At 45.6% G+C, this 60,574-nt stretch overlaps 1 protein-coding gene across 1 annotated transcript; it reads left to right on the top strand.

Moving 5' to 3' along the window:
* Nucleotides 1-1,364: 1,364 nt before the first annotated feature.
* Nucleotides 1,365-58,695, top strand: SPATA20 (spermatogenesis associated 20). The gene is made up of 16 exons (XM_060252135.1): nucleotides 1,365-1,557; nucleotides 9,469-9,606; nucleotides 14,966-15,030; nucleotides 15,944-16,098; nucleotides 16,219-16,362; nucleotides 20,805-21,006; nucleotides 21,098-21,228; nucleotides 22,988-23,092; nucleotides 27,199-27,273; nucleotides 28,688-28,900; nucleotides 31,900-32,092; nucleotides 33,585-33,753; nucleotides 36,030-36,238; nucleotides 38,587-38,786; nucleotides 41,575-41,655; nucleotides 58,402-58,695. The coding sequence occupies exons 1-16, from the start codon at nucleotides 1,466-1,468 to the stop codon at nucleotides 58,570-58,572; spliced, it is 2,343 nt and encodes a 780-aa protein (XP_060108118.1). The 5' UTR covers nucleotides 1,365-1,465; the 3' UTR covers nucleotides 58,573-58,695.
* The last annotated feature ends 1,879 nt before the right edge of the window (nucleotides 58,696-60,574 follow it).

Here is a 60,574-nt window from a genome sequence, read left to right as displayed (position 1 = left end):
GAGTCCTTTGAACTAGTTTATTGTGATTGATCATAGAAGTGTCTCATCCCACCAAGAGCATATAAAGGCAAGGACGATACATAGTAAAAAAGAGAGAGAGAGCTGACATTGTGCTAGAGTTGCCCACCACCAGGTGGTAGCTGGAGATTTTGTGCTATTAGAACTGCTCTCCAAGTGACAGGGATCAGTTCACCTGGAGAAAATGGCTACTTTGGTGGGTGGGTTCTATGGCATAATACCATACTGAAGAATCTTCCCTCCCCAAACCCCACCCTTTTCAGGCTCCACCCCCAAAATCTTCAGGTATTTCCCAACCCAGAGTTGGCAACCATATATTTCACATGCCTAGGTTGCTCAAAAGGGAATGTTACAGTTCTAAATAATGCAAGTCAGTGGTGCATTGTTAGGAAAACCAGATTTTGAAGGGGGGGAAAGCCTGTTGCTGAGTCTTGAAATCAAGGAAGGCTTGTCTTGGAGTTTCTCAGCCTAGCACATAGCATACATCACCTGACCACTTGGCTCTCATGGAGGCCAGACTCCATTTTGTTTGCGTATCCCCCCCCCCCCGCCTCAGGAAAAAAAACAAAAACAAAACCCTTGTAGCCTTTTATGCAACTTGAAATCTGTTTGGCATGTCCTTTTGTACCATGTGTAAGATGCTGGCCAAGCAGCCTCGAAGGCTGCTGCTACTTGGAGAGCTGAAGGCAGAGGAAGGTGGTGGAGAGAGTAGAAGAGGCTGGGAAAGGCATCCAAAAGGAGAAGCAGAGAATCCAGGATGGGAGGCCAGACTTTCAGAGCTAAGAAATAGAGCTATCCACCAAAGTCATCACTTTGCATGTGGTATAGCAGTGAAGTGGGAGCTCCACTCACACCGCCTCCCCCCCCAAAACAGTGCCCATAAATCAGGGACAGCGACCACTTTGCCACACATGCAGCCATAGGAAGCGAAGCGGCTCCACAGTAAACAGATCAAAGCAAAACCACCGCGCGGACACACAATGAACCGACAATAATAGGATGAAGCGTCCAAATAATTTATAAAGGTACCCCAAATACACAGGCGGTATATTTCACGAGGGGATGGATTCCGCAATAATTTCCACCAAGGTTCCACGGGGAATGCAAAAGGTCCATTCAAAAGAAATCTTCGGCCGTTTTATTTCATCTCCACGCAATCACCATATGAGTGAAACGAGGAGCCCTTTAAAAATAACCTAGGCAGCCTTTTACCCTGTCCGGGTCTCAAGCAATGCAGGCCCAGGACTTCCTCTTCCTTCCCAGGCGTGACCCTCCCCTTTGGAACCGCTTTCCCGCGACGCCTTCCAACCGGAGTCACACCCCCTGAGCCCCAGCAGATCCCTCCCCGCCTCTCGCTGCCCGCTGCGGCGGGGCTTCCCCCAGCACAGACATTCATGGGGAGGTTGGCGCCGCCCTTTGCCGCCAGCAGAACTGCCAGCGGGCGGCGATGTTCTCCGCCCCGGTCTCGTTGCTATGCCGCACTCCCTGCCGCCCGCTCCTCCACCGGCTCGGGCCGAAGCGAATCTCCTCCGCTTGCAGGTACCGGATCGTGCCCGGTTGCACAGGGCGGCCACAAACGCCGCCCCCCCTCGCCCTTCGGCCCCCGGGACTTTGGCGCCCGGAGGGGTCACGTGCTACTGTTTACACGCGCACCAACCACCCCGCGAGGGAGCAGAGATCGGAAGCGAAAAAGGGGGTGGGGAGGCTGGCGGAAGCCGCGCCGGTTGCCCGGTTTGCTTTTTTTTGCCATGTCAGCCTCCGAATTTGGGCCGATCTTGAGTTTCGTCTTCCGGGTGGAAACTGAGCTGGTTGGCTTTTTTTCTGATCCGTTTTGTGAAGATATTGGTTTTGTACGGACGGCTGTTTCCTTCCCCCCCCCCCTCCCCCTTTGCGCTGGACTATAATGTCGATCAGAACTTTTTTGTTTGTTTAGAAAACAACTATTCTGTATTTTTCCGGTTAGGTCCACTCTTGATTTCCTGCCAGCTTCTGCTGCTGGTATAGTTTTCTGTTGATTCGGTGCAGGCTCCTTCGCAACTGGAGTTGCTACTGATTACTTTTCAGTGGTTATTATCATGGGTTTTTATCAGCACTGCATTTAGGTTTGCAAATTTCTTGTTAGTTAATCTTTTTTTTTTAACAGTTTCCCATAGATTTCTGTTGCGGAAAGTTCCTGTGGTCTAATGACTTGCTAGACTGCATCTTCTAGTCAGGGTACTGCTCTAGCTCCCCCCCACCCCATTTATTCTGATTTCTAGCTCCCCCCCACCCCATTTATTCTGATTTCTAGCTCCCCCCCACCCCATTTATTCTGATTTCTAGCTCCCACCCACCCCATTTATTCTGATTCTAATGGGACTTACACCATAGTAAGTATGGAATGCTTTAGCAATCCATGGGTGCTGTATCCACTCCCATATTTTGTGGATTCTTTAATGGCTTTTGTTGAACTTTTGCATTACAAAGTTATTTTGCTTTGGAGAGTTGAAATCTGTGTCAGTGATCGACCAGATTTCTGGGGCCTGGTGGAAAACAATACTGACTTGGCAGTGGCCTGCATCTTACCACTCCACAAAACATAGTATGAAGACTTCCTTCTGCTTAAGGAGCCTTCCTCCACTTAATAACCACTTGAAGGAAGGCTTCTTAGGGTAGAGGTTGCCTCTCATGGTTCCTTACCAAATTGGTACACCTGATCCTAAGTCCTGTACATTTCATCAGTGAAATCAAATGTCACAAAAATTTCCCTTAGAAGAGGCACGGAGGGAATCTCAGTGTTCTAGATTTCCCATTCAAAATGTGAGATTTTTTTTTTTAAATTGTCTCCTCTCATATAGTTGAGATGGATAACAAATGTAATAAAATTAACCGTATGTCTCTTTCATATTCTTATGTCGTGGGAGATCTTTTTTAAAAATGTACATGGACATGACAGGGAGCTTCCTCCTGAATGTTCAGTTGAAAACATGTCATAGGTCAAGTGCATAAACCCCCAATTATACATACACATGTGATGTGTAGCAACCTTAGATACTGTTTTTAAAGTACAATGTACTGCGGTATGTCCCAAAGTACTTTAAATGCATTCTTGTATCTACCTCATTACATTAGTTCAGAGGAGTCAAGAGGAGGCTTTCCAAGACTGCTTTTGAGTGTATTTTTCTCACTCTGTTCTTCCAGGGGGATGAAAACAATGTACATGCTTCTTCCATCATTTTAGCCTCATGACAACTGTATAATGTAGGTTAGACTAAGAAAAGAGTAACTTGGCCCAAGGTCATCTAGCAAGCATTGTGTCAGAGTTGGGATTTGAACCCAGGGCTACATCTACAAGGTGATGATTTCCCATATTCTTTCTGTTGCTGCTGTGTGTGCAGAGGCGTTTTAGCAGCAATGGAGTATCCACACAGTAGTCTCCCCTGTACTTCCTTTGCTGTAGTCCCCCTTCCCCCATGCCCACCATTCCCTTCCCATCAGAGGCCTTTTGTGCTTTAAAAAATTAGGAATTGGCATATCACCCTAGGGTTAAACTATACTAATACGTCATTAGTAATAGTGAGGCCTGCTGCAAGGGAAATAGTGCTTCTGTGCACTGGACCTGCAAAAATGCACACCTTCTCATCCACACAGCATCCAAGAGCACTTTGACCACAGTCTCTTGGAAATGTCCTGCCAAGCCAGGTGTAGGAAGCATTGCAGCCAGGTGGGGAGAGGGACATTGAACTATGCCGTGTGGATACTCAGTATCCCTCCTACTCCAGTTTAGTTACAGAATCAGAGCAAAACGTCTTTGTTGGCGTCCAGCTCAGGTCTCCCACATCCTAGTTTGACACATTTACAGCAGTGGTGCTGACTGTCCTGTCTGTTAGAGATGGGCATTCTGATTGGCCAGATACAAATCACATTCTGGAATGGGGGCGGAGTTGACACCATTTTGAAAATTTACAGCTCTGACGTCGTTTCGTTGGGTTGGCAGGAACTGTAAAGGTGTTCTAAGGAGGTGAGAGAGGCTGGTAACCCAACATTTGAAAAAGAAGCAACACTGCCAATTGTGAGGTGTTTTCTGTTTAACTGTTCGATGATGTTGTGGCCATTCTGAAATAAGAGGATTAACCTTAAGGTAAAGGTGATGCTCAGAAATAACGGATTTGTCTGAAAACAAGGAAAGTCAGGCTAGAGGTGTTTTCATTTGTTTCTCTTAGGTATTTGTTGTTGTAACCCTACTTGGGGCTTTTTATAGTCTTGAATGCTGAATGTTTAAGAAATGACTGGACAGAGTTATATGATTACAAAGAGCGTGAGGAGCATATTGTGGGAACAGAGCTCCATCATTTGTAATGATTTGTGGTGGTAACAACAGGAAAACGTAAGTTAGTGGAAGGACTGGGACTCGTAGTAAAGGAAGAATTAGGAGGTGTAGGGAGGATTTGTGGATGACAGTGTAAATTAAGAAATATGTCATCGGGAAGGAGATTGTAGTTCAGTTAGATGCAGCATCAAAAGAGAATGCAAAATTATTTCTAGTAGTGTCTTCTAATATTGATGGGGTAATATGATGACTGAGGTGGGCAGCTGTGTCAGTCGGAAGCAATAGAACAAAGAGTCCAGTGACACCTTTAAGACCAACTAAGTTTTTTTTCAAGCTCATCCCTTGACTAAAACTTTGTCGGTCTTAAAGGTCCTACTGAGCTCTTTGTTCCACTGTAATGCTGTTTCTTTCTTTCATTGTTTACATTTGCTTCCTGGGCAAAAAAAAAGTCCCCTAAACAACTTGTAATAAAATAGGGTAAAACCAGAATCAGGGCTTTGGGGGGGGGGGGGGGGCTGGAACGCGCAGGAACACTCTCCCTGCTGGCTTGGTATCAGGGGGTGTAGCCTGATACGCAGATGAGTTTCTGCTGGGTTTATTCTACAAAAAAAGCCCAGACCAGAGTAATAGAACAACAGCATGGATTGTAGGAGTAGTGAAGTTACAGGGGCTTTCCTGAAAGAAAGATCTTGATCAGCCTTTGAAACACAAGGTAGAAGGGAACCAGGTTTGCCTCACCTGCGCAAGGTGTGCCAAAGAGCAGTTGCCACAGCCAACAACGCCTTTTGGGTAGTTGCTACCCATCACTTTTTGTTGCTGCTGGTGATACTAGTGATTAAAAACACACATATCTGTGTTTCTACAGATGACATCTACTGCTTCCCCAAAGGGTGTGTGAAAACATGCTCCAGCTACAGCAATAAAAAGTGGGCTTAGGACAGGGCAGGAATGGCATCTGCATACACCCATCTCCATTGAATTCTCTGCTGCTGCTGCCCCCACCCTGCTGCTGCCCCCGTTTCCCTACTACACTAGCACAAAATCGCAGAGGCAATGGTGATTCAGTGCACAATCCCCATGGCCTGGATACTCCTCCTTTCTCCTCTTCCTTTCCCACCCAGCCCTGCTATAATGCTTGGAATGGAAAAAGCCCTAAAAGAAAGGGAATTCAGAGCTTAGTTCTGCCCCTTTCCATAGTGACTGTGGGCAGAGCGCCAGGTGGATGCTCTGCTTGCAGCTGTCCCTCTGTTTCCCCTTTGAGCAGGATTAAAGTAGGTTTATTTTTAACCTGGCTCAAAAGGGAAATGTACAGAAGCCGCACAAGTTATATCCACATGGGAACGACATCATCTGGATGCTCCCAAATAGTCTTGGGGTTTCCTGCTGCCCGTGCAAAGAAAAACCTTTCTGCGGAAGCAGCATAAATATTCAGTAGCAAGAATTATCTCGATTTTGTACTTTGTAACTCTCAAGAACTTGTGGTCAGCTTAGCCAGTGAGGTAGTGTGGAATAGATAGAATGCTAATATTGGACTTTATAAATCTAGGTTTTTAAATTTTTGTTCAGTCATTGGATCTCTGAGGGCATATCTTCTGATGTTTAGTTTGGAACAAAGTTCTAGTCCAGTGGCACTAAGACCAGCTAAGTTTTATGCAAGGACCGAACTGAAAAAAACAAGCTTAGTTTAACTTTGCTTTAGTCCCCCTTGAATAAAACTTTGTTGGTCTTAAAGGTGCCACTGAACTTGAATTTTCTTCTGTTGCTTCAGACCAACACTGCCACCCATCTGAATCTATATTTAATTGGGGGTATTGAATTCTCTTGCATACTCTACTCAGCAGGAACTGGAGCTCACTGTGGCTCCTACCATCCCACATACCTGACTGGGACTGTGAGACCAGAATGGCATGAGCTTTCTGCGCAAGACCTCTTGGAAAGCGCATGCTGCATATATGATGTTCTGAATGGCCTTGAGAATGTCATTTAATTTTCATTTGTAGAAGGCAAATATTAATGGCCTACCTTACGCAGTTTATGTATGTAAGTGTCAACTCACAACAGACTTCAACAAAGGGCTTTCAAGGCAAGTGAGAAGCAGAGGTGGTTTGCCATTGCCTTCCTCTGCAGAGTCTTCCTTGGTGGTGTTCCTTGCAAGTACTGACCCTGCTTAGCTTCGGAGATCTGACAAAATTGGGCTACAGCATGCTACATTCCCTCCACCATACACAGTTAAAAAGGTAAAGGTAGTTCCCTGTGCAAGCACCAGTCATTTTCAACTCTGGGGTGACGGTGCTTTCACAACGTTTTCACGGCAGACTTAGGGGGTGGTTTGCCATTGCCTTCCCCAGTCATCTACACTTTCCCCCCAGCAAGCTGGGTATTCATTTTACTGACCTCGGAAGGATGGAAGGCTGAGTCAACCTGGAGCTGGCTACCTGAACTCAGCTTTGGAGTTAGGAGTTAGGAGGCTGGATAAATTAACAATGGTAAAGAACTCTGAATGCTAAAAACATTACAGAAGTGATTAACCCATACTCATTTTAAGAATAAACTTGACTAACAGCCCAATCCAGAGAACCGCCATGTAGCTGCGCTCGAGTGCAGAACTAGCGTAGGCAGCCACAGTCCGCTCCCAAAAGGGAAAAGTTATGCCACACATGGAGGGGGAACATGAGCCTGACAAGCGAGAGAGAACCCGTTGCCATGGTGATTCCACCCATGTGCATGCCATTGGCCCGCTGCTGAGACAGGGGTGGGGGAGGCACAGCTCATGTGGGACCACGGGATTGGCCAGCCTGTTGCATGTGCCTAGGAGAGGGGGTGGAAAGCCCACATCTGAGAGGCCGTCAATCCCCACACACCCTCCTACTGTCAGAGACTCTGCCAATGGCAGACAGATGGGTGGAGGCATGTGCAGACAAACAAGAACCACAAAGTGCAGGAGTTCGCTGCTCTAAACAGTGGCTGGAATGTGTGTCTGGGAGCGGGCAGACCACCAAGTCCAAAAGACACACACCACCATCACCTGGAGCCCCCCCCCCGGTGTTGCCCTGCTGTCGCCCCCTGCTATGTGCAAGGAACACCTCCCCTGAGAGCCACAGAGCTCAGAGTGTGAGCCGCTGGGCATGCATCCACTTCATCAGTCCCCCCCTCCTTTGTGCCCTGTGCACAACAGCCCTGTGGGGTTCGGTAGGCCCTCCCCTGACCAGCCATGTAGGGGCAGCATGGAGGCTCATAGCCCGCTCTCCCCCCCCAAGACCCAAGTCTGCCCACCCTCCCAGGAATTCCCTCGGAGAGGCCACTGATGGGGCGGTTTGCCCAGGGAACATGCAGCAGATGCCAAGCAGGAGAGACAACAGAGGTTACAGATCAGACTTTATTTTTCTGGAACAGAGTGCAACAGTTTCCCTTGTGCGTGCTGGGCAGTCTCGCCGTGGGTGGGGCTCCATTCAGAGCAGTGGGCAGAAACAGCTGAGGGAGTGGAGGGGGGGGTGGAGTGACACACGCGGAAGCCTCTGTGTTGGATTCCCACCTGCAAAATGGAGACAGAGATCAAGAGCACCTGCAGGGGCAGCAGCTGGAGGAGCAGGCTGCACTTCAGCCAGGTGCTCTCTTAAAGGGACAGTCTCTGATCCACCTCCCCGCATCGGGGCAGCTGCCAGGGTAGCGGAGTCAGCAAATGCTCCCTGCTGGAGCCCACTGCTGGGTTCAAGTGCCAGAGATGCTCGCACACCAAGCGGTCGAGAGCAAGGGGGAGGAGGAGGACAGTAGGGGTGCACAGTGCAACTTACCCAACCATGGGCGACAGTCCTCACATGCAGAGCCTGTGGAGACCTGGAAACAAGAGCAGTTAGCCCCAGGGGAGAGACCCCACTCTCCCCCTTGCAAGTCAAAGATACCGTCAAAGCAACCGCGCAGTGCAAAACCCGTCACCAACGTGGCTGCCTGTCCCTCGCTTTAAGTCCGTATGGCAGGGAGCTCGCCGGCAGAACTTCCTACCATGCGAAGCTGTCCCTAACAACTGAGTTGTGCGAGACCAGAGCGGAAGTATTTCTGGGGGGGGGGGATGTGATTGGGTGCTGGGGAGGGGGCTCGTCAGCCCGAGGCACAAGGGGATTGGTGAGGCAATCACACCGCTCCCTAAGGGGTTTGCAAGTTCCTGCAGTGGCGGAGCCGACCTTTGTTTTTGGTTTCAATGAGTTCCTATGGGGCACACCAGCATTTTCCATAGCACAGGTTTGCGCCTGGCTGGGGGCGGGGTTTCCCACACCGAAAGGTCTCTGGGACCCGACCAGCAGTGGCCATGCCCCTTGTTCGGCCTCCTCCTGCGCCGACGTGCTGCCCTGCGCCTCTGCCATGCCCTAAACTGCCCTCAGTCAACGGCGGCAGCACGCTGCAGCGGCCGGAGAGTGGCGCATGCCCCATTTCCTCCAGCGAGGAGGAGGATGTACCAGCGTATGTCTCCCTACCGCCGGCATAGCGGTAAGTCCGCCTCCAGAGCACTTTCAGGCCCCCCCCCTTTAGGATTGTGCTGTAAGAGACAGTCTGCAGTGGGCAGCTGGACTGTTGGGTTGGGAGAGGAACTCTTCTCTTGTCTGGGACTTTGCTGAAACATAACAATAAGATTCATTTCAATTGGCCAACACAGTGAGTTCCACCCTGAGGAAGCCTGTGTGCCTGAAACCAGCATGAGTCATTGGTTTTCTGTAGACCTGATAGGAGACCCCCCACCCGACCCTCAGCTAGTCCAAGACTACAGTTTAACTGCTCTCTATTTCAGACTTCTCTCTTTCATGAAACAAGCCAGTAGCATTTCCTGATAATACAGACTGAACCTGTCCAGATGCTGATCTCACCAGGAGGTGTGTAGTGCTCAAAAGAGGACTGGCATGGGAGCTAATCTAGCTCCTAGGGTTTTGGAAATTAGCCAGACTAAAAGCCCTCCATCTGTGTTTCTTTTTTAAATTTCCTTTTTCAAGTATATTTTATTTTCTCAAAAATGTAGGGATACAAAAAAGAAAAAAGGGGAAACAAGAATTCAAGAAAAAGATCTTAAATATTTACACACAATAAGGACAATTAAAACTGTTAATAAAAATTCATATTTTAAATATGAGAACCATCTGTGTTTCTTGTTGCAGAACGGTATTTCTGAGAAGAGCCTTGGCCATGGCCTCAGGAGGGAAAGACATCCATTTTGGCACCCCTCGGTACACTAACCGTCTGATTCATGAGAAGTCTCCTTACCTCCTTCAACATGCCCATAATCCTGTGAACTGGTAAGAGCATTTTTCTTTCAATAAGAACAGGAGTGGGCAAGACAAATGGTTTTAGGGGAAAACAGCTTTGGAATGTCATAGATATTGTTTTTTAAGAGGCGACTCATTTCTTTTACTATTGCCCAACGAACGAAAGGTCTCCTGTTCTCTTGTGCCTCTACTCCCTCTCCCAAACTGCCTCCTAGACCTGCAGCTCCTTCCCAGAACACTTGTTTCAAACAAAGAGAACACTTTCTTTCCAATCCTTCCTAAGAGCCCAACTTTTCCATGAAGCCTGTTCTTTGATTCCTCTTTTTCATCCTCGCCTGAAAATAAAGCCTAAGAATGTTAACGACATGTTTAACAATACCTGAAAATAAAGCCTAAGAATGTTAACGACATGTTTAACAATACCTGAAAATAAAGCCTAAGAATGTTTAACAAAGTTCTTGCAGACCTTCCCTCTCTCTCTGTCTTCCTTCCTCTCTGCCATTTGTCTGTGCCTTTATTGTAATTTCTTGGATTAGGAAGCTGTCTTTTTGGCGTTTAAAAATAAGGGCCACTTTATTTACTTATGTATTAAAACATGTATATATAATATCCCTACTTTTCTCCCATGTCTGAGAACTCAAAGTGGCTTTCACAGTGAATGCAGAAAATGTTTCTCAAACAAATAGACAAAAACATATACAGTACTGTATGTACAGCGATGGCTCTATATAAAGGGGACATGCATGCAGCAGAAATCTCTATTTTGAGGCATTTAATTTTCTTTTATTTTAGTCTATTTCTATTCCACCCATTCCCCGTAGGGCTCGGAGCAGAGTACAGCATATGGTAAAACAATAAAACACAATTGGATTTATATCCTGCCCTCCACTCCGAAGAGTCTCCGAGCGGCTCACAATCTCCTTTCCCTTCCTCCCCCACAACAGACACCCTGTGAGGTAGATGAAGATATTGGATTTATATCCCGCTCTCCACTCCGAAGAGTCTCAGAGCGGCTCACAATCTCCTTTACCTTCCTCCCCCACAACAGACACCCTGTGAGATGAAGATATTGGATTTATATCCCGCTCTCCACTCCGAAGAGTCTCAGAGCGGCTCACAATCTCCTTTACCTTCCTCCCCCACAACAGACACCCTGTGAGATGAAGATATTGGATTTATATCCCGCTCTCCACTCCGAAGAGTCTCAGAGCGGCTCACAATCTCCTTTACCTTCCTCCCCCACAGCAGACACCCTGTGAGGTGGGTGGGGCTGGAGAGGGCTCTCCCAGCAGCTGCCCTTTCAAGGACAACCTCTGCCAGAGCTATGGCTGACCCAAGGCCATGCTAGCAGGTGCAAGTGGAGGAGTGGGGAATCGAACCCGGTTCTCCCAGATAAGAGTCTGCACACTTAACCAGTACACCAAACATTTTATAAACAAACAACTCAACAGCACTCAAAAAATGTTCCATATCATCACATATTGCCCAGCCTGGCCATCTCACGTCATGATAAGATGTTAACCCGTAGAGATGGCAGATATCATTCCATTTTATAGCACAGATGACAGTGCCGCCAGGGGAGGCCAACCAGATCAAGAATAGACACTTGCAGCCTCAATTAAAAGCCTGGTGGAACAGCTCTGTTTTACAAGCCCTACCGAAGGCTAATGAGCCAGATAGGGCCCGGATCTCTGTAGGGAGCTGATTTCACCAGGTCGGGGCCAGGACTGAAAAAGCCCTGACCTTAGTTGAAAGGAAAAAACAGTAATGACACAGTATAGATAAGCAACCAAAAAATAACTGTGCCAAAAAATATCAAACGCTTAGTTACATTAGAAAAAATAATTCATTCCATAGGTGCTCAAGCATCAACAAATTCGTACAATGATATCAAAAAGGTTAAAAAGGAAAGTCCCACTGATAATATGTCCATTCCACTGGGTGACTCTGAAGAAGCTTTTCCAATCTTCAATGGGTATATAACTCCAAATTCTTCCAGAAGTACAGAATCCAACCTCAGATATTAGCTATAAAGGAAAAAATTCACTTTCACGTGATTGCCAGCTTTTTATCATGTTTCACTGTTTCCAGCTTCTTCATAAGCCGATCAACTAACCTTGTAACAACATTCTGACGACTTCTCATAAACGCCCATTTCCAAATTCTTAATTGGCACCAAATTCTTAATGGGCGTTTATGAGTAATAGTCAGAATGCCGCTACATGTTAGTTGATCGGCTTATGAAAAAGCTGGAAACAGTGAAACGTTGGGAGGCCGAACGTAACAACCTCCCGGGCATATATGGGAGGAGACATTCCCGTGTTTAATTAGTCACATCTCACCTCTAGTGCTCAACTGAGGATACAAGTTCATTGTGAAACTAAAGAACAACATTGGGGCTGTGTTTGATTTTAAAGGATTTTACTTAAAAGGTTGACTCCCATATTATTTTGACCATGGAACCAAAATGCCTATATCTGTATTTCTGCAACCTAGTCCTCCAATTAAATGCCAGAGAGTAGAATTGGGGTGCTTCTTATTGTTGTTCAAATACACAGAGAGAATTCTAATTTCTGCTGGTCTATAGGAATTCACACCATATATATCCCTTCCCTTCTCTCCCTATCTAGTTATGTAAATATTTAGGTGCCAGCATTGTATAGAGAGCTGTAGTGGTTAGAGTATTGGACTAGGATATGGGACCAGTTATGCGTTCTCAGCCTAACCTACCTCATAGGGCTGATGTGAGGATAAAATAGAGGAGGAGGAGGAAGAGGGAATATTGTAAGCTCCTTTGAATTCTCATTCAGGAGAAAAGTAAAGATATAAATATAAAAAACAACAACACATCTATTCATTGCCTGTTTTCAGTGGCTCAGAATACACCAGATGTTCAGGCTCACGGATAAGGCAGGTGAGATGTTTCAGCACAGCTCGTGGTTTTTGCTAGGTGTCATAAGAACATAAGAGAAGCCATGTTGGATCAGGCCAACGGCCCATCAAGTCCAACACTCTGTGTCACACAGTGGCAAAAAATGTTATATACACACATACACTGTGGCTAATAGCCACTGATGGACCTCTGCTCCATATTTTTATCTAAACCCCTCTTGAAGGTGGCTATACTTGTGGCCGCCACCACCTCCTGTGGCAGTGAATTCCACATGTTAATCACCCTTTGGGTGAAGAAGTACTTCCTTTTATCCGTTTTAACCTGTCTGCTCAGCAATTTCATCGAATGCCCACGAGTTCTTGTATTGTGAGAAAGGGAGAAAAGTACTTCTTTCTCTACTTTCTCCATTCCATGCATTATCTTGTAAACCTCTATCATGTCACCCCGCAGTCGACGTTTCTCCAAGCTAAAGAGTCCCAAGCGTTTCAACCTTTCTTCATAGGGAAAGTGCTCCAGCCCTTTAATCATTCTAGTTGCCCTTCTCTGCACCTTCTCTAAAGCTATAATATCCTTTTTGAGGTGCGGCGACCAGAACTGCACACAGTACTCCAAATGAGACCGCACCATCGATTTATACAGGGGCATTATGATACTGGCTGATTTGTTTTCAATTCCCTTCCTAATAATTCCCAGCATGGCATTGGCCTTTTTTATTGCAAACGCACACTGTCTTGACACTTTCAGTGAGTTATCTATCATGACCCCAAGATCTCTCTCTTGATCAGTCTCTGCCAGTTCACACCCCATCAACTTGTATTTGTAGCTGGGATTCTTAGCCCCAATGTGCATTACTTTGCACTTGGCCACATTGAACCGCATCTGCCACGTTGACGCCCACTCACCCAGCCTCAACAGATCCCTTTGGAGTTCCTCACAATCCTCTCTGGTTCTCACCACCCTGAACAATTTAGTGTCATCCGCAAACTTGGCCACTTCACTGCTCACTCCCAACTCTAAATCATTTATGAACAAGTTAAAGAGCATGGGACCCAGTACCGAGCCCTGTGGCACCCCACTGCTTACCGTCCTCCACTGCGAAGACTGCCCATTTATACTCACTCTCTGCTTCCTATTACTCAGCCAGTTTTTGATCCACAAGAGGACCTGTCCTTTTACTCCATGATTCTCAAGCTTTCTAAGGAGCCTTTGATGAGGAACTTTATCAAAAGCTTTCTGGAAGTCAAGGTAAACAACATCTATCGGGTCTCCTTTGTCCACATGTTTGTTCACCCCCTCAAAGAAATGCAACAGGTTAGTGAGGCAAGATCTTCCCTTGCAGAACCCATGCTGAGTCTTCCTCAATAACCCGTGTTCATCAATGTGCCTACTCATTCTGTCCTTGATAATGGTTTCTACCAACTTTCCCGGTATTGAAGTCAGACTGACTGGCCTGTAATTTCCCGGATCTCCTCTGGAACCTTTTTTAAAGATGGGGGTGACATTTGCTACCTTCCAGTCCTCAGGAACGGAGGCAGATTTCAATGAAAGATTACAGATTTTTGTTAGAAGATCCACAAGTTCAACTTTGAGTTCTTTCAGAACTCTCGGATGTATGCCATCCGGACCCGGTGACTTATTAGTTTTTAATTTTTCTATCAGTTGTAGGACCTCCTCATTTGTCACCTCAATCTGACTCAGGTCTTTCAACACCCCTTCCAAAATTAGTGGTTCTGGGGCGGGCAAAAAGTTCTCGTCTTCCACAGTGAAGACGGAGGCAAAAAATTCATTTAGCTTTTCAGCCATTTCCCTATCCTCCTTCAGTAATCCTTTTACCCCATGGTCATCCAAGGGCCCCACTGCCTCCCTGGCTGGTTTCCTACTTCTAATATATTTGAAGAAAGTTTTATTGTTGGTCTTTATGTTTTTTGCAATATGCTCCTCATAGTCCCTTTTTGCCTGCCTGATCACAGTCTTGCATTTGATTTGCCACAGCCTGTGTTCCCTCTTACTAATCTCACTTGGACTGGTTTTCCACCGCTTAAAGGAGTCCTTCTTACCTTTTACAGCTTCCATTACTTTGTTTGTTAACCACACAGGCCTTTTCTTATGCCTGTTTGTGCCTTTCCTAACTTGTGGTATGTATTTTATCTGAGCTTCTAGGTGTCCTTTTGCACCTTCCAGCAGCTCATTCATGGCAACACTCTTATGGCAGTGAGCACTGAGCAGTACATGGTGGCTGAAACGATGCCGGTGATGCCCATCAGTTGTGTCCCTTACCTTCTGCTCCACATCTGCTATGGGCTATTGTGGCCCTGTCCGCACATCTTTTGTTGATATTGTGCTGTTTGATAGTGTCTCAGTTATAATTACGTTCAATTGGAAGAGTCTGTGATTGGAGAAAAGTGTCTGTTTAACTCTGCTATCTGGTTTAGGCATATTTAATAGGGTGAGCTGTAGATGTAAATCCCAGCATCCTGTCTCCCTTTCCCCCCTCAGGTATCCATGGGGTCAAGAGGCATTTGACAAGGCAAAGAGGGAGGATAAGTTGATATTCCTATCAGGTAACAAAGAAATGGCTTTATTTTATGTACATGTTTATAGATTCATATATTGCATATATAAAATTTCAAAACCATGCAGTACAAGCAATCCTGCTGGTTTGGTTAGTGGTTGCTTAAATCTTCTGAGACGATAAATTTATGCTTGCAGATTACAAATGGTTCTAATTAGTTCCTCCTGCAGTGGATTTGCCTCCCTGTTTCCATCTAGCGGTTTCCTGGCAATGCATCCCACCCCCCTTGTTTTTAGAATGCCCTTCTGTTGTTTTTTTGTGGGTGTACAGTTGACATCAGCAAAGAATGCTGTAAGAATTACTTATGAGTAAACAAATTGATTACAAATAGATTAGCTATTGGTGGGAGATCCAGCCTGTCACCAATAGTAGACTTGTTGTCTGGGAAGAGCTGCTAACTTGCTATTTCAAGCCGGTGGGAATTTGTAGGAGGATAAAGATACTTTTAGAACCTTTGGATATTTTAGAAAACAGTTTAAGAAATTATTACCAAATTTTTTTTCTAGCTTCTGTGGGTTTAAAAAATAATAAATGCTTTGAACAGTTTTTATAACCTGACTGATACGTCACTGTAGAAACAGTTTATGAAGAATTTCCAGTCATTTTTCTTTATTGATCTCACTTTTTAAACTATGATGTTATTTGACTCCCTGAATGGTTCTTAGGAAACCATAACAGTATTTTACTTAGAATTCTTATGGTTTCTTCCCTGTTGCATGGACCATTTCTTTGATCCAGTTCCTCCCTCATTTGTTCTAAACCCTTTTAAGTTACACCCATGCAGATGTCACATGCTATTGTCTCTTCTCCCTGACAAATCGTTTTCATCTCTTAATTCCAGTTCTCCATTGCTTTGTTCCATCGCTGAAACTTTCCTTAATTCTTTAGTATTTTTTTTCCAGTTGGTTATTCAACCTGCCATTGGTGCCATGTCATGGAACAAGAATCCTTCCAGAATGTCGAAATCGGTCAGATTCTGAATGAGAACTTTGTGTGCATCAAGGTCGATCGAGAAGAGAGGCCAGATGTTGATAAAGTTTACATGACCTTTGTGCAGGTGGGGAGTTGGAACTTGGGAAACTGGCATAACCAGTTGGGGAGCTTCTCTTCACCAGTTGGGGAGTTTCCAGATGTGGTGGAGAAGGGAACTAAACACATCCCATATATTTTTCCTCAGGCAACCAGCAGTGGAGGGGGTTGGCCAATGAGTGTATGGTTGACACCTGATCTCAAACCATTTGTAGGAGGGACCTACTTTCCTCCTGAGGATGGCATTTACCAAGTTGGCTTTCGGACAGTTTTGCTCCGCATCCTAGAACAGGTATGGAGTTCAGGCTTGTACAAGAAGTTGACATTTGCATTTGAATAATACAGTGGAGATCAAGTTTAATAGCTGCTGGTGCTAGTTTAGTCTTTGAAGGGCTAATGCGAAAAATTAATGCATTATGATTTAGTTTTGGTGGACAAAGAATTTGGGATAGGTAAGTTTGTCCTGTAATTATTATGGGCTGAATGAGTCACCACTAGGAATGGGGAGGAACTCATAAATGAACCCCAGTTCAGACATGAACTGGGCTGATTCATGTTTCCCAACCAGGAGCTTGGGAGAATGTGCCTCCCATCATCCACCCATGAACCTCCATGGAGGTTTGTGAGTTTTGTGGGAGGGTTCATGTGGGCTCCAAAGGTATTTAAATATTGGAGCTTACTTCTGAGTCTGGTGGCCCAACTGGAATCGAGCTCTGAAGGCATTTAAATGCCATTGGAGCCCACCGCTGGCCAATGGCCCAACCTGAGTGAGATCTAAAGGCATTTAAATGTCTTCAGAGCCCACCTCCAGATTGGCTGGTCCAACTGAGCTCCAAGAGCCTGACTCAACTGAGCCTGACTTGACTGAGCTTGACTCTGAGCTCCAAGAGCCCAACTCTAAATCCACCTCAACTGAGCTCTAAGAGTGAGTTGTGAAGGGCTATAAAGACCTTTGGAGTTCACTTTCAGAGTTCAGTCAGGCTGGCCCAACCTGGAGGTAAACTCCAAAGGCATTTAAATGCCTTCAGAACTCACTTCTGAATTCCCCAAACCACAAACCAGTTTGGGCAATGGAGGAATTTGTTGAAGGTTGGTGGTTCTGGTTTGTGGAAATCCCAAATCCCAAACCTCCAACAAACCTTTTTCTTTTTCACATCTTGGTATGCAATGTTTTTGGTATTTTAATGTTTCAATTAAAAATATATCTTGGGACTGACTTCGACTTTATAGTTGCTGTGCGAAACCTGCTAAAAATGCTTTCGTGTAATTGTGGTTGCAGCAGTAGCTGTAATACTTGAGAGCAGCTCACTGGCTCTGTTAAGATATCATGTGAAACTATGGGTGTGATCGGACGAGCAATTTGGTCCACCATAGCCACCCTTCCCTTTCAGATTAAATGGGCATGATCACACATGCACATCTGGCCCCCATGCCCCAATCATCCTTTCCTCGTGCTACAACAACTCCCAGATGGATTAAATAGCCACTGGGGAAAATTGGGTAGCTTTCCAGGGAACCACGTCCATGACAGGTTTCTGGCCATCTGATTACCCTGGCCTTTCATGGGAAAGCATGAGCAATGTGATTGCTCCACTCTGTTTCCAGCATGTCCTTCCTCCTTCAAATCCCACTCTGAGGAGTGCTCATGCACTCATCTGCTCCTGCGTATGCACAGCAGGACTTTAAAAAAAAAAATTCCCTATGGGTCCGTTGTTGTAGTACATTAGCAATGTGAATGGCTGACCATGGGCCCATGCCACATTGATGCCAGCTTAGCGGCCACCGTCTGATTAATGGGAGGCAGCGCAAAACTGAGCAGCTTTTCCAGATGCGTGATGCTGCCGCGGCAACCTGCTGGTCTGATTGCACCCTGTTATTTGATTAAATTAACCGTGGTTACTGTGATCATCTAAACATAGGTCACTCTGTAAACCATGAATAGGTTGGGTACATCAAATCACAATATGAAACCGTGGTTTGCAGTTGGGTTATTAATCGCAGTAAGCCTTACCTATACTTTTGCACAGCGCACAAATGTGGACATTCTGTCTTTGTCCCTGATGCCACCTTGGACGCAAAGCAGGCTGGAATGCTAACTGAATCTCTGTATGGGTTGGGAGATGGGAGAAAGAGTGAAGGCAATTAAACCAACATTTGTAGAGGCAAATCAGAAACCAATCCTCGATTTCACAAGCTTTTTTTGTCTTGTTTAGCATATCCGCAGTAAACTCTTATCAGTTCTTTCCCCCCCTTTTCCTTTGTCTCTGTGTTGTATGTTTATGTTTTTATTGTATTGTTAATATTTAAAATGTATATATATAACTCATTTAGTCTTAAAAGGGCCAGGTTAGTGGTCACAGAATTGTGAATGCCTCATTCATAACCTGAACAGCAGATTGGGGAAATGATGGATTCAGAACTGGGAGTTTTAAGCAAAACAATGTAAATAAAAATTATAATGAGCAGTCCCAAAGTCAGGGTGAGAAGAGAAGGAAATCTTTTTAGTCTCTGGGTCCTAACTTACAAAATGCAGACAGGTTGCCTTCCCATTTTTCCTCACAAGTCATAGCAGAAGTCCCACTAACACTCATGCTGGAAACTGGCCACTCTTTCACCAGCTGCCTTTCTCTGTCTCCACAAGGTTTTCTCCTCAGAAACTTCTTTAGAAATTCTTGACACCCCAGGAGAAAAAGATCTCAGCTTCTTTGGCTGCTTCTCTACCTTGGGGCTCACCCCTCCTTTCCTTGTCTTGTTCCTAGGCAGTCACTCACCCAGCCTCTCTATAGAAAGCACTTCTCTCTAGAGGGCAGTGTTTCTAGGCTAGGGCCCTCTTACGCAAGTGAGAACATGTAATACACTTCTATATATATGGCCCTGTGGCATGGACGCTTTACATACTAGTAGTCAGCGCACTAGGGGTGTAGAAATGCCACACGGTAGGACTGATAAATGTGGGGAATTGCTCTTGCATATTACAGCTGTCATATGAAATTATTGCTACCTTTATTTGGATGTGATTCCGACAGCTTCCTGTGATGGTGTAGCATGAGAATTAGCCCTTAATGCTTTTTTTAATCAAGCATGGCTCTATAGAAAAAGTGTTACATGTGCAGTAGGAATGATTTACAGTACAGTGCTTGTACCCTTCTGTAGAACAAATATTATTTCAAAAGGGTGATTTCACTACAAAAATACATACAATCCAAATTCATTTGAAAAAAAAAACAGTACAAGTTCATGTAAAATGGAGGATTTGAATAGATTGTATGTCTTACCTGAACTATTTCTTACATGAACTTGGACTGTTTTTTTCAAATAAATTTGTAAGATGGAGGATTTGAATAGACTGTATGTCTTGCATGAACTATTTCTTACATGAACTTGGACTGTTTTTTCAAATGAATTTGGATTGTATGGATTTTTGTAGTGGAATCACCTTTTTGAAATAATATTTTCTTACTGCATTGTGGTATCTTTGATAGTGTTATAAAACACGTATTAGAAAAAGCAAAGAAAGGACGAATAGATTTTTTACATTTTCTTTATTATTTGTATACACAGTTGCTTGTGCTTGTCTTGTTCTGTATTATACTGTGTTACCACACAGTATTTATTATACTGTGTCACAAAACCTGCTTTCAATCCATGGCCTTAAAGAGGCCAGGCTGATGACGGCCAGAGCCAGGGCCTTTTCTGTTGTAGCTCCATGCTGGAGGAACGAGTTCCCTGAGGAGGTTAGGGTCCTGCGAGAACTCACATAGTTCTGCAGGGCCAGTAAGACGGCGTTCTTCCGCCAGGCATTTGTTAATTAAGATTAATTAAGGCTACAACAGGCTTCGAAATGTCTGAACCACCTCTAGCATGAACCTAAGGTCTGTTTCTATATAGAACATCCAGCTGGAACAGCAGAATAGTAAAACATGATATAAAAAACAGATTAGACAGCTATCCATCTTATCAAACAAACTGCCATCCAAAGATTAATATAGCACTTGAAATGTTTTGATTTTTATGATTTTTATGATTTTATGTTTTTATGTCTTAATGTACTTTTATATTTCATGTATATACATGAACACGTAAGCCGCACTGAGCCTGCTCTGGCGGGGAGGGCAGGATATAAATCGAACAAAATACATAATAATTGTTTGCTGTTATTCCCTTCTGTGGCCATGAACTTAGAATGGTGTGACTGCTTAGGGTGGCACTGTTAGGTCTCTCTTTATTCATGCAAATTATGTGGAGGTTTTATATGAAATGCATAATTTGTTTTTGCAAATCAGCTACTCCTCTTTAGCTTTTAATGTGTTTTTAATGGCGGCTCTAAATTATAAATAAGTTGCCACTTCCTAGTATATGTTACGTCTCCATTTACCCTGCAGTAAACATTGGAACCATGTATATCTGGATGGATTCCTGTTTCATACTCTGGTTATCCATGCTTCAATGAGAACAACACAAACAGGCAAAACATGCATCGTCTTCTGACCTTTTTTAGTTTGTAGTTTTGGCAGAATGTACAGTGCAGCATGCAGCATCCTTTCTGAATCAATATGCGCAAACGACTTCCTGGGTGGCAAACCTTTGTGGAGTACTCACACACGGTTTGCCTTGATACTTGGGAAGAAAAGAATTGCAGTTTTTCTGAGGAGAGGGAAAATTGGACGAGGCAGCAGTCATTATTAACTACTACGAAAACCATAGCTTTGAATTGTTTGTTTCCCATCCCACCAGTGGAAACGGAACAGATCTACCCTTTTGGAAAACAGCCAGAAAATTATGTCTGCATTGTTAGCCAGGAGCGATGTGGGTGCTCGAGGGGAGGAAGTGCCCCCATCCTCACGAGAGGTGATGACCAGATGTTTCCAACAACTGCTAGAGTCCTATGATGAAGAATATGGTGGATTCTCAGAGTCTCCCAAATTTCCTACTCCAGGTCAGTTCAGGATCTTCTAGTCCAGCAATCCCAGGAGAGAGTAGCATGGCATAAGCAGCTGATCCAGATTCTTTGCTTTCTTGCATTTCAGTCAACTTGAATTTCCTGTTCTCTTACTGGGCTCTTCACCGGTCAACTTCTGAAGGGGCACGGGCACTGCAGATGGCACTTCACACACTTAAGATGATGGCATATGGTGGGATTCATGATCATGTTGCCAAGGTAAGAAGGAGAACGTTAGGATAGTTCAAGATTCACAAACATTTCATGACCTAATAGCTTTTGCTTCGCTTCCCACTCAACCCAGTTTTAGCTTTCAAATCTACCTCTTTGTCATCTCCTTTGAGGAAGCTCAATAAATAGATAACAAGCATCATAGAAGAGATTTCAGGTTTTCACGGCTGGTAACATCATTAGGGTTTGTAGAATCTTTCGGGCTCAAGTGCCGTGTTCTACTGGAGAAAGTTTTCCTTCCAGACGTTTCGTTCTCGGCTGCGGAGAACATCCTCAGTGGCGTTGCAGCCGGAGCAGGTGTTGCAGCCGGAGCAGGCTGCACAGCAGCCAAGAAGGTCAGAGCGCCTGCTCCGGCTGCAACGCCACTGAGGATGTTCTCCGCAGCTGAGAACGAAACGTCTGGAAGGAAAACTTTCTCCAGTAGAACACGGTACTTGAGCCCGAAAGATTCTACAAACCCTAATCATCATAGAAGAATTTTAAAAAAGTTGTTTAAAAAGAACAGCCAGGGTTATATACCTGAAGAGAAGACTCTCCAGTTGTTTATTGGACCAGCTGGTTCAATATAAGATAATTTCATCTATCATGTGGGTCAGGACAACTTTTTCCAAAGATCCTGGGGCAGTCCTGAAAAGGACTCAGATGCCAGCCCCAGATACATGTTCATATAGCCTATGCTTACTAGGGCCAAGTTCTCTAACAAGACTGCATTCTGGCAGCCCAATAAGATGGGTAGAAGGAGGGAAAGTTTACTAATGGTACAGTCCTTAATAGAGTTAACAGCAGTCTGTCTTAAAAGATTATAAAGGTGTATAGGAAAGCACTGTTGTTTTTCTTAGGCTGTTTCTACACTTGACAGAAGATCCTCTCTCGGTGCGCATTTAAAATGTTCATCTACATTGCATACTGCCATTGCTTCTGTCTTGCTTTGCATTATCTTAAGTTGTCTACACTCATTTTCTTGAATTGGCACCAAAAGTGGTTTCATCCCGGAGTTGCTCCTCACTTCACAAGAGTACTTTTCAACAGGAGTTTTCTGCAGGTGGATTCGATGCTCATAAAATCAGAATCAACCCTGAGTGTAGCTTTAGGATCTCCCAAAAAGAATGGCAACCACCACACTTACTGTATATAGTCTCCTCTCCTTTCTCTACAGAAATCAACATGTGGTATATCGGATCCTGCATCTGTTGTGCTTCTGTAATCCTGTTCCCATCTTTGCTGGTGGGCATTACGGCAGTTCTCTTGCGCACAAGCATTACACCATTGAAGACTTTAGTGTGTCTCATTCACATTAGTAGCTTCACTTCACCATTAGACTTAGCATCTGTAGGGTACTCATCATCCCTCTCGGGGACCCTGGCCATTTTGGAATTACTGCGTTTGGTGGCTCTGTCTTCAAATCCTGAGGGCCAAATACACATTAGATTTCTCTGCATGCCATTTTACCAACTTAAAACAATCCTGCACGTGTTTGCACATGTACTTATGTGGCCACATGGGGGGAAATCAGGGTAGTTTCAGGTAAAATGGCATAAGACTCTTGCTGCATGCCACAGCTCTTGTCTGAATCACAGAACTTCAGAACATGCATCTCCACTGGATTCAGGGACATTCCTGGAACAAACATTACATGTAGTTAGGTCCTCAGGGTTTTTCAGAGAATGTTCCACGGAAAAGAAGATCTAACCGCAGCCTCAAATAGGGAAAAATGATAACAAAGCTGTTTCCATTCCCTCTCTTGTAGGGGTTCCATCGTTATTCCACCGATCAGCGTTGGCACGTCCCTCACTTCGAAAAGATGTTGTATGATCAGGGACAGCTGGCAGCAGCCTATGCCAAAGCATTTCAGGTACTCCTTCATAGATTTTCTTGCCTAAGCAATAAGCAGGGCTTTCTAGAAGAGGGCCGGAAAGAACTAGTAGTGTGTATCTGACCATATATGGACTTTGCAGAGCAGGACTTCACTGTATTTCTCTCCTGCTTCAGCTGAAACCTTTCAAAATTTTGTCCCTGGAAGGTCTGCAGACCCCTCAGGAATGACAGAGGGAACAAAGGTAACATCTGCAGGGGAAGAGAGCGTCAACAGAAACCATCTTGGCTTTTATAACTAGAAATGCCGTTGTCAGGAAATGCAGGGCTGGATGCATGGTGGTGATACAAACCGTACTCATCTCAAGCAAAGACTGGAACAAAAGCAGGCTATTATATAGATGTACCTTGGGGAGAGAGGAGGAATTAGGTGCATTTTCTCAACAGTGGAATTTTATATTGTTCTCTGCAGGGCAGCTGCCTTTGCTTGTTTCTATCCCATTCGTTGGAAGGAAAGTGAAATATTGCAATTCTCTGAGCAGTATTATGACTGCTCTCTCATTCTAAGCTTTCGACATTCAAGTTGTTTATCCCATGATCCCAGTCAGGCATGTATGGGGGTGATGTTGGAACACTACACTTGTAACCAGTCACCACAACAGCTCTTCCAGGCCAGAAGAACAAAACAAGGATGAATCATTTGGAGGAGGGGGGGATTATGTCGTCCATTACTTGAATCCTGCATTGAGATTCAGTGAACCTAGAACTTGAGGCAGGCTTCACAACTGACAGCCAGTTGGGAGAGGTATTTGAATGATCTTCAACCTTACTTTTTCCTACTCATCATTAAGGCAGCATGCAAGTTAACATGCACCTTTAAGGTGAGGATGGAGTTTGAGGTGAGGATGGAGAAGACACAAATGTATACAGAACCTAAGATTCTTGGACCCAGTTCCCAGATTAATCCAGTGTAAAGGAGAAGAAATGGAAAGGTATATTGACTTCTTGTTCCTGTGACAATACCAGGAAACAGCAACAAGGTGCATGTGTGTGTGCGCGCGCATCTTCTTTCATCTAAAAATTATTCTTGGCAGTAATGTGGTACTTTGGGGGTGTAAGGAAAGCTGAGAGGGACATGTAGGCCTGTCATTTTGTGCACTGTTGAGTGCGCAGGGTTGTTCAGAGAGGAGAGAGAAAGAAGAAATGGTTCAATGGAGCAAGGAGTGTTATGTCCCTTCCTCAGTATGTGTGCTTTGAGGCAGAATGCATTTGCCTGCGATGTCAGCCACAGCTGTTTGTTCTGGGAAATGTTGGGTGTGAGCAGCTTGTACCATCTGCCCCCTGTTGTCCCACTCTAGACAAAGTTTCCCAATTCCATAAGAATATCCAGCCACCTCCCACTGTTGTTCAGCAAGTGGGCCTGAAAACATTTCACATTGGGGGTGGGGGAGAATACTATCAGAGAGAAGCCTGATGCAGAGTTAAATGATGCTGCTCTGCTTTCTCATCACGTCAGTGGCATATCCAGAAGATTTTTTAGACTCCAAGGGGACCCTGGGAAGAGCACGTTAGGCCTCTCCACCACCACCCTCAGCTCTGTCCTCTCTGTCGAGTGGTTTATTTCTGAAATGTACTGCTAGAAGATACTCATGAGGGAAGGTACCCTAGATTAATTTAAAAAGAGACTGAACACATATTTACTGGCTATTGGCTACGGTGGTTAAAGAGAACGTCTATATTCAAAGGCAGCAGGCCTGTAAAAACTGGTTACAGGGAGAGGCCTAATGGCTGCTGCTGGGCTTCTTGGAAACATCAGGTTGGCCAGCATGAGCAGCAGAACACTGCACTAAATGTAACTAGCCTCTAAATCGGGTTCTCAAAATCCCCTTACAATCCCTGGGCCAAAGGAGGCCCATCTGAAGTCAACTAGGGACAGGGCTTTTTCGATCACAGCCCCTTGCTGGTGGAACCAGCCGCCGGAAGAGGTGAGAGCCCTGCGGAACCTTGGGCAGTTCCGCAGGGCCTGTAAGACAGTCCTCTTCCGGTTGGCATACAACTAACCGGCATCTGAATATTTTAAGGACGACTGTGGGACAGCACGCTGATGAATTGCGTCTATTTTATTGTGTAAATTATTAATGTATTTTAATTCTTAATTTTATTGTTACTTGACAACTGGCTACTTAAAGTCTGGGAACACATTGTAATGGATAAAATTCAGGCAGCCATAGACCACAAAGACCCATACCAAGCCTACGCTAAATATTTGGCAACTTGGCTTCCCATTCTAAAAAAGCTTGACACCGATCCATTTTATGCTAACTCTTATTCTAAAAATAAAATGTATAAGGATTTCCTTTTGCTATAAAATTCTCTTAACAAGTTAATTTCAAGTTATTTAAAGTGTATTATATCTTCCTTTTTCCTTTCCCCGATCTTATTTTATTTTCAAATACTGTGTTATTATAATTATAATTACTATTACCTTCAGTTTGTATTTTGTTTTTAAAGGTTGTTTTTGCTCTGTATTCTGTCTATTAAGCTTACGATGTTATTTCTGTTAATCTTGACGGTAAACTTCTTGCGCTATGGATTGTAAGCTACTTTTATGCCTTAATAAAATGTTTAAAGTTAAAAAAAAATAAAAAAATTATTGTTAGAATTTTTATGTTGTGAGCCGCCCTGAACCCGCCTCGGTGGGGTATGGCGGGATATAAATCGAATGAAATAATAATAATAAATAAAATAAACAAATGTAGCATGTGATGTCATGTTTGCTGTGTGATCCCAGACCAGCTAGAGTCATTCTAAGAAGTCCTAAACAGGAATAGAAGTTATGTTAGAGTAGCAGAACACCAGTTAAAAAAAAAAAACTAGTGTTAAAAAGTTTGAGTATTCTCATTGATTTGAGCATTTTAAAACGATTAAGGGGGGGGGGCATAACATGTGCTTTGACTCTGTGGCTCCTGTGGGCAATGGGGAACTGTGTCTTCCTTCTTGGGAGCCATTTTATAAGTGGCCCAGGCCAGTTGGCATTGGAGCTCTGGCAGGCGGGGTAGATCCTTAGGGATGAAGTATGCCCATCCCTTTCTTTAAATGATGAGTTGTAAATGGTACCTTTGTCAAAAGTGTGGAGTAAAAATATTTTAAAGAAAGACTGGAGTATGGATAGAATCCAGTTAGCAAAAATGACACTGATAGCACACTGGATTATCAGCAGGAGATGCTTCTGGCCATAGCAGGAGGGGAGAGCTTTAAAGGTAAGCTCGTGTCCTCCTCCACACTGATTTTAATTGCCCATTACCTAGCTGCCCAATGCAGTTCGGCTCTGAGTATTACATACGGAAGCCGAGAACCCAAGCCACCTGCTGCCTCTGGTGTCCTCTTCCCTTTCCTGTGATGATCCCGGTTCCCTCAGTTGGCACCACGATGGGCACAGCTTGTTAACGGTCTTTAGATAAGTACGCATGTGGGTGCAAATCCTGCTCTGTGCTCAAAGAGTTTTTCCTCGAACAGCAAATCTAAATTTCATGAGAACAAACCGTGCAGATCAGAGAAATCGGTTTAGTCCCAAGTTTTGGTTACTGCAAAAACAATATTTGGCGCAGGCTGGGTGGGGGAAAAGATCAATGAGGGCAGTTGGGGGCAGGAGCTATACAGGGTCAGTGAGAGGTGGGGTAGTCATTACGGAGAAGCGGAAAGGCGAGCTGATTGCAACCTCATCTGTAGTTATTTCTATTGCTTTTGTGTCCGAATTAGGAAATGATTTTATCCAACACGTCATTGCAGAATCAAGATCAGGGCCAGAATACCTTGTGCTATATGCTATCATATATTCATTAGGTCGAGCGGTACACTGGAGGCTAAGTGGACCAGGCTGTGATCCCGTCCAGCAATCAACATTTCTACTACCCAGTTTTTTGAGCAGTCAAGTAGTGTGCTGCCATATGTCGGAAATGTTTGTATCGCTCGTTGCAGTGTGTTCTTTGGAGATCCTGGTGCAGACTTTATGCTCCCTGGGGATTTAACGACGTCCCCCCCCCATGCATCCCCCTTTTAAATAGTGACCTCCAAGTATAATTCCTTCTCTCTTCATATGCAATCGCATTAGAATTGCAATCAAATTTATTTTGTGCCTTAAAACAGATCTCTGGCGAAGAATTCTTTGCAGATGTTGCCACAGATATTCTGCTTTACGTCTCCCGGGATCTGAGTGACAAGGTAAGTAACCTCATTGGGAGCTTGCGATCAGATGGCAGGTTTTCCTTTGAGTCTCCAGCATACGTGGGGAACTGATGCAACTACAGCCAGCTCAGACCTGTATTGTCTCTGAGGACTCCAGTGTTTTGGTGAGAAAGAGTCTCTTTCTACACTTTTAAGCCAACACAGGACACCCTCTATTATTTGTTACTTGGATTATAGACGACTGTTCACCTTTGTCATTTCCCTTTCTGTACAGCATCCCGAAGAAGTTTGTCAGTTCCATAAAAATCTTTGCCTGTCATTCCCTTCACACACTGGTGATTCTATCACCTCCCCCTGCCACCATGTACCCAAACATTTGATTTTCCTCTTTAGCTAGACAGATTTGGTTCTGTGCTGAGCCATATTTGGCTCTAGAGTCACAGACCGTTTTCGCACACAGCTCACCTCGCAGTCACAATCCTGTTCCCTCCGCAGCTTCTGGTTGGATTTCCCACCATCTGCGCCGAAGTTACAGAAGTGCCGCGGCTTTTGCGTAGCAAACGTAAACCGCTAAAACCCAGTTTACGTTTGCTACGCAAAAGCTGCGGCACTTCCTGTAACTCCGGCGCAGATGGTGGGAAATCCGACAGACGCTGCGGAGGGAACAGGATTGTGACTGCGAGGTAAGCTGTGTGCGAAAACGGTGAGTGTTTGCAGACCTCCTGCCCTAACATGGATTCCAGAGGAGGCAGCCATGTTAGCGTGCTGCAGAAAAAACTCACACAGTCATCTGGAGTGAGTTATTTAATACATTATTAATGTATTTATTATTTGCTTTTCAACAAAAACAGAAGTTCTAAGCCTTAAAAAAAAAAAAAAAGCTTTAAAAATGGGTGTTATCCAGTCAGGGAGGTCCTGCTTTCGTGGCTCTTCTGGAAGATAGCAAAACTCAAGATGCCTCTTGTTTTCTGGGCAGCCTTTGCAGTGTGTTGTGATATACAGAGGTTTGATTCTGTCAACTGATGTGGGTAAAATGGTTCTTTCTTGGAGGGGGCTGGATTAGATGCCTTTTAGCCCTTTCCAATTCTCAGGCTGTATGAAAGAGCAGAGAATTTGTTAATTGTATGCAGAACAGAACTTCTTTCCTGCCTCCTGGGATCCTTATTCACTGCTCCTTGGCTTGCTGCACGTTTAGTAGATGGCAGCAAACATTTTCAAGCTTTCCTCAGCAACTGTGATATCTAGATGAGGAGTTTTTTAAAATTACAGCTGCAGTTCCAAAAATCAGGAATTTGGCTTGTGAACGACGAGGCCAGATTTCACACTGCGTGACTTGGGGACTTCCTTCGCTAGACTCTTGCTTCTTTGTCAGCATGCCTTCTGTGCTTGGGGAACGGACAGGGGTATTTTTATGTAAAGTGCACGCAGACACTGTTGCTTTTGTTTTTAGTCAGGGGGGTTCTACAGTGCAGAAGATGCTGATTCCTACCCCACAGCCCAATCGAAAGAGAAGAAAGAAGGGGCCTTCTGCGTGTGGACAGCTGAGGAAATCCGGAGGCTTCTACCAGATCCAATTGAAGGAATTCCAGAGGGAAAGACCACAGCAGATGTCTTTATGCATCACTATGGGGTTAAGGAGGATGGCAATGTGAATCCAATGAAGGTGAAATGGAAGAAGTGTAACCTGAATGTGGGAGTTGTGTCTCAGGTGTCAATGACATTCCTTGCAGACTGGTTCCAGGCACTGGAATTAATAGTCCCGTCGCTGAGAAACACTTAACTGCTATAAAGCACCCATCTGTGAGCTGTTTTCAGACCAATGTCCCTTTCGTTGTGGTCTGAAATAAAACTAGTTTATCTTTTGTGCATGGGATAGCAGAGGTTTTCCGTGAGAAAATATGGTTGTTTTGTCCAGTTCCAATCATTTCCCCCTTTTCAGCTCTCAGATGCTGTGTCTTCATCCTATACTGTTACCGTGTATTTCATAGGTAACGCTAATGTTTCCAATGACTAATCTCAGCAATGACTGTCAGGAACTGTCCTGACTGGTGGGGAGGGACGGTGGCTCAGTGGTAGAGCATCTGCTTGGGAAGCAGAAGGTCCCAGGTTCAATCCCCGGCATCTTCAAAAAAGGGTCCAGGCAAATAGGTATGAAAAACCTCAGCTTGAGACCCTGGAGAGCCGCTGCCAGTCTGAGAAGACAATACTGACTTTGATGGACCCAGGGTCTGATTCAGTATAAGGCAGCTTCATATGTTCATGGGGAGGGATGGTGGCTCAGTGGTAGAGCATCTGCTTGGGAAGCAGAAGGTCCCAGGTTCAATCCCTGGCATCTCCAAAAAAGGGTCCAGGCAAAAAGGTGTGAAAAACCTCAGCTTGAGACCCTGGAGAGCCACTGCTGGTCAGGGGAGGGACGGTGGCTCAGTGGTAGAACATCTGCTTGGGAAGCAGAAGGTCCCAGGTTCAATCCCTGGCATCTCCCAAAAAAAGGGTCCAGGCAAAGAGGTGTGAAAAACCTCAGCTTGAGACCCTGGAGAGCCGCTGCCAGTCTGAGCAGACAATACTGACTTTGATGGACCCAGGGTCTGATTCAGTATAAGGCAGCTTCATATATTCATGAACTGGTCCTCTTCAGCCTCACCCTTCCATTGCATTTCAGCTCGCATGAAGCCTCTGGAACATCCTTGGTTTCTTTGGCTCCTGTTTTCTGACAGCTTTGATACATGAAAGCAAGATGTGACCGGCGGCAAACCAGCAGACAGCTGATACTTCAAGCTCCTTGGCTGTACAGCAGATCTGCAGCTGGATCCTTTGGCTTCTCTGCCCCAGTTTTTCCCGAATCCTTCCCAGTCTGCTTGCTTGTTTCATGTCACTGTGTCCTTAGTACTCCACCCCCCTCCCCGCAAAAAAAATTCTGTTAAGTAACCCTTATCCTAGTTTGCCCCTGACAGTGACGTATCCGTTAGGAAGTACCGTAAATGTGTGAATGATCAACCGTGTGATATTCTCCTCCATGTCCTGAAACACGCAGGAATGTTTTGAAAGACAAGATCATTCATGTCCTTCTGGCAAAAATAATATCCTGCCAAGCTTAATGATACCTTGGCCTATAGAAAAGAGACTGTGTGAGAGAGAGCAATTTTCATTGTTTCAACATCCTTTCTACTTTTTGAATGTAAACTCAGCGAGATCTGTCAGAATGGAAAAAAAAAATTGAGAAGAAAGAGTGAGAATGGAGAACAAGAAAACCAGCCCTGTGACTGGAGGGCATTGATTCAGATCTCACCTTTGTCACATAGCCATAGAGAGACAAGGTGTTCTTTCTCTCCGTTGCCATCTGCAATCTGGCCTACCTCACAGGGCTTAATTTTCATGAAGGACTTTGAATCCTGAAAGCATTACATAACTGCTGAGGTTAGGTTTATTACAAGAAACGGAAACGCTGTATGCCAGAAAGAATCCAACTCTTATTATACTCTCAGAATACTCAGTTACCAGAGGAAGAATCTCATTTTCCCTAAGAACCATTTTGAGTGCTGAGACAATGCAGTATCCCTAAGTCCTTTCAAGGAAGATTCCTGGATACTGTGAGTCGCATCTGTGCATTTGTTGTAGTAAAAAGAAAGGTTTTTCAAAGAAGAGAGGTTCTTTGACAGTTGAGAGTTTCCTGCTGAGGAACCAGCAGCCCCTGGTTAATGCAAGAAAAGGTCTGCCACGGAAAACTAGTTGAGGCTGGACTTCAGAACTGACTGAATTTTTGTCCCAGCCCCAAGAGAAAATGGTTCGATAAGGCTGATGTAGACTTCACATGTGACGGGGTTTCAGAGGGAACAAGAGGGCCATGACAGGAGAGTTCTCTGGTGCTAAGCTCACAGCAATACTGTGATGGATATTTTAGAACAGCTGGTTTCTCACGCAACCCATCTTAGGTTGGGGTGTGCCCTGGTTGCCATCTGTTAGTGCAGATTGCCGCTGCCCGGCTGTTATTAGGGCTCCCAAGATGGGAGCACATTCAGCTGGGGCTTTGGGACCTGCACTGGCTGCCAATAATATACCGAGTCCGGTACAAGGTGCTGGTTATTACCTTTAAAGCCCTATATGGCCTAGGACCTGCCTACCTTAGGGACCGTCTCTCCCCACATGTTCCCCAGAGAGTGCTGAGATTGGGTTCTCAAAACCTGCTTGTAATCCCTGGGCCAAAGGAGGCCCGTCTGAAATCCACCAGGCTCTTTTTGGTAACAGCGCCTTGCTGGTGGAACCTGCTGCCGGAAGAGGTGCGGGCCCTGCGGGACCTTGGGCAGTTTCTCAGGGCCTGTAAGACAGCCCTCTTCCGGCTGGCTTATAACTAACTGGCATTGGAAATGTCATGGAAGGTTGCAGTGTAGCATCTCAGCAGATCGCTGTTCTAGATGTTTTATTATTTTACTGTTTTAAATGGTTGTAAATTGACGCATTTTTAAAGCCAAACTTTATGTTAGATTTTATATGTTGTAAGCCGCCCTGAGCCGCCTTGGCGGGAAGGGCGGGATATAAATTGAAATAAAACTGAAACTGGTTGTGGATCTCCATCTAGATTCCGTGCCTCTAGAGTCCCTGCAGGAGGCTCCTAGGGAGGGAGTATCCGTTCCAATCTTGTTCTCTGATGTTGGGTTTTTGTTTTAGGACCCTCACAATGAACTGAAAGGAAAAAATGTTCTCATCGTTCAGTATTCCCTGGAACTTACAGCTGCCAGGTTTGGACTGCAATTGGAACAGCTGAAAGCATTGCTCGCTCAGAGCAGGGAGAAGCTCTATACTGCCCGTGGGCAACGACCCCGGCCTCATCTGGACACCAAGATGCTTGCATCCTGGAACGGTAAGCATTCTCTGTGGGTCTTTTTGCACTCAGCTCAGTTCAGTGAGACTGGATGTACCTGTATGTCTACCCATATGAAAGTATAACCTGTAGCTCTGTGGGAGATAGTATTCTAGTAGGTTCCCCCATAATGGGAGAAGCAATAACTAGCTTGCAGGCAGTAGCATCTAATCAAATCCATGTTTTCTCTCTCTGTCCTGAGTTAAGTGCTGTATAGGATAAGCAGTGGGAAGTCATTTTTTAATTCTGGAGGCACAACCTTTGATGTGACCAAAATAGGCTAATGGTTGATCCCCTCGCATCTTGACTTTTCCTAAGCTCAAAAGATATCTATTTTCTGAAAATATTCTCCCGTTTACCGGCAGGGGGCAGCAGAATGTTTCTCTTGTTTTCCTTATCGAAACCTTGGGAGTGTCTTCCTTAACTGATACCCTTCTGTTACTGCGGTTTTTCACATTATTTAAACACATGAGGGCACTACTGTCCCTTATAGGAAGAAGTTACATGAAAATATAATGGGAGAAACTGTTGATACATGCCCGTCTCCTGAGAGAATGCCTATGTTCAGCAAATCATTCCAGAATGCATGGGGCTTTCTTTCAGAAATGAGTTTGGCTCGCAAGAGTATACTCATCTTTTAAAAAGTAGTGGAAGAAGTAATGATTAAAGCTATAAAGTCTATTTTGTTATGGCTAAGTGTTGACAATTCCTAAGGGGTAGCTTCTACACATGTACCCATTTGTTCTGCATTGTTCTGCCAAGTGAAGAGGGAAATTTTAGAACTCTCCTTCTGCTTAGCCTGGGCTGTAATCACACACACTAAATAATGCACTCTCAATCCACTTCCAATGTACTTTCCAACTGGATTTTACTGTGTGAACTGGCAAAATCCAGTTGGAAAGCGCATTATTTAGTGTGTGTGACCACAGCCCTGGTCTCTGATCAGGAATGAAAGTATGACAGAATTCTGCTCACATCAGAGTACTGTGGCCTAGATAACAGTCTTATCAAATGCACATTGTGGTAAGGTTGCCACCCTCCAGATGAGGCCTAGAGTTCTCCCAGAATTAAAGCTGATCTTCGGTCCACAGAGATCAGTTCCCCTGGAACAATTAGCAGCTTTGGAGGGTAGGCTCTATGGAATCACATCCCCACTGCGCTCCTTCCCCAGGTCCCACCCCCAAATGTTCAGGATTATTTCCCAAGCCAGAATTTCTTTGGGGTAAGTTAGCACTTGGTAAATGGTGGTCTGCATTCATCTTTCATTTAGCCCGTAGTGAAAGCCACCTCTGTAAGCAGCCATTTTAATGAGAATTGGCTGGGCATCGTTCCAGCTCTGTTGGAAGCTGTGACTGGCTTCTGACCTCTTTTCTGACTGTGCTGAAATGTCAGGAAAAATGAGTTTCTCGCAGAAAACTTAACGGGTGTCAGACTGAGCGCTGGCCAGTGCCATTCTTAGAATGTGACTTTCTGCCCTTTTTTCCCCTTCCAGGGCTGATGATTTCTGGCTTTGCTCATAGCGGAGCCATCTTGGGCAAGAAGGAGTACGTTGACCGGGCTGCCTCTGCAGCTAACTTTTTGCAAAGCCACATGTTTAATGCCAGCTCTGGGAAACTTCTCAGGAGCTGCTACCAGGGCAAAGACAACTCAGTGGAGCGGAGGTGAGTGATGGCGGCTGTCCCTCTGTGATGCCACTCGTCTAGCTGACGTTTGTGGGAGGAGGCAGTTGGAGAATGGAGAAAACACAGGATGCTTGATGGGGGGGACCTTCAAGTAGCTATTTTATTGCAAAGAAATTTCAGAAACAGACCAGAATAGGAGATTGCTGAATTACAAGATATTACAACACTCAGGACTACAAAACCCCCAGGGCTTAACAGAGATATCTGGTTCTTATCTCACAACACATGCCGAGTCACTCAGTTCTCGCATCTGTTTGTCAACTCTTTTATTATCTGTAAGCTAATTTGCTGCTATTTGCACGTTATACCGACTTCTTCAATCCAATCTTAGCTCTACCTATCACTTACTACTTCTGCATCTTGACTCCAGTTAGCCCCTTTTGGCAACTACCCCCCCCCCCCGGCATATGTAATGGTTGGCATGACCTGTTTAAATGAATCTGAAGAAGTGTGCCTGCACACAAAAGCTTATACCTAAAATTAAACTTTGTTTGTCTTAAAGTTCTCCCAGAATTACACCTGATCTTCTGACCACAGAGATCAGTTCCCCTGGAACAATTAGCAGCTTTGGAGGGTAGGCTTTTTGCAGGCTCAAACTGTGTTCTGTTACTTCAGACTAACATGGCTATCCACCTCAATAATAAACATAATATTTGCCCTATTCCGGCTGCGTTCCCATAACACTCCTTGGTGTACATAACGATTCTGGCCTTGCTGAGTGGGCCAGAATCATTATCCCCCCATATTATAGCTGGCAGGCTAAAGCTGAACGACTGAGGCTTCCTTAAGGTCGTTCAGTGAGTTTCATGGCCAAGTGTTTGAACTGGGCCATCCTAGCCCGTACTTGTCACCAAAGAGTACCACATTCTACTCAATGGAAGCAATTGTAGGGTGGAGATCAGGGGGAGGGACGGTGGCTCAGTGGTAGAGCATCTACTTGGTAAGCAGAAGGTCCCAGGTTCAATCCCCGGCATCTCCAACTAAAAAGGGTCCATGCAAGTAGGTGTGAAAATCCTCAGCTTGAGACCCTGGAGAGCCGCTGCCAGTCTGAGAAGACAATACTGACTTTGATGGACCAAAGGTCTGATTCAGTAGAAGGCAGCTTCATATGTTCATATGTTCCATCCAGCAGAGAATGTTAAGGCAGAAGGAGGGTATCTCCTGAACCAGCCACTGCGTGTGCATGTACAGTGCAGTCTGGGCTGCTACAAGAAAGGGGCACACAAAGCTGACAATTGGGCAGGCATGGCAGTAGCACAAGTCCTTCCTGTGTTGCCAAGATTGCTGTATCTCACCAGGGCTTGCAGCAGACGCTTGACTTGCAATGGCCCCCTCTGCCCATCAGGTGATGTCCAGCTAGCGGAAACTTCCAGACTTACCCTCTTCACGGCTTGCTCCTTGTTCTTCCCAAAGACAGTTCTTCTCTCAATCGAAACAAATTGAGCTTGGGTCAACAGACTAGTTTGCTTTGGGTACTGAATGCAGACCGGAGCTCTGCCCTCTCCCCTCGCTTAAGGCCCAGCGCATGGAGAGGAGGACAATGAAAAGTTGGGGAGAGAACACAAATGAAAATGGGGACGAATGTTTCATTTTAAAACTTGATTTACATTTATCTTTCCAAGCAGCAGCAACAGCCTTTCCCCAATTTAACTCCATGAGTACGGCACGTCACCTCTGTCACGTGTGGGTGGCAACTTAAGTAGGGCATGAAACACTGCTGTTTTTTTCTGTAGCCCCTGCCCCTCCATGCAGGGAAGAATATATTGTCTCCCAACCATATGTTTGCTTTGACTCAGGGAATAAATTGAGGATTTGTCCTTTGAAATGGATTTGTTCTCCAGCCATTCCACCCTGGAAGGCCAAAAGCCTTACGCTGTTTTTCTAGGAGTGCCCATGTTGGCTTTTCTGGGCCTCCCAAGGGAAACAGCAGTAAAATACCGCTGCAAAGCCCAGTGTTAATTTAACATCAAACTCCTGGGTAGTTTCTTGTCTGAAGTGGCAATACACTGCAAATGCAAACATGTCCTTGCTCCGGTATCCTATTCTCACCCCATTCTCTCAGTGGACAAAAATACCAAATAATTATTTTGCCAATACTATCTCCCCTTCCTCCCCTCCAGTTCAGTGCCAGGGAAGATAGTGCAGGAGCTGATCCTATCTGTCTGCAGTGTAAATCATATTGATTGGCATCCAAAACCATTAACTGTGGTCTTCTTTCTCTGTGATTTTGATCGTGTTGCTGTGCTCCTCTGCAGTTCTGTCCCCATCCATGGGTTTCTGGAGGACTATGTCTTTGTTATCCAAGCATTATTTGACCTTTATGAGGCCTCCTTGGACCCCAGGTGGCTGGAGTGGGCCGTGCAGCTCCAGCACAAGCAAGATGAACTTTTCTGGGATCCCAAGGGCTTTGCTTACTTCTCTACTGAGGCTGGAGATCCTTCCTTGCTCCTCCGCATAAAGGATGGTAAGTGTCTGTCAACGATCTTATAACTGAAGGCACCATCCTGTGTAAAGAAAGCAACAACTCCTGTGGTGATGTAGTGGTACAGCTAATCAGGGCCTGCAAAAAAAAAATTCTACACCAAACAATGATTATAGAATGGGGAACCAACAGGAAATGATTTTCTAAGTATGCAGGGCTTGTAAGCAGGGATTCACATGTCTAGTTCTGCAGTAGTGAAATACCTTGGTTCTGTAACCACTATATTTACAGTCAGGGAATTTGTGCCCACTGAACATACTCCCATGTGTCCAACCAGAACTCACATGGAGTAATCGCCATGTGGGTGGGGAAATAGCAGGGAGAAGGGGAAGGGGTGAAATCACTCCCTTCTTCTGTCAGAGCTCCACTTAAGGAATAAAGAGGAATGAGTGATTTGGCCCTCCTCATTGCAGCCTTCCAATCCACAGGGCTATTATGTTCAGTACCTTTATTGGCATACAAATCCACAAGGCTACTATGGCAGGAAAAAAAGTGTTCCAGGACTGGAAATGGCTGCTGAGAGAAATGCCATGAAGACCTGCAGACCTTCAGCTGCCAGTGTCTTTGACTGATGGATTGCAGGATCCAGCCCATTACAGACCCCTACTTACCCCACTATGCTCTTCCTGATGGTCCATTGACCAGCACGAACATAATTTGGGTCAGTTCAGTGGGCTGCAACATGAGGCAAAGGTGGGAAGGTTATGCTCTATGAAGTCTGTCGCTCATTGGATACACACCAATGCAATAGCATTTAATTTCTGAATTCATCTTTACTTTTATTTTAGAATGTCAGTGTCCACAACAATCCGTGCAGAGATTATCAGCCTTATAGTGAGGAGTAGAAAGGCAGACCTGCTGATTTGGATATAGAATGGGGAAAATTCAGGAAGGGAGGGAGGGTGGAATCTGTATCAGTCTTCTCTCCAGTAGAAATCTCCAGAACTGGGTCCAAGTGCACACTCTTTCCTTTCAACATTTGCAAGAGGCAATTCTTTGATTTCATCTCATTCTCTGAATTTTTTTGCAATCGCATACTTTGTAAATCTACAAAGGACTGCTAGAAAAAAATGCCATGAATAGGATTTCCCCCTTGATTTCACAAAGGAAAGGAATCTAGAACAAAATGGATTCATCAAAATGGATTCATGAAAGGTCCATTGTCCCTTGAGTCTTCCCACCACAAAGGTCAGTTTGTTGTGTGGAAGATCTCTGTACCTTTGTCCAGATTAAGGGCAGGCCTTGGTTTGACAGCCTTGTGCAGCAGCCCTAAAAACACTTCTATTGGAATAAACCATATGAATGATATGGGGTTTACTGCTGAGTAGACTTCTTGAAGTTTGCTCCTTTGGCCTTTGGCAACTGGGATCTGAATATGTGCTGAGCCATACACAAGAGAAGTCAAATTCTAGTTGGAGAAAGTTGTTGTGTGGATCCATACAAAATGTGAAGAGAGGAAGAATTTGCACTCATTTTTTCACTTTTTGAGATTGCCATTGACTGATGATGGGTGTTGCTTTGTCTGTCAGGACCCTGGTGGTTTTGGCACAAGCTCATGCTTCACTTTGACAAAATGCATGTGTGTGGAGTATGGGCAAGACTGGTGCCAGTGTGGAAACGGCAACCTGTCCTTTCCCAGTGCCTTTCCGCACTTGGTATCGCTACATGGCTATATCTTGACACTCTTCTCAGGGGGGTGTTTGCTGAATCCACAGGCCCAACTCCTGCTCCACTTTCCAGCCTTGAAAGAGACAAAACACTGGGGTTTTGAGCATGTTACGAGAGCTAGGCATAGAGGAACGAATCAGACAAGCATCTCTTTTGGCTGAGTATGAGTGTGTCAGTTTTTGGGTGCACGTGTGCCTCATTGTTCAGCCTTTACTTGCAGATTTGTGAGATGGCCTCGCTTCTACATGACATTATCATGTTCACAGACTACACGCTGTCAGTGTTGTTCAACCATAAGTGTATATGCTGAGATCAGATGTTGGCTGAGCTGCTCTGATGTCACAGAGGCAAGGCCATCTGAGGGGCAGATGGCTGAGAGTAGAGGAGTATGGGAGAGGTTACCTTTTGAAACCCAAGTTCCATGAGCACTTGTTCATTTGTCATTTTTTTAATTAAATCAGATAAAATGTTGTCATAGTGCTCTGGGCTTTTAAAATACACTGTCTGGATCTAAATCCAGTTGGAATGTTTCAGAGTCTTTAGCTAGAAAGCGATTGGCTGCAGGCAGAGGGTGCTTAATGCTTGAGTTCATGGGGATTGGCTGCGATGAAGCAATGCTTCTTGGGTAGCTGCTGGACTTTTGTTTTTTCCCCCTCCTTTAGACCAAGATGGTGCAGAGCCCAGCCCCAACTCTGTTGCTGTCACCAATTTGCTCCGGGCAGCCAGCTACACAGGCCACAAGGAGTGGGTGAAAAAAGCTGGGCAGATCTTGGCTGCCTTCTCAGAGAGGCTTCTGAAGATCCCCGTGGTCCTCCCGGAGATGGCCCGAGCCACTGCAGCCTCTCATCTGACTCTCAAACAGGTATTCTGGGTGGTTGAAGGCACTGGAGCCCTCCACTGGAGACCAGCATTCCTATACGGTTAGCATCTAGCATCCCCAGATGATCAGCAGAGGTTTACTTTCTTAAAAATCCTTTTGCCATCTTATCAGCATCGCTAGCAAAGTACACGTTGGTGGGTTCCTCTAGTTCTTTGTTTCTCTCAGGCTGCCTTTGCTATTCCTTCAAATTGCGGGAAGGAGCCATGGCTCAGTGGTAGATCATCCGCTTTGCATGCAGAAGGTCACATGAACACAGGATGCAGTATTATCTGTTCTAAACTGGCAGTGGCTCAATGGTAGAGGACTTTCACGCTGCCTTTTAATTGCTGGGGATTGAGCCTGGGACCGTCTGCATGCAAATTAGGTGCACCGCGGCTGAGGCACAACTCCGGTTCAGTCCTCCGCATCTCTAGTTAAAAGGATCAGGTAGTACACTCCTCTACTTGAGACCCTGTTGAGTTGTTGCCAGCTAGTGTAGACATTATTGACATTTAAAGGTTAAAGTATTTGGTTGGTATAAGGCAGCTTCTGGTGTCTGATTTGCTAGGACTGTGTACAGCTCCTTGTGGCAAGGGCTCAACACGGGCGATCTGCAGGCCCCTTGGAAGCTTTATGCTCCCATAATCCCCTCCTTTTGATTCATTTCTTGAAGCATTTTGCTTTTTTTATCTCTGCTTTGTGTGAGGGTAGCCCTGGTACAGGCAGTCATGGATGAGCCTCCTGGGACAAACCTTCTGCCTTGGGACACCACCTGGTCTTGACTAGATTTTGGGGCACTGGAGTCTGCTTCTTAACAACCTGAAATTTCATTAAGGGCAATCTGTTAAGGGCACTGCAGTCTCCTGTCGCTCCCCAAAGCAGTTTTCAGAGCTGAGGTTCATCTGCCGCCTTCTGCAGCCTGTGAAGATTTGGCTTTCCCTAGCATTGGCTGCCAAGGTTCTGTACCTTGTTCCAGGCAGAGTCTGTGGAGAACCACGGGAGTTCCTGCCTGCCTAGCAGCAAATGGGATTGCCAAGAGCCCTTCACCCTCTGCTTTCAGCTCCAAGGTCTAATTAGGGAGCCTGTTCACTGCCCTCAGTACTCCCCCTGCCTTAATGCCAAGTGGCAGCCCACAGCTTGGCAGCAGCACGAAAGAGAGGCAAAAAGATGGGAGGATAGAAAAACGTATTTGCATCTGGCTGCAAGATGTTCCTTTAATTCTTCAGAATATATGTTGTGCCTAATCCGTTGCCAGTGGGGTACATTAGGTGTGTATTTGAGAATTGTTTTGGCTTTATTGGTTACTGCTAATTTTTTTGTCCCTTAATATGTGGTTATGTCTGTGTGTGTGAGTGCGTGTGTGATTTCTTTCTTTTGATTGCTGCCACCCTGGCCCTAGTCAGTGACGTGGCCCAGACCTCCAGCATAACTGTTGAACCATCCTAGGGGAGGGACAGTGGCTCAGTGGTAGAGCATCTGCTTGGGAAGCAGAAGGTCCCAGGTTCAATCCCTGGCATCTCCAAAAAAGGGTCCAGGCAAATAGGTGTGAAAAACCTCAGCTTGAGACCCTGGAGAGCCACTGCCAGTCTGAGAAGACAGTACTGACTTTGATGGACCAAAGGTCTGATTCAGTATAAGGCAGCTTCATATGTTCATCCTATAGTTCCTTGAGCAATAAAAGACCCTGACTTGGACTGCCCACCAAGGCCCAGATTACTCCAGATCCAGGGCTTTTTTTTCTGGGGGGATACAGGATAACGGAGTTCCAGAACCTCTTTGTGGAAACAAAATCCTCAAAAAAATGTTTAAAAGTTCACGAGGGGCACCCATCTGTTTCTCCTTCATTTATTTCCCTCTTGGGAGTTCTGGCACCTCTGTTTCCAGAAAAAAAAAAAGTCCTGTCCAGATCTGAAAATCTGGTCCTGACCTAGTAATACAGATCAACTGTAAGACTGGTAGGAGGAGTTTGCCTATAATTTGCGTTTGCATAAGGGTAGCGTAATGATTTCCATACTACAGAGAGTGTAACGTAAAGGAGAAGGGGGTGGGCAGGAAGAAGCAGTGTCCTTGGCCTTAGGTCTGGCTTTTCCTAACAGGAATGCATGGGATCCCTCATGTATTTAGTTCCATCAGTTGAAAAGTTCATTCCAGAAGTGTTGCAGGGCCCTTAAGCCTCTGGAGAGCCAGTTTGGTGTAGTGGTTAAGTGTGCAGACTCTTATCTGGGAGAACCGGGTTTGATTCCCCACTCCTCCACTTGCACCTGCCTTGGGTCAGCCATAGCTCTGGCAGAGGTTGTTCTTGAAAGGGCAGCTGCTGGGAGAGCCCTCTCCAGCCCCACTCACAGGGTGTCTGTTGTGGGGGAGGAAGGTAAAGGAGATTGTGAGCCCCTCTGAGACTCTTCGGAGTGGAGGGCGGGATATAAATCCAATATCTTCTTCTTCTTATATTGAGAGTCCTTTTTTAGTGGACGTGGAAAGAATGTGAAATGAATTTTTGCTGTGCTTGGGAGTCCAGGATGGTTGCATTTTGCTGATGTATCTCAGTTGAGAATTTTCTGAGTACATTTTGCTCTTTTGGGAATCATAGAGTTGGAAGCACCCCCCCAGGGTCATCTAGTCCAACCCCCTGCACAGTGTAGGAACTTCACAGATACCTTCCCCTAAATTTGCAGGATCAGCATTGATGTTAGATGGCCATCTAGCCTCTGTTTAAAAACCTCCAAGGAAGGAGAGGAAGATTCCAAGGAAGATTCAAAGCACATCCCTATTCTGTTGTTTTCCCTCTGGACAGGTCGTTATTTGTGGTGATCCATCCAGAGAAGACACTAGAGAGCTGCTGCACTGTGTTTACACGACCTATGCTCCAAACAGGGTAAGAATCACCAATGAATACCTTCTTCATTGTCTGCTTCTTCTGATATTTCAGCCATGATGTTTCCTTCCCAGGATGCAGTGCACTGAGGAATGATGGATAGATTATCCTCACAAAGTCAGGCTCAGCTAAAGGAGAGGCCCAGGAGATGACCCATCAAAAAGCAAGGCCATCCTATCTATTCCAGATCTGATGATTTATGCTGAGGGGCAGGTGGTGTAGAGTCATTGCCAGGCAATCCAAGAGGATTCATTACAGGAAAGAGCCAGAGATCAAGATGTGGAGTTTTGCTCAAGGATCATTTCCCAAAGAGCTCTGTGTGTGTGTGTGAAGGAGTAAAACAGAACTGCAAACAGGGAAAAGAACCCAGGGATTGAGATAAAGGGCTTGTAGCCATAGCTAGCCATGCAAGGAAGTCCTCTATTGGACTGATAAAAAGACTACAGCAAGACAATTGTGGATTGTGAGGAACTCCAAAGGGATCTGTTGAGGCTGGGTGAGTGGGCGTCAACGTGGCAGATGCGGTTCAATGTGGCCAAGTGCAAAGTAATGCACATTGGGGCCAAGAATCCCAGCTACAAATACAAGTTGATGGGGTGTGAACTGGCAGAGACTGACCAAGAGAGAGATCTTGGGGTCGTGGTAGATAACTCACTGAAAATGTCAAGACAGTGTGCGTTTGCAATAAAAAAGGCCAACGCCATGCTGGGAATTATTAGGAAGGGAACTGAAAACAAATCAGCCAGTATCATAATGCCCCTGCATAAATCGATGGTGCGGTCTCATTTGGAGTATTGTGTGCAGTTCTGGTCGCTGCACCTCAAAAAGGATATTATAGCATTGGAGAAAGTCCAGAAAAGGGCAACTAGAATGATTAAAGGGCTGGAACACTTTCCCTATGAAGAAAGGTTGAAACGCTTGGGACTCTTTAGCTTGGAGAAACGTCGACTGCGGGGTGACATGATAGAGGTTTACAAGATAATGCATGGGACGGAGAAAGTAGAGAAAGAAGTACTTTTCTCCCTTTCTCACAATACAAGAACTCGTGGGCATTCGATGAAATTGCTGAACAGACAGGTTAAAACGGATAAAAGGAAGTACTTCTTCACCCAAAGGGTGATTAACATGTGGAATTCACTGCCACAGGAGGTGGCGGCGGCCACAAGCATAGCCACCTTCAAGAGGGGTTTAGATAAAAATATGGAGCAGAGGTCCATCAGTGGCTATTAGCCACAGTGTGTATGTGTGTTTGTATATGTATGTGTGTGTGTGTGTGTGTGTGTGTGTATATATATATATATATATATTTTGCCACTGTGTGACAGAGTGTTGGACTGGAGGGGCCATTGGCCTGATCCAACAGGGCTTCTCTTATGTTCTTATGTGACTCAGAGTGTTGGACTGGAGGGGCCATTGGCCTGATCCAACAGGGCTTCTCTTATGTTCTTATGTGACTCAGAGTGTTGGACTGGAGGGGCCATTGGCCTGATCCAACATGGCTTCTCTTATGTTCTTATGTGACACAGAGTGTTGGACTGGATGGGCCATTGGCCTGATCCAACATGGCTTCTCTTATGTTCTTATGTGACACAGAGTGTTGGACTGGAGGGGCCACTGGCCTGATCCAACATGGCTTCTCTTATGTTCTTATGTGACACAGAGTGTTGGACTGGATGGGCCATTGGCCTGATCCAACAGGGCTTCTCTTTTGTTCTTATGTGACACAGAGTGTTGGACTGGATGTGCCATTGGCCTGATCCAACAGGGCTTCTCTTATGTTCTTACAATTGCATTTAGGGTTCAGTGGCAGAGGAAGTTATTGATCAATCCCTAGAATGTTAAATTCCTTGGGCCCAAGACTAGCAAATGCACATGTGAGAGTCAAGGTTTTGGTTATGACCTTTAGGGCCTTGAGCAGTCTGGGACTGACATATCTACGGGACCGCCTCCCCCACAATGTCCCTGGAAGAGCACTACGCTCTACTGGTCGAAATCTACTGGTGATCCCCGGCCCTAAAGAGGTCCAGCTGCCCTTTTTCAGTCCTGGTGGAACCCTCTGCTGGAAGACCCCAGAGCCCTGCGGGATCTTCTACAATTCCGCAGGGCCTGCGATGTTCCACCAGGCTTTTGTTTGAGGACAGCGACGGCAGCCAGGCTGGCAACCCCCTCCCCTGCCTCTACTTAAGGGGGGAACTGCTCCCAATGCTTGGAAAGCAGAATTACAGCACACTATAAAGTATGTTCATTGGGTGGCTACTGTTTTAAATTACTGGTGTTATTGATTTTATGTGTACCTTGTGTTATACATCGCCTAGAGTCTGGCGTTGGCTGGGATGAGGCGATTCATCAATTTAATAAATAATAATAATGTTAGATGTGAAACCTCTCCTGAGAACCTCTTCATTGCTATGAAGTGTGTACTTGTTTTATCTAGTTTGCCAACAGAGCTTGTTTAGAGCAACTGCCTTGACCAAGTTCTCTGGTAAGATCTGTGCCAACATTTGATATTCTTCAACAAGGAAAGCTAAAGAATGTGGCCATGCTACGTTATACAGAATTAGGCAGTTACACAGAGTGACTTTGATGTAAAACTAATGACAGAATTTGTTAGCTGTGGAATTTTGTTTTCTCTTGGATTTCCAGCAGGCTGTGAAATGGGAATATAGGATTAAAGGCACTCAATCTCCACCAAGTGAGTCTTGCCAAATCCTAACTTGCTTGACTGCTTACGGCTCCTGGAAGAATTCTGCAGAGAAAATTGGCAAATGCTTTAAAAAGAGAAAACCTGAAGAAAATTTCTGGCATTCCCCACAGGGCTTAAACCAGGAGTCAGTAGGCAAGTCAAAACTGACCCACCGTTACTAGCACCTAGACCACGGAAATTATTATCTTACCCTGATTGACTTGTGTATTCTGATACAAGCAAGCCGCCTGTCTTGAAGTAGACTTGGCCTGCTATAGAGAAGCCATGTTGGATCAGGCCAATGGTCCGTCTAGTCCAACACTCTATCACGCAGTGGCCAAAAAATCAGGTGCCATCAGGAGGTCCACCAATGGGGCCAGGACATCAGAAGCCCTCCCACTGTTGCGCCCCCCCGCAAGCACCAAAATTACTGAGCATCACTGTCCCAGACAGAGAATTCCATTTATACCCTGTGGCTAATAGCCACTGATAGACCTCTGCTCCATATGTTTATCCAGTCCCCTCTTGAAGCTGTCTATGCTTGTAGCCACCGCCATCTCCTGTGGCAGTGAATTTCACGTGTTAATCACCCTTTGGGTGAAGAAGTACTTCCTTTTATCCATTCTAACCCAACTGCTCAGCAATTTCATTGAGTGCTCATGAGTTCTTGTACTGTGAGAAAGGGAGAAAAGTACTTCTTTCTCTACCTTCTCTATCCCATGCATGATCTTGTAAACCTCTTCATGTCACCCCTCAGTCAACGTTTCTCCAAGATAAAGAGCCCCGAACACTTTAACCTTTCTTCATAGGGAAAATGTTCCAACCCTTTAATCATTCTAGTTGCCCTTTTCTGGACTTTTCCCAATGCTTCTGTTGGTTTTTTTGAGATGGCACTCATTCCAGTTTGCTCTCCCTTATTCCCTTGTGTTCAGGGTGAAAAATGCAAAATCTCATTTAGCAAGGCTCTGCTTATAGCAGTGGTAACAGTGGTTGATTTTTCCTTGCCCTCTTCCTAGGAGACATACTGTTCTAACAGCTGCCATTTTGGAACATGTATGTTTCAGCACTGGGTTCTTGGCACACCCTCCCTAGGAGCAACCACTTGTGACAGTAGCAGATATTTTGCTCAGCTGTCATTCTTCAGTTGCACATGCAACTGGGTGCGTAAATTGACCCAGGCTCTGGATTTAGTCTGTCTCCCTATTAGATGACAACAGGAAGAGTGTGGATTGTAGAGGTATATAACTCCTTGTGAGATAAAATAGGTGAGAGTTGTGGTTTACAAGCCATAGGCTCTTCCATCTGATACCAGTTTGAGTGTCCTGTGATATGTCCATTTGTCTCTCTGTGCTTCAGTTTCACCAGCTTCTGATTTCTTTTGTGCCTAAAAATAAAATGCGGCTCCTCGCTCAAAGAGATTCAAATTCTTTTTTGTAGAAAGCTTCATTCCAGTGACTCAGAAGAAGTTCTGCATGTTGCTTTATTTGTTCTGAATAAAATATTTGCAGTTTCTTAGCATTCTCTTTAATTTGCCAGAAGTAAGTGGTAGGAACCAAAAAGAGGCAGCAAAAGCAGTTGTTCATTGGGGTGAGATAGGCTGGGCAAGAATTCTGGGGCGGGGGGGGGGGGGGAGACCAATAGTTGTGGAGGGTGCAGAAACTCTTCTTTTTGACAATCGTGATCCCAGGCATGGCACCCTTTGGTTTTTCAGCCTCCAAGGAGAACCGCCCTACACTTTGTTTGCAAAGTACTGAGAACTGCTAACTTCCTTTCTTTTAAGTGAGAGATCTGCATCTCGGGAAGCCAGATCTTTCCATTGTTCTTTGGATATGTGGAAAGACTCAGGCACTAATGTGGAACCTGCTCATGCCCTTGTAACATGCCACCAAGCTGCAGTCAACCTGTGACCCTTGATGGCATTTTCAAGGCAAGAGACAAACAGCAATGGGTTGCCATTGCCGGCCTCCATATAGTGACCCTGGATGGCCTTGGTAGTCTCCCATCTGGACAGGGCCAACCCTGCATAGCTCCCAGTATGTGATGAGATTGTCTGGGCCATCCAGGTCAGGGCATCAACTTACATATTTGATTTGGCAGGCATGTTTCTGAAATCTCTTTCCACTGGGGTTCTAGGCCATATGTGTTACCTCCAAGGGCAAAATGCATAAGCTTCTGTTTACTGTTTCCAGCAGAACTGCAGGGCAGCCCTGCGTACTGCAGTCAGTTGAAGGTGGCTAGATCGCCACAGCGTTGAAGTGACTGGGAAAACGATAGCTTTGTGACGTTAGAGCTGGCACTGGCAAAGCTTGTCTTATGGCTGGATGCCACTACGGAGCCGTGAGTGGGCAGGCTGTAGGGTTGGAGAGCTTGGCCACGCTTGGAGCCTTTTTGCCTAACAGGAGGAGGAGGATTTGGTTCTGTTGGCCTTGGCAAGCAGGGGGCAATCTGTGACCTGGCATCCACCTGCACAGTCCTTTGTGCTTCCCTTTTGGGTATCCAGCACTGACCCTGCAGAATTGCATCCATCTGACTGATTTAGTTCTTGTTTTGTTTGGGAAACGTATATGCCACCTCACAAGAGACTTGCTCAGGGTGGCTTGTCTGCTCTTCCTCTCCCCCCACCCCCCGCCCCTTGTGGTTACTATCTGTTGGCTTGCTTGATTTGATTGTATGTTTCCCACCTACGATATTTTAATAGGCTTGCCATTTTCTAATTTGCTTTTAGAGGTTACTGCTGTTTTAAAGATGTTATTATAGGTGTTTCCCGCTAATTAGGAATAGTTAAATAAACAGTAAGTGCAGCTGAATCCTCCATACTGAGGAATCCAGTTATGATTCTTCCTGGGGCCACTCTGGTGTCTTCTGCGGGCCTCTTTCCTGCCCCCTTGAACGCTTATCCAGCCTCCAGAGTTTGCTATTCCGTGAGTTCTGGTTGCTCTCTAAGGAGAGAAGGCTGAAAATTTCTTTCCCCCCTTTCTTGTCCTGTTTGTGGGGACTTGATGGTGCTGCTGTCAGTGTCTCCAACTTTTGCTGGCCGCAGAGTGCTGCAAGCCCTGTCGTGGGTGGAGCTGGGGAAAAGAAGGGTTTTGGTCCTCTGGCATCTCTGCCTAAGGAGCAGCCATGTGGATGGAGAGTCAGGGCCATCTAAGCGCAGCACCCAGACACGATACTAACAGGGTGACAGCCGGCTGTTTTTTTATTAGGCCGCCTCCAACCTCCCTGTGATTGACACCTTGCTTGTTTGGAATTGTGACAAAATAAATCGGAATGAAGGGGGTGGGGGAGTGAGAGAGAGAGAGAGGGTTGTGACCATATGGACTGGGGTGTCCTCTCTGACAAGAACAACACACAGCCAAAAGATGAGGAGCCTTACGTTCTAGTCAGGGGAATGTCTGACGTATTCATGAAGGTACTTTAAAAAAAATGAACGTATCTTGAAAGGCACTATCGAGGACAAAAGCAATATGCAGAGGCCTCCCCATAGCAGGCGTAACATATAAACTGGCTTTTTGGCTTAACATCTCAGTGTTCCGATACTCTTAAACAGGCTCGTGCTCTGTTCTGAGGGCTTCTAACAATTTTTTTTTTTCTAGAGTGTGTGGAGGGGAATATTAATGGCTGCCTAGAGGCACAGATCTTGGAAACGGGCTTCATTGCTTGACATTTGGCCTTTGGAGTGGCCTCCAGCCCCTGGGAGACTGTAAAGAGGTCAAATAAATTCTGATTGAAAGAGTCAGATTCTAAGGATGTTGTGGGCCAGTCGTACAGACTTGTCTTCTCTGCTTCAGCCTAATTTAATTCACAAGGCAGTTGAGAGAATTAAGCGGGAGAGTCCGCAGATTTCCTTGCCCTGAGGTCTGTACAGGAAGACCAAGATAGGAAAGTGAGGGAGAGGGAACTGAGGTGGCCCTCAGAGAGCAATATCAACCTCTCCTCAGGAGCTTGGCTCAAAGAAAAGCAGAGGCTGGGGTAGCTGCTCCCTCTTCATGGTGAATCTCAGGCTTACAAACTTCAGTTTCTTTTGAGGAGTCGGATCATCTGACGTCTTCCCTGTCTTGTCCCTCAGTGCCCTGTTCTGTAACCATAGCACTTGCTCCATGTGCAGGCCTCCCTCTCTCTGCTCCATCTCTATCTCTTCCCCTCTGCCTTCTCATGGAAGGATTAAAGGCAGTGACCCACTTTGCAGCCCTTGTTGGCAGCGGGGAGCAGAGTCTGCTGGTGCCAGTGTTAATAAATTACTCTCTTCCCAACAGCTCTATCAGCTTTTGTTGCTTGCGACTTCTCCGTGTTCCAGGAGGGGCCCCCCAGATAGATGATGAACCAGCAGAGAAGGCACAGAGAAGAGAGCATGATCAAATCAAACAGCATGGAAATTAAATTCCATTCTCACAGTTTAATTCAATTTCTTCTCTGCAGCAAAAGAGCTTTGGAAGGAAAAACAGTGAATGTTTGGTTTTTGACAAAAGAGAGAGAGATGATCATTAAAATGCCATAGAAGTGGTTGGAAATTTGGGAGGGGGAGAAGGGTCATGATATTGGGCAAGTGATGGCAACACCGTGTCTGTTTGCCTTCCACGGAATAAAAAAAAGGAAGAAGGAGAGGGAACAGAATGTCAGGTCCTTTTCAGGATATTCTATGACTCCTGGGACCTTTTGAAGTCCCACAACTATGATTTGCCACTGGCACCAGCTCTTCCTTTGGCTGTATGTATCTGTGACATATTGATACCACTTGCTGGATGTTTGTAGGAGCAGTAAATTCCCCCCACCCCACCCCAACCTCAGTGTGTTTGCATGAGGGATTTGTCCCTCAACATACCATCCCCTCAAGAAAGGGGAACTGAGGCAGAAGCTTCAATTGGTGGATTCACATGGTTATCAGGATCCTTGATGAGCTGCTAAATTACATGTTGCACTAAAATGCACTGACGTAAATCAGGATTGTATGGGATCTGATCAGCTGTTGAGATTTGGACTGCAGCAAGGAACTTACACCGTCTGCGCAGAAGAAGCTTCTGCTAGATTCGTGTCACTTCCTAAATCCATGCCACGAGCAAGGTCTGCACGGTGCAAATGTGCTAGCCATGATAGCTGACCAGCTTCTCTTAGTCATGCAAGTCCAGCAGACTGGTTTAGATCTTTACCTAGTAGTCCTAATCAGTGGATGCTTAGATTTTTTAGATTTGAAGGCAAAGAAGGCTAAAGAAAGGCGTCCATGTAAGGCACATTTCATACTACCTCCAGTAAAGGTCCTGCATTCCTACTAGAGTCCTCTGTGGCTAAAAGTTTTGAACTTGAGGGGGTGCCAAACTGGTAGATTTAGATAAGAAACATCTGTCTTTCTACAAAGTTGCATGGTATATCTCTTCACCCCATTGTCCATTACCACAGCCTGAAAAAGAATATAAAGTGTCTAAAGAGGCAGGAACTCTTGAGAAGGTTGCAAACAGAACAAGATGGAAGTAGTTCTCCCCAGTTGCTTGCTCTCAGACCTCATCAGAAGCAGAAGATGACCTTGGAAACTACAGAGACCACGAACTTCATTTTCTCGTCTTTGCATTTTCTCGTTTTGGTGTTAGCGTTAGGAAAGACAGCACTAAGTTATAGCACAGGGAAGGATAGAACCAGGCCACATATTCCTTCAGGGGGAGAGCAAACTAGTTCTAACTGATCTAGATAAAGGCTTGTCAGAATGGGTTTTCAGGTTATTTACACACATCACAAACCCACCCAGTGCCATGTTTGGTCTCTTCACAGCTGACTTTATGGTTCAGAAATTATGTAACCAAAGGAGAGGTAGCCATTGGTTGTCATTAAGTGGTTATATCCCTCCCCTCGGCATTTTATATAAATTATTCATTTGCAAACTGGCTGCCATTTTGGATTGGTCTCATGCTCATCCTCATATCTTCAGAATACAGCTGCTGCTTCTCTGCACAGTCTGCTGGAAGAACATGTTTTGTAGCGGTGAAGTGGTGAGAGGGGGGCACTTAGAAACACAGAAGCATAGACCTGGAAGGGATTTCAAGGGTCATTTAGTCCAACCTCCTGTACAATGCAGGAAACTCACAGCTACCTCCCCCCTCTTCTTCTGTGATCCCTGCTCTGTGCCCAGAGAAAAGCAAAAAAAATTCCAAGATCCCTGGGCCAATCTGGCCTGGAGGAAATTCTTTCTTGACCCCAAAGTGACAATTGGCGTTACCCTGAGCATATAAGAAAGGGCCAAGTACTGACTCAAAACCTTCATACCCTCCCTCTCATAATCTGCACAAGTTCACAGAATCAGCATTGCTGTCAGACGGCCATCTTGCCTCTGTTTAAAAACCTCCAAAGGGAGTCACCACCTCCCGAGGAAGCCTGTTCCACTGAGGAACTGCTCTGTCAGGAAGTTCTTCCTAATGCTTAGCCAAAAATTTGTCTGATTTAATTTCAAATCATTGGTTCTGATCAGATCTTCTCAGCTGGAGGTTTCCCCTTCTCCTTCTCTTCCCACTCTGTTGTAAACTTGAGGGGTTCTCTCAGTTGGAGAGGGAAGGTAGTTTCTAGCCTTGGTAGACGGGGAGCTTGCTTTATTATTCCTTGCCCTGCTAATAGCCTCAGGGTGACTGTTAAGTATTTCATTATCTCCTTTGTCCACTGTGTGTTAATGTTCTGGCTTTCCTTTATTTGGCTTGACCAAGAGGACCTTAGGGAGGCTGCAAAAAAATGAATTAATGAAGTTCAGATTGGACATGAATTGGTAATTAATCACTCCTGGAAGTCCAGATAAAAATGAGAGAGGATGACAGAAAACAAAGCAAGGAGGAAAAATGGACGTATGGACAGGGAATCCATTATCTGTCCTGAAGATGTTGTAAATGAACTAATGAGGTCACATACACATAGGTTTGCCAACTCTACATCAGGAATTCCTGGAGATTTGGGGAAGGGAGGGACAAGCTGGGTATCATGCCATAGATTCCACCCTAAAAGTAGCCGTTTTATCCAGGGGAAATGATCTCTGTAGTTTGGACTCTGGTTATAGTTCTGAGAGATCTCCATGTGCTACCTGGAAGTTGGCAGCTCTACACACGTGCATTGTCAGGAGTCTCTTTTATGAATGGGGAGACTCTTGCTTCTGTGGATGCCTCTATTTGACTTAATGTATTTGAATGAATTAAATTAATTGTGCCTTCAGGAGGAGGAGGAGGGATTGTGGGGGGCGGTGGCGGCGGGGGGGTGAAGCTTGCTCTAACAAAGATGATGATACTAGTAAGGTGTTTAACAGCACACCTGAGGGGTGAAAAATGAGAAAACAAATAGTGCCACCGTAACCAGAATTAGCCCTTTAAAATCCATCGAAGGGAATAACTCTGCTTAGGGGATGGTACTGTACGTGTACAGATGTGGATGGGGAAGAGTGTTTATTTTTTAGGGAAGTAATAGAAATGTCAAAGGAGGAGGCGTTTGCTGCACATTTTTGAGGTATGTGATTGACTAGTGATGGGGGTACATTGACTAATTTTGGCTTTCCTCAGCAGCTTTATCGAGCTGTGCATTAAATGTTGAGGGGAAATTATCTATGCAGTTGTTTGCTTGGACAGCTGCCTGTCTATTTGGGCAGTGGTTGACTTGGAGGAATCAGAAATCGGATGTGTAGACAACGTTGATTGCTTGTGAACAGATTAGTATATCATGTGGCATGTGTGATATAAAATTGTATCTAGAAATGATGAAGAGCTCAGGCTGTGAATGACTTGGGCAGGAGTGAAACTGGAGACAGGAGTAAGATTAAAAGTAGTACGGACTGCTTCCTTCAGCAACAGGTTGTCCTGACAGAAGGAGGGCAGCAGCTCTGAGAGGTTCATAATTAGCCTGCGAAACCACAGTACTCCTCTAGTGTCACCTGACTTCCAAAAGGGAAGATCATGGCTCGTGGTATGAATGCTGCTACTGGAATGTGCTCCTCTGACCAGCAGCATCAAGAGTACAGGGAACCAGTGGCACAGCAGGAACTCATTTGCATACAGGTGTCCAAATTGAAGCTTGATGCTACTTAAGGAACTCACCAGTGAGCACTTTCCCAGGCTCTTGATGGAAGGAATGCTGTTTTCCCTCTGAGGCAGAGGACATCTTGTTGGGTGATTCTCTCCATCCAATCAGGGAGGCAGGAACCCTTTTTCCCTCTTCCTGTGAGTGACTGTGTGAGTTATCCACATTCTTGATCCTTTTCCTGCCTCAACTGGGGAGAGCAGTTCTGTGCCTTCTCTTCCAATTTGCCTATTAGACTACACCCCTGACACCAAGCCAGCCAGACCTGCATTCCTGCTCAAAAAAAGCCCTGGCGAAGCCTACTGACTACCCCGAGGGGGGAAAGATTTTGACCCATCTTTTTGACGCAGCAAACAAATGCTTGCCTGACGTTGCCTTCGTGGCAACAAAAGATTGTTTGGATGGATTCCATTCCGAGGGAGACACTGTCGCTGTGGAGCTGGATGCTGGAGGAGCCTGCCTGACCAGTAATTGGCTTGTCAGAGCTTCTTCAGCAGACCCTTTAATGGCCATGGCTCAAAAGCATGCCCTAAAAAGATCGCGTAGAGTCAGAAGGTGACATACAGGCTCCCTGTGGCCACCCGGATGCTAGAGAAGCAGCAATTAGTGAATCTCTGGTGGAGGCAGACTTGAGCTCAACTCCTGTGGACCAAAGATCTGTTCTCTGGATTTCTTCCAGTTATCTGTTACGATTCCCTCAGTGTTTTTCTAATTTAGCATAAGGTGTAAATAAGTTTTACTGCTTTTTGATGTTGCCTGAATTGAGATGGCAGGTAACTCCCATATCACTAACAACAAGAAGAAAAAAATGTTCCTGCCTCCTTGACAGGATGGTCGGAATCACCCAACAAAGAGTGTTCCCTCTAAGCTGAGTTAGTGTGAGCCGGCTCACGCTATTTTTTTCTTAGCTCAGGAAAAATGGCCCCAGAGCAAATTAATTTATGCAGTTGTTCACAACTTTAATGCCAGTAGCTCACAAAGTAGATGTTTACTCACAAGACTCCACACCTTAGTGGGAGCATTGCCAACAAGATGTCCTCCTGTCCTCAGAGGAGAAGGATTCTTCACAGTAAGTGACCAGTGACCTGTTTCACTGTATATTGTGGGGTGGTGGCGTATGGGTGCTCTCTGTTTCTTTAACACATTGCCTAGCCATAAAAGAGACATTTCTCTTACACACACACCCTTTACAGAACTGGCTATCTTGTTTTGTGGGAGGTGACTAGTAGGATGATTCCATCAGTGGTGCTCTTTCCTTCTTCCCCTGTAAACCAGCCAGTGAGCATATGAACATATGAAGCTGCCTTCTACTGAATCAGACCCTTGGTCCATCAAAGTCAGTATTGTCTTCTCAGACTGGCAGCGGCTCTCCAGGGTCTCAAGCTGAGGTTTTTCACACCTATTTGCCTGGACCCTTTTTTGGAGATGCCAGGGATTGAACCTGGGACCTTCTGCTTCCCAAGCAGATGCTCTACCACTGAGCCACCGTCCCTCCCTGCTATTCTTCGTTGACAGGACTACTTGTATCTTTCATCTGTTTTGATTTCAGTTTGGCCTGTTCTGTTTTACACCTTGAACGAAGGTAGATGATCCATGCTTTTGACAGGCTTCCTCCCTATGCTCTCTCCGCTAATGCCCAGGACCCAGGGGAGCTAATAATAATCGCTGTAATGTACAAATTAATTAGTGCGGCAGCCACTCATTTATCAGGCATGATTAGAGCATTTCTAATGGGGTGACCCAGTGACTCTGCACTGGAAGGCACTGCACCTTGTGATCAGCCCTAGAAAACACCTCCGAGGCTCTGTGGGTGGAGTGGGTGCGGGGGGGGGGAAGAGTGGGGAGAAGGGCATCAGACCTGTTCCCAGATGTGATGAGTCTGTTAACATAGCAAAAAAGGAGGCTATCCTGCAGCGGATAGGCTTGCTCAAGAGGAAGAATAATTAGAGGTGCAGTCAGGCATGGCTCAATTTCAGTGCGTGTAGAATTAATTTAAGTGCACGTAGAAAGGGGAAGGAAGTAAACACGGACTCATTTAAAGTTAAGGGTACCAGCAGAGAAAGAGGCAAGAATCGAGCAGACTGGGAATATGTGCGGGGGCAGGATGCTTAAGAGGGGATGGAACAGATGGGTAGCTGTTTACTGAAGCATGCGTATGGCATATGGAATCGAGCGCTCAGCAGGGGTGCTGACCAGTTCCATGCTAAAAGCAAGGTAGAGTACAGATTCTGAGGATATGTCCTTTTTTATGTCCCATCAGGGAGCAATACGATGATAGAATTTAGACAGTAAAGGTGAGGGGTGGAACCTCCCTGGCCTACACATATCTTGAAAGCTTCTACCTTTCCCATCTAGGTTAGTGGTAGGCTGTCACGGCCCGAGTCTCTGACACGAAGCTGCGGCTGCTATCGTCCTGGCAACGAGCCAGGACCTCTCGCAGACAGCCCAGGCGAAGCACAGGGAGTGGTCGTAAAACAGTCCAGTTGATTGATAACGTAAACAGGCAGGCTGGAGGGTGAGACGGAAGCTTGGTCAGGGAAGCCGAGAGTCAGGAGCCGGGGAGCCGAGCCGAAAGTCAGAAGCCGGGAAACAGAGCCGAGAGTCAGAAGCCGGGAAGCAAAGCCGAGATCAAACGATACCTAAGCCAGTCCGATAAGCAAAGCCAGAGTCCAGAATACCAGTCTATGGGTCAGGCCGGGTCAGGAATGCACAGGTTCTTTCCGAAGCAAGGGGTGCGAGACGCAGACACATCCAAGGGTGTTCGCTTGTTGCCAGCACAGTTTGGCCTGAGGCCAGGATCCCAGATATACTGCTGGCTAATTGGCTCGTTAGAACTCCGGGCTCAGATCTCTTCTAGCCCGCATGCGCGCCTCTCTACGCCTGTTCCTGAATTCCAGGCGTCTCCTCTCGCGCAGGCGGGCCCCAGGTGTTGGTGAGTCTGGGGGAGATGAGCTAGTACCTGGTGTGGCCAGATTGGTTTCAGGTGGCCCCTGCTGCTGGCTGGCTCCTTCAGGACTTACGTCCTCTGTTGCTGAAGGCATCTGCACAGCAGGGGCGGGGTCAGCAGCAGGCACCTGCTCTGAGTCAGCAGGGGCAGGCACGACATAGGCGAGATGTGGTTCAGCTACAAGGCACAGTGAAGATCTCCAGGTTAGAGTCACGTCAGAGCTCATTTGAAACCACCTGTGTAGGGTAGTGGTGTAGCCACATGGTCGTAGATGTAGGGAATGGGATGCTGCAGCACAGAGCCCGCCGAAAGGCATTTGCTGTATACCAGTGAGAACAGGCTGCTGCTCTTGGTTATCCCCAGTACCTCCATTGATCTTCTGTTGTGGAATACTAAGAGCATTTTGGAGGGGCTGGGAGAGATGGCACGGAACAGACTTATTCTGCTAAGAAGGATAAAACCCTGAGAATGAGACGATGCATTTTTAAAATGTCACCTATGCAAAAACTTTTGCTGGGGCATCATTCTTTTAGCTTGGATAGCTCAATGGAAGCTTCAAGTTCAAAGGCAGCACACATTTGAGTAGTAGTTGGGCTCACAGAGTAGAGGGTGGTCTCTTGCCTTCTGCCCTGCTTGTGGGTTTCTGAGAGACATTTTCTGGCTGACCACTTTTGGAAACGCAATGAACCTGTCCAGCCACTTCAGAGGTCCTGCTTTGCGTGCTTGTGCCTTCTGAGATTAGGCGGGTGGTGACCTGGCGAAAGATGACTTTCTTGGCTTGGCACCAAAACTCAGAGAGATTCTTTGTCCCCTTCTGTTGCCATCATCTACCAGCAGGTGAAGACCTTTTTTTGTTTTGTTTGGCATTCTCCTAGCGATCCCTATGTCTTGGTATGTATTTTAGCCCAGTTTTTGAATTGTTTCAATGATGTGTATATGTTCTGGGCAGGCGATTTTAATGGTTTTCAAACAGGATTTTATAAATGTATGTTTCAATTTATTTGCTGGCCTTGTTGGCCTTTGTGAGGGCAGGATGTAACGTTTGTAACTTTTTTAAAAAAATGTATATATGCTGGAGTAGGTTCTCTGTTGGTCTGATTCAGCAGGGAGTTGTCTTATATTTTAACTTTGCTGAGCTAGTTAGCCTGATATTCTGTCCCTACATCTGTCAGTCTGGGTGCTTTAAAGAAATACAGGAGCAGCCCGGTTTGGAGAGCCAGTTTGGTGTAGTGGTTAAGTGTGTGGATTCTTATCTGGGAGAACCGGGTTTGATTCTCCACTCCTCCACTTGCACCTGCTGGAATGGCCTTGGGTCAGCCATAGCTCTGGCAGAGGTTGTCCTTGAAAGGGCAGCTGCTGTGAGAGCCCTCTCCAGCCCCACCCACCTCACACGGTGTCTGTTGTGGGGGAGCAAGGTAAAGGAGATTGTTAGCTGCCCTGTCTCTGATTCAGAGAGAAGGGCGGGGTATAAATCTGCAATTCTTCTTCTTCCCATAACATTAACAGAGTGTTTAAGTCCCTGTTGGTCATTTCCTGTGTCCAACTGTGTAACATATTGACTGTCTGCATGAGTATTCATTGATACGCTGCGTCTGCAGGCAAAGCAGTGCAAGAAGTAACAAGGGCGTTCTGAGTGAAAGAGAAATATCTCATGGAAAAAAATCTTGTGCCCAGACATTCCATAGAGCAGGAGGAGAGAAAGAACATAGCAGTTGTTTTGTTTCCCTCTGGTGAATTCCCTAGGTGGATGGAGTTCTTGTGTCCCTTGTTTCCTCCATTCTCTCTGCATAGTGAACCTGTCCTCTCCTTGGGAGACTCTGTGTTTGCAGTAGGAGAGAGAAGCACATCTTATGTCAAATTTGTCTGCCGTCTGAGGTAGGCTGGTTTAGGATAGCCGCTCTTTAAACCCCAGCTCAGCACCCCGCGCATGGCATGATCCTTGTGGTAAGCTGACACCAGCGCTGGCTAGAAGTTGGGGCTTGTCTGGGCTCCGGCTCTTGAGTCCAGCATGCAGGAAGCTGGCATGCTGTAAAAGTGATTAATGCAGCTTGAGTTCAATTAGAGCAGCGCGCTTGAAGCCTGCTGGGCAGGCGGGGGTGGCAACAGCATGATTCTGTTGATCACAGCTTAGTTGTGGCACAGATGGGTCTGAAGGGGAGGAGGGGAGGTAAGGTGATGGAGTGGGGGGTGGTGGTGGTATGGACTCCTATCCCCAAAACTGCTCCACAGCATTCAGTTTCAGATCACGAGAGGCAGGGATTTAACGCAAAGAGTTTTTGCTTGAATGAGTCATGGTCTGCTCCCCTCTTCATACTCAGAACTTCCCCTCTGTGAATGCTGAACTCAGGGGACACCATGGGCTTGTTGACACTACCACGGCTGCTAGGTTGTTCCAGAGGCTGTTATTTCCAGCTTGCCTTCCTGAATAGCAGTCTCTCTCCTCAGGTTCTATTGCATGTATCAAGGGTGTCACCTTGGATCTGGGCTTAACAGCCCTGGAGGACCCGAGAACCTCGGGCACAGGACAAGTGACACATTGGATTTTCTGTGTGAGAAACGAGACATGCTGCCCCAATCCTATCAAGCCCACCATACTGATAGAAACTGATGTACTGTTTCCGTTGTGAATTCCCCGGTGCTGACAGCAGAGAGGAGGGAGGGACTGCTGATTGTTCCAAGAGTCTCTTTTCATGACTGTACAAATGAAAAGGATTTGGAAATTGTCTCGTTCAAAAGCCTGCACAGGGGTACAGTTCTTCATTCCCAAACATCCTTAATTGATGTGCTTACAGCGTGCTGCTAGAGGAGATCATGGGGGACCACAATCTGCCATTTCGGAAGTGCTCAATGGGAGAAGGGAAAGTGCTTCCGAAAGTTATCCCAGATGGTCCAAGGAAGTAATTCATGCCACAAACAGCAGGGGAAAGTGGGAGGCAAAAATCAGCAGCTCGCCTGGCCTCGTGTCTCCCAACGCTTACCTGGTCTTCACAGTCTGATCCATCACAGTCTGAGGAGAGAGCAGTTTGGATCTTATCTCCCTAGCCTATTGTGACCCATTCTTCCTTTTGTTGTCTCTTTGTTTCAGGTGCTGATTCATGCGACTGGCGACAGCATGGGATTTCTGTACCATCACCTTCCCTTCCTCTCTTCTCTGGAGAAGAAAGATGGAAAAGCCACTGCATATCTCTGTGAAAACTTCACTTGCTCATTGCCAGTCACCTCCAGCCAAGAGCTGCGTCAGATGCTGTTGGCCTGAACTAACATCCCTACTCCCTCCCAGCCGTTGCCCTTGAGTGCCAATGGACATGAGAAGAGCCAAACTTTTAACAAAGCAGCACTGGCTACTTGGGCCTCACAATAAAGCCACTTGATCTTGCTAGGTTCCTCCCCCCCTCCCACCTCGTTGCTGTTTAGCTGGCACAATTACCGCTGTTTCTTGTTCTAGTGGCCTCTTCCCTCCTTTTTCTGGGAAGGTGTACACTTTTGTGATTCTCGAGCTTACTCGTGCTTGAGGATGGATTATTGCTTTAAGGGGAGCGGCCACTGGCTCCTAGAGTCAGATCGAAAGCCGAGCAGTGAAATTTTCATTGAAAACTTAATTCAGAAAGGTGACTTCTGCTTCATGTTGATTCTGTCTGCATGAATGTAACTGCTGACATTTTACTACTATTGCTCTGCTTCTGGCAGCAGAGAGAGTTATTCTTTCAGTTTGCAGAAATAATGGGATTTTGGCATTGCCTCATCCTACTGCTTTTCTAGCCAGTTGGGCCGTGGGGACAGATATCCTTTGTTTCTTGGTGTCCAAGATCCTCCAGGAATTACTTTAGGCTTGCAAAGGAAATTGTTCCAGGCCTTCTGTTATTTCCTGTCCTCTTTGTCCTAGTTCCATAGCTGAAAGTATTTTAATTTATTTATATGCTGCTTTTCGGTGTCCAGCATGGCTAACAGTCAATAACGCTGTAAAATTCAAGCCCATAAAATTAAAAACACAAAATAACACAACAATGTTAAAATCTCAAGGCACCACCCTACCATATTCCTTTGAAGGCTTTACGAAATATATACATTTTCAGGTTATGCAACAATGGTGTCCTATTGCATTTTTTGGGTCGAAGGAGTTCAGTAGTTAGGGGTGGCAGCAGAGAAAGCCCTCCTGTGAGTCCCTGCCAGCCATATCTCAGATGAAGCAGATTTCTGTAGCAAGGTCTTCTCCTAAATTCAGATCCCAAGAAGGTTCGTGTGGGTGGAGATGGTCCTTCAATAGGACCATCTCAATGACCAGCCCCTAACCAAGAATGATATTGTTGTGGAATGATTTCCATGAGAAACCATAGTTTACCTCCTCTACCCCACTTATCAGTTTCCTTCCTTCCATTTGTCTTACTGTATTGGTGTGGTATTTATTTATTTATTTCATTCGATTTATATCCCGCCCTACCCCACCGAAGGAGGCTCCTTCCTTCCATTTGTCTTACTGTATTGGTGTGGTATGTATGTATGTATGTATGTATTTATTTATTTCTATTTATATCCCGCCCTACCCCACCGAAGCGGGCTCAGGGCGGCTTACAACATAAAACTCTAACAATAAATCAGCTTAAAATACATTAATAGTTAATACAATAAAATACATAAAAACACATTTATCAATATACCATGCTACATCTTCCCTAAGTCAGTTCTTCAAGCATTCCAATGTTCAAATATGCTGATGTTCATGAATTCAAATAATCAGGTATCGGTCAGTTATATGCCAGCCGGAAGAGGGTTGTCTTACAGGCCCTGCGGAACTGTCCAAGATTCCGCAGGGCCCTCACCTCCTCCGGAAGCTGGTTCCATCAGCTTTTAATTTTAACAACTAAAAACCGTTCATCCTTATTCAGAGGATGTATACCTTTCATTTCCAGGTAAAAGGGACAAACAACAGAAGGTGATGTCTCCATTGTTCTCTGCTTGTGAGCTTTCCAGAAATCTCTGGCTAGTCTGTCTTGTGAAACAGAGAGCTGTTCTTGTCTTCCTAAGGACAAATTATTTTGAGAGATGCCCATGAACGCTTTTTGCTCTGTTGGATGGACCTCCAGGGCAACTGTTTGGGCACTATATGATCTAGGATGCTGGGCTACATTGGCCATTGGTCTGAGCCAGCAAGGCACCTCTCATGTTCCTTATCCTTTCAGAACGTGCAAAACTGACCCATATAGCCCTTGGACTGTTCATATATATATAAATTATGTCTGAAACATTCCTCCCTAAAGGTC

Source organism: Heteronotia binoei, chromosome 13, assembly GCF_032191835.1.
Source record: "Heteronotia binoei isolate CCM8104 ecotype False Entrance Well chromosome 13, APGP_CSIRO_Hbin_v1, whole genome shotgun sequence".
Classification (NCBI taxonomy): domain Eukaryota; kingdom Metazoa; phylum Chordata; class Lepidosauria; order Squamata; family Gekkonidae; genus Heteronotia; species Heteronotia binoei.
This window is presented reverse-complemented; position numbering and strand designations above follow the sequence as displayed.

Bases quoted from the DNA above. Each gene is read 5' to 3' on its own strand.
- SPATA20 (XM_060252135.1), top strand. From the start codon at position 1,466: ATGTTCTCCGCCCCGGTCTCGTTGCTATGCCGCACTCCCTGCCGCCCG. The intron at 28,901-31,899 runs GTGAAATGGAAG...TTTTTGTTTTAG, and splicing joins GCAATGTGAATCCAATGAAG to GACCCTCACAATGAACTGAA. The intron at 41,656-58,401 runs GTAAGAATCACC...TCTTTGTTTCAG, and splicing joins CGACCTATGCTCCAAACAGG to GTGCTGATTCATGCGACTGG.